Consider the following 72,089-nt stretch of genomic DNA (forward strand, 5'->3'; position numbering starts at 1 on the left):
TTAATTACAACCTTCGGAACTAGATTTATTTACAACAAACGCAACATCTGCCCCAGTTTCTTGCTTGGGGATATTTTAATTGATTTTTTTTTCATTTTTCAAAACTATGACCGAGCCGTGAAGCGCCTACGTATCCTCTTTGAGGAATCAGGTCAAACGTAGTTCTCAATTCCTCAGTTTTCATTTGACTTTCCTTTTGTTTTTGTTATCATTTTTCTTTTCTTTTCTTTTGCTTTCTTTCTTGCTTTTTTTTGTTTTTTTTTTGTTTTTTGTTTTTTTGCTATTCTTTTTTTTTTTTTATCTTCCATGTTCGCATCTTCTAGTCGTTGCTACTGATTCCAAACAAGGGGTATGAAAGAAAACAAATAAGGCTCAAAGGGCTAACGAAGGATAAAGTGTTTAGGTAGCAGAACAAAATGCCTTCGTCATTCCAGTCTTCAAAACATGCCAAGTGCAAACAACACAATTAAACAAAGATTTGCAGTCTCTTCTGATGGTGCTGGACTTGACAATTATGTTAAACATTTGCTTTTTCCCTTGTCATTTCTAAAGCACCGTTGGGCGACACTCTCACTCTCATTATCTTGAATGGTGAACCTGACTTTAATGGTTTTCTTTATGTTTTACTTGCCTCAGTTCCACATGACTCGAGCTCTGAATAATCTCAAACCGTCCTTATTTTCTTTAAATGTTCTGATCACCTCTCCGGGGTTTTATGATTAACTTTTAAGATTAGGCCCGAACTGTGTGCACATGTCATGTCACTAGAATCGGCATTGAACAAAAATGATAAAAAGACTAAACAAAAAATGACTGGAAATAGTAAAAGACCGGATTTTGCATTAGACTACCGGTGAAATGGTTTGAATAACAAAACAAAACAAACCAGAACAAAACCCAAAAAACAAACTGGACAAAACTTAAACAAACCGCTATGACAAAACAGAAAGATATTGACGCAAAACAATATCCGAATTACAATCCTAATAATCCGAACAAATAGAAATGACAACAAAATAAGCCACCACAAGCTTCTCTCTTGCTAACCAAGGAACGGAGCGTCCTCCCACTTTATCAAAATTGGCATCTTAGCCACTGAGCTTCGCATCAATACTGCCAAGACCATTACCAGCTTCAATATCATCAACCTCCGTCAACAAGTTCCCAATAGGATTCAAGTGCTTCTGTTATCAGGCCTGATTCCCGCAGAGTGTGTATCATGAGGTGCAGGTAAAGGATTCTGGGTGTCATTGTCCGGCTTACCACAAACCAACCACCTTAACTTTATTTGCGAAACAAACAGGTTAGGATGGACTCAGTCGGTCCTCATTATTAACAATATCTTTTTTCTTTTCTTTGTTTTTTTTTTCTTCTTTTTTCGATTTTTTTTTCTTTTCTTTTTTTTTATTTTCCTTCTTTTCGATTTTTTTTCTTTTTTTTTTTGTTATGGTCGAATCTTATGGAGATTGCCTACGTATCATGACCCCGCATGAATCAGACCTTGCGTAGTTCGGACCAATAAAAGATAAACAATAATAAATATTTTTTTTTTCATCAATTTTCATAATAAAACAAACTGGGTTTCAGAGGTTTAAGGATGACTTAAAAACTTGAAAATCAAACAAACTCAAAAACAAAATGCCAGCTCCCTTTCTCCGTTTAATAAATGCAACCAAACGGTTATTTTTTACAAATGTGGCCCCTTCCAAATTTCACATAAATTTAGAGGTCGAGGAAGATTATTTTATGACACTTTACAAACCTGTCCATTCTTTTACGAAAATAACCTTTCGACAACTGAAAGATACTCTAAGGCTATTTCGGCAAGAATGGTTGCGGCCGAATCTGGCTCGGCTTATCATGACAAACTTCAAACGGTATTCACCTGACCGCTGACTCTTTGTTATTTTTTTCTTTTCAAATTACAAAAAAAAAATCTGGTGTTGCAAACACGACCCTTCAGCGCCTCGGGGACGAAGATTTTTAAGGCTGTGTGGGTCAACTGGACCAAATCTAAAACAATGACCCAAAAGTGGCTGTTTATACAAAGTCATCCTTCCGGCGTCCCTTTCGGGAACATTCGGCTATTTATGACAAAACAACTCATGACTCTTTTTATTGTTTTTCAAATTAGAAAAGTCAATATTGCAAACACGGCCTTTCAACGTCTCGAGGACGAATATTTTTAAGGCTGTGTGGGTCAACTGGACCAAGTCTTAAAAAATGATCCAAATGTGGTTGTTTATGCAAAGTCAGCCTTCCGGCGTCCCTTTCGGGAACATTCGGCTATTTATGACAAAACAACATCACCTGACTTCTTTATTAAAATTTGACATATATATTTTTTGTTATTTATTTGTTTTTGGTTACTTTAGCAAAATTGGGGGTTGGACCCGATGAGGGTTGCCTACGTATCTCACATCCGGTGAGAATCAAACCCGCGTAGTTCGGGCAAATAAACTATTTTTGAGAAGACTCCTTTCCTTTTTCTATTTTTTCACAACAATCAAACAAACTATTATTTTCCATTCATAACAAACAAACAAACTAATAAAAAACATAAAACATTCCTTCTTTTTCTTTTTTTAAAATTTCGGTAGAGTTTCGACACTACTTGGACATTGTTTTTTTTTTCTAAAAATAAGTATTTATATCTCTACACTGTTATTTTCTCCTATTTTTCACGATTTTCTAATTTGTGGAAAATGATGACAACATACAAAATCTTTTTGAATTTTTCAGTGCTCTTTTTTATTTATTATTATTTTTGTTATTATTTTCAAACATGTGGCATGGGGGACATAGGGAGTTCCAAGACTTCTTGGATTCCACAAATGTTCCCCATGTGCTTTTCCCAAAAATGAAGCGTGGGGGACATAGGGAATTCTAAGACTTCTTGGATTCCACAAATGGTCCCCATGTGCTTTTCCTAAAAATGAAGTATGGGGGACATAGGGGATTCCAAGACTTCTTGGATTCCACAAATGTTCTCCATGTGTTTTTCCCAAAAATGGAGTGTGGGGGACATATGGAATATCAAGGCTTCTTGAATTCCACAAATGTTCCTCATGTGCTTAATTAACATAATAGCATGCTTATCTAAAAAAAATCGTGCAACTTTCTTATTTAACGTGATCAGCATGATAAGGAGTGCCATTTGTCATCAACTAACATTGGTCCGCCGAATGACCCTTTTACCCTTGAATAAATACAACATGTAGCACATAAGATGCCTTAAGATGGTCTATTATTTTCAGGTTGCTTGTCCTAGATGGACCCAACCCCTGTGTTGAGTCCCCTAAGTCAAATGCACATGATGCAAATAAACGTTCCTACTAGGGATCCGGCATGAAGTTGAGTTATTCTAGGTTCAAACATGGGTATTTGTTCTAGACTGTGTACCCGAGCGGACAACTCGAGTCGAGGAGGGGGCTACGTACCGGGGACCCGCGGGGTCGTCCGGCTTTGTAACTTGTCCAACCTCTTTCTTATTTCAGGTATTGACACTAACAAAATAGGGAGTCTCGACCAGCGAGCTTCTCCCCGGAGGTAAGAAGAGAAGGGTTTCGGCACAGTTTATATGTACAGTTCAAATAATATCAAAACGGTAAAAGCAGCATTTAGTACATTAGGCTCAAACATGTAAAAATCAGATAAAACCAAATATAACAATTTATCTAAGCTCGAATTTCTAACCCTGAACCAGTGATTCTGGGTAATCTCCCCAGCAGAGTCGCCACAGCTGTCACACCTCCTTTTTCCGTACCCGCGAGGGGCGTAGGGAGTTTTTTCCAATTAAAGGACAATCAAAACGGGATTTGTTTAATTATTTCAGAGTCGCCACTTGGGAGGCTTTAGGGTGTCCCAAGTCACCAATTTTAATCCCGAATCGAGGAAAAGAATGATTCCATATTACAGTCTGCGTACCAGAAATCCGGATAAGGAATTCTGTTAACCCGGGAGAAGGTGTTAGGCATTCCCGAGTTCCGTGGTTCTAGCACGGTCGCTCAACTGTTATATTCGGCTTGATTATCTGATTTAATACATGTTGAACTTATGTGCCAATTTTATCTTTTAACCGCTTTTATCATTTATTGTTATTTTTATCAAGAATTGCAACATCGTGAAAATACATCTCGAACCACGTCACATCAATGCACCCGTGGTTGTTGGCGTATTTCAACTCTGTTGAGATTTGGATTTGGGTCACATAAATGTGCACCCAAGTTTAGGAAGATAACATTATTAAATACGCGCCTAAAGCAACTAGCGTATCATTTACTTTGGGTAGGGCTGTGGAATTTACTAGACGGTCCATCCCGAAGTCTAAATAATTTTAAAGCAAATATTTACTGAGGGCCCCGCTATTTTGTATTTTATTTGGCGAGGCTCATCCCATTCTTATTTTTTTGAAAGGAATTTGCAACGTTATGGAAATGCATCTCAAACCACGTCACAATCAATGTACCCGTGATTAGAGACACATTTCGACTCCGTTGAGATTTGGATTTGGGTCACATAAATGTGCACCCGAGTTTAAGAAAATTAAATTATTAAAAGCGCGCCTAAAGCGACTAGCGTATTATTATTTTGGGTAAGGCCGTGGAATTTCGCTAAACGGCCTGTCCCGAATTCTAAGTATTTTAATATATACATTTAGAGGGCCCCGCAGCTTGTGCATTTTTGTTTTTTGTGTCGAGGCTCGTCTCATTTTTATTAAAGGCAAGCCTAAAAACAACTATGATTTTCTACCCATGACGTCATCTGAGGTTAAACGAAAACAATGATTCTAATAGGTAATACCTCGGATTCTGATTTCGAAGGATTACTTCTACTAAAGGTTTAAGCCCATATTTACACAACTACTAAGAGCATTGCACTAGAATATATCTGTTGAGCAAAATCACGTAAAAATAAATCTATAACCTAATTGCAATGTTCCTTAATAATACAAGCACTAGAAACAAAACTTAAACAAAACAACAACAAAAAAACTAAGCATAATTATGCATCTTTTGCCAGAATCTCACTCATATGCTCATATTAAAAAACAAGTGAATAACCACATACATATGAGCAGGGAACAACTAAAAATCTACTGAAGCAAGCGAAGAAAAGCGCCAAATAAAAACCTCAAACAAATCTGAAAGAAAAACTAACCACGAGGCGGCGTTGTCCTTGAAACGCGATGGACCGTAGGCGAACCTTGACACCTCGGACAACAACCTCGACGTACCGAACCTCGACGAACAAAGACGACCTCGGAAAGCTGGACGATGCAGCAGTAATAGTTGCTGCTTGACGGGGAATGAAGGGTCGTTTGGGCAAGGTGATGAAGCTGCAATGGTGGAGTTTAGTGGGAAGGTGATGGTGTTTGGGCGTAGGGTCGACGACGTTGCTGGAGATGGAAGGGTCTGTTTGGGGGTGGTGTTTGGTGGCGGAGAGGGAGCTGGTCGGAGGTGATGGTCGTGAGTGCAGGTGGGTTGTTGATGGTGGTTTTGGGGTTGTTGATGGTGGTTTTGGAGTAGGGTTCACGATGGTTGCTGGATTTTGTTGGACTGGTTTTGGTTACGCCGAAAGAGAAGAAGTGGTCGACGAACGTAAGGGAGTGGTGACGACGTAGCAACAACTGCTGCTCGACTGGGCTGGTGCGTGGGGCTGCCGGAAGGGATGGAGGGAGCTGGTGGTTTTGGACGTGAGGGAGTAGGGGCTCGTTAGGGTTTTTTGTTTGTTCTTCTTTAGGAAGAAGAACATGAACAGTGCTTTTCCCAAAAAATTTCCAAGTCTGTTCAACCCTCCCTCAAAAATCTGTATTTGCCCGTGCATTTGTACCCTTTTGCAAAGAAAAATGGACCCCCATGCGTGGTGGGGTTCAAGACTTGTGTCCCCCACGCGTGGTGAGTTCCCCGTGTGTCGTGTTCCGTCCGTGTTCCCCACGCGTGTCCCCCATGCGTGGTGGACTCGGATTATCATGGGCTAGGTCCGAAAATTAGGCCTAAAACCGGGTAGTTTGAACCTGAATATTATTCTTTTGCCCGGATCCGAGAATAAGAACACGACGTTGCTTAACTAATCCCATGTAAGCAAAATAACTACCAAAAGTAAGACTAATATTTAAAACAAAAATATATCTTTTTTAATATTTTTTTCAAGATTAAAATAGCTACAAAATATTAATAAAACTATTTTTTTTGTAATTTTCGTTTTTATATAAAGATAAAATATAAAGTAATATTTTTTGTATTTTTTCAAAATTAAAATGACTACAAAACATTAATAGAACTATATTTTTTTTGGTAATTTTCGAAATTATGTAAAGTACAAAATAAGGTACTATTTTTTGTATTTTTTCAAGTTTATGAGAAATACATAAACTAAAATTTATATATATATTTTTTGTAATTTTCTTTTGCGATGAAAATAAAGTAAAAATAGTTAAAATGACTATAATAGTTATATTAGACCTAAATTAAATATTTACGCTAAAAATGTGAAAATTCCCGGGGAGGGTCAAAAATCACGTGTCTACAATCGCGTCTGTCCAATCGTGACCGTGAATAAGAAACATCCCAACTCCATTTTCCCTTTACGTGATCGCATCTACTGATCCGCGATCGCGAAGAAAAATCCATGCACCAAAAACCATAACACACCACCAAGGTCAAAATGGAGTAAAATGATCCGAAACACGCCAGTAACTCATCCGAGCCACTCAGGATCCCGTCCGAATATAGAAATAAGTCCCATAACACAATACGAACCTACTCGAGGACTTAAATCATGCATAACAACATCGAAACAATGAATCACACCTCAAATCAAACTTAATGAACTTTGAACTTTTCAACTTTTATAACTCGTGTCGAACCATAACAAATCTACCCGGAATGAATCCAAATTTTGAACATAAGTCCTAGATGATATAACAAAGCTATTCCAACCCCTGAAATCACAATCCGAACCCGATATCCATAAAGTCAACTCTTGGTCAAACTTTTGAACTTTCCAAACCTTCAAATTTCTATTTTTTTGCCAATTTGTGTCGAAACCTTCTAGAAACATCCAAATGCAAATTCGGGCATACACTCGAGTCCAAAATCACCATCCGGACCTATCAGAACCATAAAAACTCTATTTTAGGGGCAAATTTACAAAAAATAAACTTGGTCAATTCTTCAATTTAAAGTTTCAACAATGAAATTTATTATTCCAAATCAATTTCGAATATGACGACCCGGCCGGTCAGCTTAAGAATTAACGCCTCGATCCCCTATTAATCGTTTTACCTGAGTCTACATGAAAGATTAAGTTTTGGAAAGTTGACCGTAGTCGGAACAGTGTGAAAACGACCTCGGAATGGAAACCAATGGTTCTGTTAGCTCCGTTGGGTGATTTCGAGATTAGGAGTGTGTTCGGATTGTGTTTTGGAGGTCCGCATCTAATTTAGGCTTGAAATGTCGAAAGTTGAATTTTGAAACTTTCCGGTTCGATAGTGAGATTCTGATCCGAGGGTCGGAATGGAATTCCGAGAGTTGCACTAGTTCTATCATATAATTTGGGATGTGTTTGCAAAATTTCAGGTCATTCGAACGAGGTTTGATAGACCTTTTGATCGAAAGTGTGTTTTTAGAGTTTTTGGAAATTTTAAGCTTGAATCCGATGAAAAATAGGTGTTTTGATGTTGTTTTGAGCGTTCCGAAGGTTGGAAAAAGTTTGAATGATATTTTAGGATTGGTTGGAAGGTTTATTTGAGGTAGTGGGGGTCTCGAGTGTGTTTCGGATGCTCAACGGGTCATTTTTGAAAATTAGGAAATTGCAGAAAATGTTGCAGCAGTCAGTTCTGGTTTCCTTCATCGCGTTCGCGGAGAGGAGCTGGGCACTATAGGGCCTCCGCATTCGCGAAGAGGCTTGATGGTTGTGTTATGCATTCGCGTTTGGGCTTCGCGTTCGCAGAAGAGGAATTGGCCTAGTGGAGTTTTGTGCATCGCGTTTGCGTGGTGTCCATCGCATTCGCGAAGGTTCGTCTGTGCAAGGCATCACGTTTGCGGAGTGAGGGATGCGTTCGCGAAGAAGGAAAAATGGTCAAAGTTATTTTGTGCTTCTCAAACGCGAGACTTTGACCGCATTAGCGAAGAAGGAATTTTCTGGGTAGATATAAGATTTCAAAATCGAGGGTTTTAGCCATTTTTATCAAAACTTAAGCTTGGGAGCTCAGATTTGAGCGAGTTTTTGAGGGATTTTCAGAGATATCGATTGGGTAACGATTCTTAACTCATTTTTGCTTGTAACCCATTAATCTAAACATGAATTCATCCTTTAATTTCGGAATTTATATGAAAATTGGGGAAACGTTCTTAGGCCAAGAAATTGAGTTTTGATTGGGGATTTGACATCAGATTTGGATAATTTTGGTATGGTTAGACTCGTGAGAGTGTGAGGATTCTGAAACTATAAATTTTACCCGATTTCGAGATGCGGGCCCGAGGGGCATTTTGGTCATTTGACATAATTTCGCGTATTAGCTTAGAATTTAATTGTTGAATCAATTGAAGTGTTATTTACATTATGCAATTGAATTGAATAGATTTGGGCCATTTGGAGTCGAGTACTCGTGGCAAAGACGTGGTGTTAGGTTAAGTTTGAGCTAGTTCGAAGTAAGTGGCTTGTCTAACTTTGTGTGTGGGACCTTCCCCTTAAGATATGATATATTTGATAATTGAAATGCCTTGTACGTGAGATGACGAGTGCGTACTTGAGCTAATTGTTGAAATCCGATTTTACTTTAAGTATTTCAATTGAGTTCATTTTTCCTGTTTTATTCTACCTGCGACTTTAGCCTGTTGTAGTTTAGAAAAGCATGTTTAGTTGACTTAATTGCCTATTTGCTTAAACTGATTTAATTGCATTACGTGAAGCATGTTAGATTAGAATTAACTGCTTACTTGGTACGAAATTTGCATTTAATTGAGTATTCTTGTGTTGCTTCTATGTGTTTTTAATTTGGGACTACGAGACGGTATCCCGGGAGATCCCGTGTACGTATTTATGATCTGGACTGAGGTGCGAGATACCAAGAGATCTCTGGCATGTATATTGAGGATACCAAGAGATCCTCGAGATACTGAAAGATACCCGGTTACTTCCTTGTGGTTTGCTTTCATCTCTGTTTCCATTATTGTACTCTTATTACCTTGTGTATATTCTTACTGTAGACTCTTGATTGTACTGCTTATCTTATCCTATCATCATTATATTTATTTAATCTCAGTAGGGCCCTGACCTTCCTCGTCACTGCCCAAATGAGGTTAGGCTTGACACTTACTGAGTATCGATGTGGTGTACTCATGCCTCTTCTGCGCATGTTTTTCATGTGCAGATCCAGGTACCGCTACTCAGGCCTATCACCTTTGAGGAGGCGACTGCTCTAGAGACTTCGAGGTACATCTGCCACGTCCGCAGACCGATAAGTCCCTTTCTATTCCTACTTTTAGTATTTAGCCCTTCTGTACTTTTTCTGTTCTTATTAGACATTGCGGAGTTAGAGCTATGTAGTATTGATCTCAGCTTGTGATTCTTGGGTTTCCGGGTCTTGGATTTATATTTTGGTATTAAGAGTTAAACATGGTGTATGCCATGCGGCACATTTAAACAGTGTTACTACTTTATTTCTGTTTTATATTGTTTATTTCCGCAAATTTTGGTTTTTCTTCCACAAATTAGGCTTACCTAGTCGTAGAGACTAGGTGCCGTCACGATGGTTCACGAAGGACGAACCAGGGTCGTGAAAAGTTGGTATCAGAGATCTAGGTCATAGGAGTCATGGATCACAAGCCGATTTATTATAGTCTCGTTGATCAGTACGGAGACGTCTGTACTTATCTACGAGAGGCTATGCAACTGTTAGGAAAATTCCACTTCATTTGATTTCCTAGTCGTGCGATATTTTGACATCACAATTCTAAACTTTTGTCTTCTATTCTCCCACATATGGTGAGGACACATGCTACTCGATATGATCAGATACCCACACCCCTTACTACAGCCGTCAGAGGCCGAGGATGCACACGTGGTGCAACCAGAGCACCTGCGCGAGCTGCTGCCGAGGTACCACCAGCAGATCCATCCGGAGTTCAGGCAACTTGACACGCCTACTGCTACTACTACTCCAGCTCTTCAGGAGACTTTAGTACAGTTCATGAGCATGTACACCACCTTGGCTCAAGCAGGGTTGCTTCCCTTTGCTGCAACTACATCTTAGGTCGGGGAAGGAGCACAGACTCCCGCCGCCCGCACTCTTGAGCAGCGAGTGCATGTTGAGCATGTCCCTAAGATTATTCCTATACCGCCTGTAGTGCCAGTTCAGCTCGAGGATAGGGCAGCGGCTTCCGAGGATGAGCAGTTAAGGATTGAGAGGTTCAAGAAGTACAAGCCTCATGTATTCAGTGGTCTAGCATTGGAGGATGCTCTGGGATTTCTTGATGAGTGTTACCGCATTCTCCGTACCATGGGTATCTTAGGACCGAGTGGGGTTTCTTTCACTACCTTCCAGCTTCAAGGAGCCGCCTATGAGTGGTGGTGCACCTATGAGTTAGACAGTCTAGATGAGGCTGCTTCACCGACTTGGGCTCAGTTTTCAGATTTGTTCCTGAGGGAGTATGTTCCTCAGAGCCTCAGGGACGTATGGCGCGCAGAGTTTGAGTATTTATGCCAGGGTGCTATGACTATTTTGAGTATGCTGTCCATTACACCAGTTTGGCTAGGCACGCACCACCCTTGGTTTCTACTATCCGCGAGAGGGTTCGCCGGTTTATTGAGGGCCTTATTCCCAGCATCAGATCTAGCATGGCTCGTGAGTTGGAGATGGATATTTCTTATCAGCAGGTGGTGAGCATTTCTAGGAGGATTGAGGGTATGCATGCTAGGGAGAGAGAGGAAGGCCAAGAGGTCTCGAGAGTCGGGCCATTATTCTGGTGCCCGTACCCCAGCTACAGGTCGTCATGGTAGGGGTTATATGAGTCGCCATGTTCCTTCAGCTCTTCCAGTAGCCAGTGGTATTCCAGATCCTCTTAGGCCTCAGGAGCCTTATTATGCACCTCCAGTTTCTAGCGCGCCTCCTGCGCGGGGTGCTTTCAGAGGTCAGTCCAGTAGACCTGACCCGAGCCAGTCACAGCTGCCACGTCCTCCCAGAGCTTGTTTTAAGTGTGGTGACACATGCCACGTGGTGAGGGATTGCCCTAGACTTGGGAGGAGTGCACCTCCATAGATTTCTCAGCCATAGCGTGCCCCGTAGAGTTCACATGCCATGATTACAGCTCCAGTTGCTACCCCGCCTGCTCAAAAAGCTAGAGGTGGAGGTCGGGGAGGTAGAGGTCGCCTTAGAGGGGGAGGTCAGGACAGATACTATGCTCTTCCTACCCGTACCGAGGCTGTTACCTTCAATTCTGTCATCACATGTATTATATTGGTTTGTCACAAAGATGCATCGGTTCTATTCGATCTAGGCTCTACTTACTCTTATGTGTCTTCTTATTTTGCTTTGCATTTGGGTGTATCTCGGTATTCTTTGAGTTCCCCTGTTTATGTTTCTACCCTTGTGGGAGATTCTCTTAATGTGGGTCGCGTCTATCGGTCATGTTTGGTTGCTCTTAGTGGTTTTGAGACCAACGCCAATTTATTGTTGCTCAGCATGGTTGATTTTGATATTATCTTGGGCATGGACTGGTTGTCGCCCCATTATGCTATTCTTGATTGTCACACCAAAACCGTGATGCTGGCTATGCCAGGTGTACCGTGTGTTAAGTAGACTGGTACTTTAGATCATACTCCCAGTAGAGTTATTTCTTTTCTTAAAGCTCAGCGTATGGTTGAGAAGGGATGTGACACGTATTTAGCTTATGTGAGAGATGTTAGTATTGATACCCATTCAGTTGATTCAGTTCCAGTAGTACGTGATTTTCCCGATGTATTTCCAGCCGATCTTCCAGGCATGCCGCCTGATAAAGATATTGATTTTGGCATTGATCTGTTGCCGGACACTCAGCCCATTTCTATTCCTCCGTATCGTATGGCTCCTCTTGAGTTGAAGGAGTTTAAAGATCAGTTACAGGAATTGCTTAATACGGGTTTTATTTGACCCAGTGTATCACCTTGGGGTGCTCCTATCTTGTTTGTGAAGAAAAATGATGGTTTTGTGCGCATGCGTATTGATTATCGCCAGTTGAACAAAGTGATAGTTAAGAACCGTTATCCTTTGCCTCGTATTGATGATCTGTTTGACCAGCTTCAGGGCGCACGAGTGTTTTCTAAGATTGATTTGTACTCAGGTTACCATCAGTTGAAGATTTAGGAGCCAGATATCCCGAAGACTACTTTTAGGACTCGGCATGGTCATTACGAGTTCCTTGTTATGTCATTTGGGCTGACCAATGCCCTAGCAACCTTTATGAATTTGATGCACAGTGTGTTCCGGACATATCTTGACTCATTCGTCATTATCTTTATTGATGATATTCTGGTGTATTTCCGGAGTCGGGAAGATCATGGGCAACACATGATGACTGTGCTTTAGACTCTAAGAAAGAAGAAGTTATATGCTAAGTTCTCGAAATGTGAGTTTTGGTTGGATTCAGTGGCATTCTTAGGCCACGTGGTATCGAATGAGGGTATTCAGGTGGATCCGAAGAAGATAGAGGCCGTGCAGAGTTGGCCCAGACCATCCTCAGCTACAAAGATCCGTAGTTTCCTTAGTTTGGCGGGTTATTACCGTCGTTTTGTGGAGGTGTTTTCATTGATTGCAGCCCCAATGACTAGGTTGACCCAGAAGGGTGCTCCATTCCAATGGACGAAGGAGTGTGAGGCGAGTTTTTAGAAGCTCAAGACAGCTTTGACCACAACCCTAATTTTGATACTGCCTACAGGTTCGGAGTCTTACACGGTCTATTGTGATGCCTCGAGAGTTGTTCTTGGAGCGGTGTTGATGCAGGACGGTAGGGTGATTGCCTACGCATCTAGACAGTTGATGATACATGAGAAGAACTACCCTATTCACGACCTTGAGTTAGCTGCCATTGTTCACGCCCTGAAGATTTGGTGCCATTACTTATATGGTGTGCCTTGTGAGATTTATACTGACCATCGGAGCTTGCAACACTTGTTCAAGCAAAAGGATCTAAATTTGCGCCAAAGGAGGTGGTTAGAGTTGCTAAAGGACTATGATATCACTAATATGTATCACCCGGGCAAGGCCAATGTGGTGGCCGATGCTTTGAGCCGCCGGGCAGAGAGTTTGGGGAGTTTGGCTTATTTACCAGCATCAGAGAGGCCTATGGCGATGGATATTTAGGCCTTAACCAGCCAATTTGTGAGATTGGATCTTTCGGAGCTCAGTCTGGTTCTAGCTTGCATGGTTTCTCAGTCTTCTTTATTTGATCGTATCAGGGAGCGACAATATGATGACCCTCATTTGTTTGTCCTCAAGGACAAGGTTCAACACGGTGATGCTAGGGATGTGACTATTGGTGATGATGGGGTATTAAGGATGCAGGGTCGGATTTGTGTACCCAATGTTGATGGACTTTGAGAGTTGATTCTAGATGAGGCCCATATCTCGCGGTATTTCGTTCTTCCGAGTGCCGCAAAGATGTATCAGGATTTGAGACAACACTATTGGTGGAGGCGGATGAATAAAGATATAGTTGGATTCGTAGCTCGGTGTCTCAACCGTCAGCAGGTGAAGTGTGAGCACCAAAGACCAGGTGGGTTGCTTCAGTAGATAGAGATTTCGGAGTGGAAGTGGGAACAGATCACCATGGACTTTGTAGTTGGGCTCCCACAGACGTGAGGAAGTTTGATGCTATTTGGGTGACTGTGGATCGGCTGACCAAGTCCGCTCACTTTATTCTTGTGTGTACTACTTAATACTTATTTGTCGGAGCAGCTGGCGGAGATCTATATCCGGGAGATTATTCGCCTGCATGGTATTCCGGTTTTCATCATTTCAGATAGAGGTACCCAGTTCACATCATGGTTTTGGAGAGCCGTTCAACATGAGTTAGGTACTCGGGTAGAGTTGAGTACAACATTTCACCCTCAGACGGACGGACAGTCCGAACGCACTATTCAGATTCTTGAGGATATGCTCCGTGCGTGTGTGATTGAGTTTGGAGGGTCTTTGGATCAGTTCTTGCCATTGCGGAGTTTGCTTAAACAATAACTATCACTGCAGTATTCATATGGCATCGTATGAGGCTTTATATGAGAGACGATGTAGATCCTCGGTGGGTTGGTTTGAGCCGGGTGAGGCCAAATTGTTGGGAACAGACCTGGTTCAGGATGCTTTGGAGAAGGTTAAGGTAATTCAGGATAGACTCCGCACAACCCAGTCCAGACAGAAGAGTTACGCAGACCGGAAGGTTCATGATGTTTCCTATATGGTTGGAGAGCGGGTTCTACTTCGGGTTTTGCCTATGAAGGGCATTATGAGATTTGGGAAGAAAGAGAAGTTGAGTCTAAGGTTTAATGGCCCTTTTGAGATATTGAGGCATATTGGGGAGGTTGTTTATGAGCTTGCCTTACCTCCCAGCTTGGCAGAAGTTCATCCGGTATTTCATGTTTCGATGCTCCGGAGGTATCATGGCGATCCGTCGCACGTGTTGGATTTTAGTTCAGTCCAGTTGGACAAGGATCTATCTTATATTGAGGAGCCAGTAGCAATATTGGACATGCAGGTTAGAAAGCTGAGGTCAAAGAACATTGCATCAGTGAAGGTCCAGTGGCAGGGTCAGCCGATCGAGGAGGCGACCTGGGAGACCGAGCAGGATATGCACAGTCATTACCCTTATCTTTTCACTTCTTTAGGTATGTCTTTATGCTCGTTCGAGGACGAACGAATGTTTAAGTGTAGGAGGATGTGACGACCCGGCTGGTCGTCTTAAGAATTAATGCCCCGATCCCCTATTAACCGCTTTCCCTGAGTCTATTTCCGCTATTTTGATTGACGGAATGTTCGGTTTTAAGTTTCGGAGAGTTTTGGGACACTTAGTCCCTAAATGAGAGCTTAAGTGTTAGAAAGTTGATCGTAGTCGGAACAGTGTGAAGACGACCTCGAAATGGAAATCCGATGGTTCCGTTGGATGATTCCGGGGTTAGGAGCGTATTCGGATTGTGTTTTGGAGGTCCGTAGCTAATTTAGGTTTGAAATGCCGAAAGTTGAATTTTGGAAATTTCCGGTTCGATAGTGAGATTTTGATTCGAGGGTCGGAATGGAATTCCGAGAGTTGCAGTAGTTTCATCATGTCATTTGGGATGTATGTGCAAAATTTCAGGTCATTCGGACGATGTTTGGTAAACTTTTTGATCGAAAGTGTGTTTTTAGAGTTTTTGGAATTTTTAAGCTTGAATCCGATGAAAAATAGGTGTTTTGATGTTGTTTTGACCGTTTCGAGGGTTGGAACAAGTTTGAATGATGTTTTAGGATTAATTGGCAGGTTTGGTTGAGGTCCCGGGGGCCTCGGGTGTGTTTCAGATGCTCAACGGGTCATTTTTGGAACTTAGGAAATTGCAGAAAATGTTGCAGCAGTCAGTTCTTGTTTCCTTCATCGTATTCGCGGGTGGGTTATCGCTTTTGCGAAGAGGAGCTGGGACTGGGGGAAAAGTTTGGCCTTCGCGTTCGCGAAGAGGCTGGATGGTTGTGTTATGCGTTCGCGTTTGGGCTTCGCGTTCGCGGAAGAGGAATTGGCCTAGTGGAGTTTTGTGCATCGCGTTTACGTGGTGCCCATCGCATTCGCGAAGGTTCGTCTGTGCAAGGCATCGCATTTGCGGAGTGAGGGGCGCATTCGCGAAGAAGGAAAAATGGTCAAAGTTATTTTGTGCTTCGCAAACGCGAGACTTTGACCGCATTCGCGAAGAAGGAATTTTCTGGGTAGATATAAGATTTCAAAATCGAGGGTTTTAGCCATTTTTGTCAAAACTTAAGCTTGGGAGCTCGGATTTGAGCGAGATTTTGAGGGATTTTCAGATATATCGATTGGGTAACGATTCTTAACTCATTTTTACTTGTAACCCATTAATCTAAACATGAATTCAACCTTTAATTTTGGAATTTGTATGAAAATTGGGGAAAAATTCTTAGGCCAAGAAATTGAGTTTTGACATCGAATTTGGATAATTTTGGTATGGTTAGACTCGTGAGAGTGTGAGGATTCTTAAACTATAAATTTTACGTGATACCGAGACGCGGGTCCGAGGGGCGTTTTGGTCATTTTACATAATTTCGCGTATTAGCTTAGAATTTAATTGTAAAATCAGTTACTTGAAGTGTTATTTACATTGTGCAATTGAATTGAATAGATTTGGGGCATTTGGAGTCGAGTACTCGTGGCAAAGACATGGTATTGAGTTGATTTTGAGCCGGTTCGAGGTAAATGGCTTGTCTAACCTTGTACGGGGGACCTTCCCCTTAAGATATAATATATTTGATAATTGAAATGCCTTGTACGTGAGGTGACGAGTGCGTACTTGAGCTAATTGTTGAAATCCGATTTTACTTTATGTATTTCATTTGAGTTCCTTTTTCCTGTTTTATTCTACCTGCGAATTTAGCCTGTTGTAGTTTAGAAAAAGCATGTTTAGTTGACTTAATTGCCTATTTGCTTAAACTGATTTAATTGCATTACGTGAAGCATGTTAGGTTAGAATTAACTGCTTACTTGGTACGAAATTTGCATTTAATTGAGTATTCTTGTGTTGCTTCTATGTGTTTTTAATTTGGGACTACGGGACGGAATCATGGGAGATCCCATGTACGTATTTATGATCTGGACTGAGGTGTGGGATATCAAGAGATCCCTGGCACGTATATTGAGGATACCAAGAGATCCCTAGTAAATATATTGATGATACCGAGAGATCCTCAGGATACCAAGAGATCCCTAGCATATATTGAGGATACCGAGAGATCCTCAGGATACCAAGAGATCCCTAGCATATATTGAGGGTACTAAGAGATCCTCGGGATACTGAGAGATCCCCGGTTACTTCCTTGTGGTTTGCCTTCATCTCTGTTTCCGTTATTGTACTCTTATTATCCTGTGTATATTCTTACTGTAGATTTTCAATTGTACTGCTTAACTTATCCTATCATCATTATATTTATTTAATCTTAGTAGGTCCCTGACCTTCCTCGTCACTACCCAACTGAGGTTAGGCTTGGCACTTACTGAGTACCGCTGTGGTGTACTCATGCCTTTTCTGCGCATGTTTTTCATGTGCAAATCCATGTACCGCTACTCAGGCCTATCATTTTTGAGGAGGCGACTGCTCTAGAGACTTCGAGGTACATCTGCCGCGTCCGCAAACCGAGAAGTCCCTTTCTATTCCCGCTTTTAGTATTTAGCCCTTCTGTACTTTTTCTGTTGTTATTAGACATTCCGGAGTTAGAGCTATGTAGTATTAATCTCAGCTTGTGATTCGTGGGTTTTCGTGTCTTAGATTTATGTTTTGGTATTAAGAGTTAAACATAGTGTATGCCGAGCGACACATTTAAACACTGCTACTACTTTATTTCTGTTTTAAATTGTTTATTTCCGGAAATTTTGGTTTTTCTTCCGCAAATTAGGCTTACTTAGTCATAGAGACTAGGTGCCGTCACGATGGTTCACGGAGGGCGAACCGGGGTCGTGACACCGAATAACCTGAAAACAAAAACCGACAATTCACACAAGTCACAATACATCATATGGAGCTACTCATACCCTCAAACTACTAGCGAAGCACAAATGCTCAAAATAACCGGCCGACACCTATATCTACAAACTCCATAACATTTCATGAATTTTTGTCCAAAAAATATTTGTTTTGAACCGTTTCTACCAAAAAGGAAGAAGGTGACCTTCTTTAAGGATTTCCAAACTCAATTTCTTTAAAAATTAAATAGTTTTTGTGTTGTTGACATATTGAAGATTTGTTTTCACTACAGATTCAAGAAATTGAATTTGGTATGTACACAACCTAATAATTATAAAATAATTTCCGAGGGCATAATTAAAAAACTGAATTTGCAAATTTAATCATTTTCCCTTTTTATTTCTCTTGTATTTCATCTTCCCAAAAAACACCTCATAAAATCATATTCTCCACTTAAGGTATCCCATTTACCATTCATCTTCAAACTATAGTTCTTTTCTCTAACCATCTCCAACCTGAACATTCAAAAGATGGTGTTTATTGTGGGATCATGGTGGCATTGTTTGGTAAGTCTTATTGATGAAGGTTATTTTTGGTGATGAAGAGTTTATTTGGTGAGTCATATAATTGTGAGAATATAACAGTTATAGTATTTTTGTCATTTCGACAAAAGGCATATGATAAGGAAATGTGGTGAAATATTATAGTTGATGGTAGAGCGGTGGTGTTTTTTCAAGTGTTGGACTGATGATGATGAGAATCGAGAACAATCCGGTATTGTTTGAATGAACAAGGTGGTCGACGATTGTTATAGTTGGATTTTTTTTACTTGTTTGATTTTATTGAGGAAAGAAAGCAGAAAAATATTATTTTGTGCGCGATGGTGGCCGACCATGGTGGTTTTTGTCCAAGAGTATAATATTTTTCTTCAGTGAATTTTTTTATCCATCTTTTTAGAAGGATATTAAAAAAACAATGGAAGAAAATATAGTGAAAGAGAATTGTATGTAGCCTCTTGATCATTTCTCGGAGAGTTTTTTCTTTGAGGGACTAATAAAGGTCTATTATTGGTGGATGAATAAGTTATGTGGTGGTGTTATGGAGTAGATGTGAATGACTAAGACTAATATCGTATACTGATGGTGGAGCAAGAAGAGCGAGGCGCTGGGAGGTTTGTCGCGCCCTCTTATCTTCTGCTAGGCTTTGTTTTTAAAGCAGGTATTTTGAATAGTTAGTTTCGCAATGAAAAAGAGTTTTAGCGAGGAGGTGATTATATGCGGTAGTGTTTCGGAAGATGAAGAATAATAAGTCAATACAAAACTAAATGAGAAATGATCAAATTTGACCCTAAATTCTGGTAAATGATTTAGATATGTCATAAGTTAATTGTTGGTTGGATGACGTACATGAGGCAACCCTAGGTACTAATTTAAGTATTTAGATGCTAATTAGATCCAGCTAATTAGGGCATATATTCCACACTTATAACGATGAAACACACCCAACTATTAACACATGACATATATATACCATATCACATAATTCAAGGACTGTATTGATTCTTTTCCCCAAAAATAAATATAGTTGAGTTAAGAACTAAAAATATCCCACGGAAATCGTACTATCTCATCCACATTATTCACTGGCCTACTAAGACAATAAAATAAAATTTCATTCGTTAATCCACCATATCAAGAGGAAAATGACTTGACAGATACTCGAAGAAACGAGAAAAGGATTCCCCTCCCATTTTGAACTAAACGGTCCAGAGTCCCAGTCCCCACTCCCCAGGTTAGATCATGCGTCAGGAGGCCATTTTGGTCATTTCACTTTCACCACCAGAGACCCAAAAATTTCGAAGACCCGCTCAATAGATTATCAAAAAGCTCGTATTTTGGAGGGATATACAAAGGGCGGCAAATATATTCGCCGGCCTGCACGTGACCCCCCCACACTTCTCTCTCTCTCTCTTCCGATGTCGTCGTCAAGGCTCCGATCATCAATCTCGCCGTTCCGGTCACGAAAATCGTCGTCGTCGTCTTCCTCCTCCTCTAAGCGTCCTACTACCCCTTCCTCCACTACTTCCGCCAAAGCTCCCACTCTACCGCCGGCAAAATCATCATTTTCTCCGTCGACTCCTAGCTCCGACTATCCACCGGGTTCTTCTGGAAAGACTAAGGAGAATGTCACTGTTACCGTTAGGTTTCGTCCGCTCAAGTGAGTAATTTCCTTACTTTTAGTTTTACACTGGTCCTCCATTAGCTGAGCTGTTACTGATGATGACAAATGGATTTCTTTCATCTTTTGTAGCGCTAGAGAGATAGGGAAAGGCGACGAGTTAGCTTGGTATGCTGATGGAGATTATACAGTCCGCAATGAGAACAATCCCAAAATTGCTTATAGTTTTGGTTAGTCTTTTATGACTTGGTGGACTGTTAGCTTTCATTTTTCTATCTGTATAAATGTGTGGAAGTGTATGTACTTGTAATAATAATGTAGTAAAATATGTTCATTCGTCAAAAAGTACTACTGATGTTGCAGGAGGTACAATCATTCATGCATGGTTGTGTCCGGAGTTCCAGTTGTCACTGTTTTAATGGAGTTCTAGTGTTAGATTATTTTGTTCCATTACTTTTTTTTCGTTCTGCCTATTCCTAGGGTTAACGTGTTTGTCACTTTCCCAAGGACATATCATTTATTTTGCTTATTAGAAAAAGGAAATATCTTTCATACAGATAAAGTTTTTGGTTCTGCTACAACTACACGCCATGTTTATGATGTTGCAGCTCAGCATGTGGTGGGTGGTGCCATGGAAGGAATTAATGGTAATGACTCCTCCATATATGTTGAGTTTAACTTGCAACCTTATAACTGGAACAGAGCTATGATACATTCCAGCATTTTCTCTTTTATGTTGATACTTAAAATAGAATTTAAAGTGTGTTGGCTCGTTCTTTTTTTTTTTTTTGGGGTTGGGGGGGGGGGGGGGGCTGCTGAGATTAGGTTTGTAGCAATTTTCCTTAACTGCAAACTATAAGATCAACATTACTTCTTTAGTTATACCATATTGTAAGTTGCTCAGACTCTTAAAAAATGTTGTTGTACCGGATCTCCAAAAATGCACTGCGTTTGGAAGTTCCGACACACACCCAACAACATTTTTGAAGACTCGAAGCACATTTGTCCACACAGTAATATGTCAGTCTTGGAGAAAAACAACCTTTATATCATATCTTTATTTCTTGACTTTCTTCTACCAAAGCAATTGTCGTCTTTCCTTCATCTTTTACATAAATATATCAGCCCATCCCTTGTTCCTTTCTGCATAATTTTTTTGGGAGCAAACCAGAGGATAATAATATAGTTGTACATACTGTGATGAAGTAATTTAATAAGACCTTTTATTTGTTTACGAAATTTGTAAGATTTTGCTTCCATCCCTTCTTAGATGGACGTGGAAATTAAAGTTACAACTCTTTAGGGAGTTTTTGGTTCTATGTTTTCTTGCTCTAATTGAGAAGGATAGTTTGGTCATTACTGTTAGAAACCATAAATTGTTGTATTACGCTTTGAAGTCTGAAGGAGCAATTCATCAACTGGTATGGTATTGGGGCCAGTTAAGTGATAACTGAGAATTATGTTTTAGCCTTTTAGGCATTGCTGTCGCAAACTAAGGTGTTCTATGGTGTGGATAGAGGGGAAAGTTTTGTAGACCAAAGACACTCATTCCTTCACATTTTGTCTTCCGCTTGGCACTTACATTGTTATTGTTAAAATAGTTATGTAAATAGTACTCCCTCTGTTCCAGTTTATGTGAATCTATTTCCTTTTTGGTCCGTTCCAAAAAGAATGAACCCTTTCTAAATTTGGTAACAATTTAGCTTAAAGTTACAACTTTACCCTTAATGAGAAGCTTTTATAACCACACAAATACTTTGGGCCCCATTTGGACTTGTTTAGGACCACAAATTCCAAAAGTCTTCATTTTTTACTTAAACTCCGTGCCCAGTCAAACAGGTTCACATAAATTGGAACGGAGGGAGTAGTAAATAACCCTAATCCCATATGTATTAGGAGTAAGACATGTTATGTATATATATAGGGCTCATTGTATCATGTTTAACATATGAGAATAATATCAATAATATTTTCTCCCGTGCTTTCTCACATGGTATCAGAGCAATTGTGAGAGATTTATCGCTGTGCATAAATTCCAGCGGTTTCGGGAAGAGAAATTAGTCACCGGAAGCCTTTTTTTGGCGGCTTTTTCAAGGTTGTTTGCGTTTGCGTTGTCTTTGTCACTATTGTGCAAAATCCAAAACTACCACAAGAGTCACCACTGTCCGGTGACAAAAGCCCATAAAAATCTCCGGCAACAGCCTCCCCACGCGCCACCAAAAGCTCACATGCCGGCGCGTGCAGCATCCTCCGGCCATTTTTTGAAAAAATTTCTTCAAAACAGTTGGGTTGTGTACCAATTCCGACCCCTCCCATACTGTTTTTGTTTGATTCTGACCACTTTGAGTTTTTTCGGCGACTACACTGATTTTTTTCGGCACTTACAGTAATTTTTCGGCAAAAACAATGTCTCCTTCATCTGTTTTAGCGAGTTTTCAATTGATTCTTTCTGTTATTTGGTGATAATTTTATAGACCTCACTTCAATCCAACGATGTCTTTGGGAGTCGATGCTTTCAGGTCTAAAAACCCGGGTTCTGGCAGTTTCGGTGTTATGATTACCTCAGAACCTTTAATGGGAAGTTCAAACTACTTAGCTTGGGCTTCGTCTGTCGAGTTGTGGTGTAAAGGTCAAGGAGTTCAAGATCATTTAACAAAAAAAGCTAGCGAAGGTGATGAAAAGGCTAAAACGCTTTGGGAGAAGGTCGATGCTCAGTTATGTAGTATCCTGTGGCGATCTATTTATTCCAAGTTGATGCCCTTGTTCCGTCCATTCCAAAGGCTCGTAATTTATACACTAATGACATATCTCGTTTCTATGATGTAATATCGCGAATGACAAGCTTGAAGAAACATGAATTGGATATGTCTACTTACTTGGGACAAGTACATGCAATCATGGAAGAATTTGAGACGTTGATGCCAGTTTTCGCTAGTATTGAAAAGCAACAAGAGCAACGACAAAAGATGTTTCTAGTTCTTACACTCGCTGGACTTCCTAATGACCTTGATTCAGTACGTGACCAGATTTTGGCTAGTCCGACTGTCCCCACAGTTGATGAATTATTCTCTCGATTACTTCGCCTTGCTGCAACACCAAGTCACCCAGTGAGCTCATCACAGACACTTGACTCATCTATTCTCGTATCCCAGTCAGTGGACAATCGGGCATCTCAAACTATGGAGAATAGATGAAGAGGAGGTCATTTTGGAAGATCTAGACCCAAGTGCTCTTATTGTCATAAACTTGGAGACACTCGTGACATGTGCTATTCTTTACATGGTCGTCCACCCACAAATGCTTATGTTGCTCAGACCGAGATTACAGGTAACCAGGGATTTTCTTATCTGAAGGGGAGTATAATGAGTTCATTCAGTATCGAGCAAGTAAGCAGACATCTCCACAAGTAGCCTCTGTTGCTTAGACTGATACTTCTGTTGCAGGTAATTCTTTTGCTTGTGTTTCCCTGTTTAGTACTCTTGGACAATGAGTTGTGGACTCAACCGCTTTTGATCATATCTCTGGTAATAAATCACTTTTGTCAAATATTGCATATTCACAGTCTCTTCCCACTGTTACTTTAGCCAATGGGTCTCAAACTAAAGCAAAATGAGTTGGACAAGCGAATCCCCTACCCTCTGTCACTCTAGATTCCGTTTTTTATGTCCCTGGCTGTCCTTTTAATCTTGCATCTGTTAGTCGTTTGACTCGTGCCCTCCATTGTGGTATATATTTTATTGATGATTCTTTTATTATGCAGGACCGCAGTACGGGACAGGCGATTGGAACAAGACTTGAATCAAAAGGCCTTTACTACCTTAACTCACTCAATTCCTCCAAGGCATGTCTAGTTACAGATCCTCCGGACTTAATTCACAGATGTTTAGGACATCCAAGCTTATCCAAGCTTCAGAAGATGGTGCCTAGTTTGTCTAGTTTATCTATATTAGAGGGTGAGTCATGTCAGCTCGGGAAACATACCCGAGCCTCCTTTCCTCGTAGTATTGAGAGTTATGCAGACTCTGTTTTTTCTTTAGTTCATTCTGATATAGGGGTCCTAGTAGAGTTAGTTCAACCTTGGGATTTCGTTATTTTGTTAGTTTCATTGATGATCATTCAAGATGTACTTGGATTTTCTTAATGAAAGATCGTTATGAGTTGTTTTCTATATTCTAGATTTTTTGTGCTGAAATTAAAAATCAATTTGGTGTTTCTATTCGCACTTTTCGCAGTGATAATGCCTTAGAATATTTATCCTTTCAGTTTCAGCAGTTTATGACTTCTTAAGGAATTATTCATCAGATCTCTTGTTCTTATATCCCTTAGCAAAATGGGGGTGCAGAGAGAAAGAATAGACATATCATTGAGACTGCTCGCACACTTCTCATTGAATCTCATGTTCCGTTGCGTTTTTGGGGCGATGCAGTTCTCACAACTTGTTATTTGGTTAATCGGATGCCTTCATCTCCCATCCAGAATCAGATTCCATATGCAGTATTGTTTCCCCAGTCACTCTTATACTTTGTTCCCCCTCGTGTTTTTGGGAGCACTTGTTTCGTTCATAACTTAGCCCCTGAGAAAGATAAGTTAGCTCCTCGTGCACTCAAGTGTGTTTTCTTTTGTTATTCTCATGTTCAGAAGGGATATCGTTGTTACTCACCTGATCTTCGTAGGTACTTTATGTCATCTGACGTCACATTTTTGAGTCTAAACCTTTCTTTACATCTTCTGACCATTCTGACCATCTTGATATATATGAGGTCTTACCTATACCGACCTTTAAGGAGTTTACTATAGCTTCTCCTTCACCTTCCGCCACAGAAGCCTTACCTATTCCAACCGTTGGGGAGTCTAGTGTGGCTCCTCCTAGACTCCCCGCCACAGGAACACCACTCTTGATATATTATCATCGTCCGCACCCAATATCAGGCCCAGCTGATTCACGTCCTGCATCTGACCCTGCTCCTACTGCGGACTTGTCTCCTAGTACACCGATTGCACTTCGGAAAGGTATACAGACCACCCTTAATCCTAATCTCCATTATGTCGGTTTAAGTTATCATCGTTTGTCATCACCCTATTATGCTTTTATATCTTCTTTGTCCTCTGTTTCCATTCTTAAGTTTACAGTTGAAGCATTGTCTCTTCTAGGATGGCGACAGACTATGATTGACGAGATGTCAGCTTTATGTACGAGTGGTACTTGGGAGCTCGTTCCTCTTCCTTCAGGTAAATCTACTGTTGGTTGTCGCTGGGTATATGCAGTCAAGGTTGGTTCGGATGGAAAGATTGATCGCCTTAAGGCCCGTCTTGTTGCCAAGGGATATACTTAGATATTTAGGCTCGATTACAATGATACCTTTTGTCACGACCTAAACCGATGGGCTGCGACGGGCACCCGGTACCTTACTCAACCGAGTACCAACGTAACATATCTTTCGTATCATACTATCATAGGTAAATGAGCCGGAAGGGCTGTCTTGAGATAACTAGAATAAAACATAAGAGTATACTCAACATGGGACGACCCAACATGATATAGAAGCTTATGCATGCGACATACGGGCCTATAAGGCCGACATGATAATACAAGTATCCATATACATGAAATCTGTCTACAAGCCTCTAGGAGTACATAAACGTCATAAAGGTCGGGATAGGGCCCCGCCATACCAATCAATACATGTCCAAATCATACTGACCAAATAGGTAACTCCGGAGCAAATGGAGTGCAACAACACCTTTCGCTGAGCTGATAGCCTACTAGGAGGACTGTCAACCTGTTTATCGGGACCTACGGGCATGAAACGCAATGTCCCCAGGCAAAAGGGACGTCAGTATAAATAAAGTACCGAGTATGTAAAAGACATGAAAGAAACATGAAGTAAAGGACTCAACCTGTAAGTCTGAATAGCTCTATAAATCATGAAACATTTATAATGTCATGCATGTGCGTATAAATGTCTTTTCTTGCATAGGTATATGCGTACATAACATCATCAAGCCTTTGAGGGCATCCCATAATATCATCTCAGTCACTGCGGGCAAAATCATCAACATATACCAGCTGATCAGGTGGTGGTGCGTATATAACGCTATAACCTTTTCCCATATCCCATATACATATAATATACGCGTATATAACGCCATCCGGTCATGGGTCAATGTACATCTATAAACGAATGCAATGCATAATGAAGTAAGTTAGTAAGATTTCTCGGAACGTCATGAGACCCATGAACAGACGATATGATAGTAGGACATATGGGGAGTCCAGAACATAGGCAAACCTAGTACTTCTAAGAATAGAATCATTTGTAAAAGTTGCGTGCTTGCTCGTTTCGCTATATCATATGGATTATGCCAAAAGGAAAGGAGGGATAGCCTTAACATACCTCAAGTCGTCAATGCAACTCCATAACAAGCTTATGATAACTAGCGCGCCAACCCTATAACAAAGAAATACATGTACGACTTATATGGCGCTAGTGTATTACGTATCTCAAACGATAACTTGATTCTAAAATAAAACGGGCAACATTTCCCCTAATTTTACTGCTCCCTCAAGCCTACTATAGGCGAGATACAAACACAATACAATCAACAACTCAAAACCAACCTAATTACACTTTGGGACCTTCAATACAACAAAAACCCCAAATATACCATCACACACCCAATCAACAAGTTGTCAATTAGCCTGGAATTATAACAACGAGCGACCAACCTACTACCCTACCACATGTGGCGTTTCTCCACGCCCTTTTATCCTTCTAAACTCTATAAATTAGCAGTAAAATAGGCCAACATAAATGGACTACAAAACAACCCACTAAAAGTGGAAAAAAATCGAACTCACGGCTTCCAATCACTGTCCCGTGAGTTCCAACTATTAGGAAACCTATTTATCAACCTTCCTTGATATTTAAGCACTTAATTACAAAAATTATACGTTTCTTAACTATGAAGTACCTTGCAAAAATCGAACTACAAAGAAAAAAGAGAGGCGGTATAGCGATACTTATGTCGTAGGGATCGTTTTAATGTTATCGCTACTTGATTTCGTGCCCCGGATGATAATCTTGTTCGAAGGTTAGAGGTGTTATTTGGTCGTGCTCTCTGGAAAAATGGGGAAAGAGACAAGATAAGGGATGTAAATATCCCATTTTGTTAAAAAGTCAAAAAGGTGCTACTTGGCACCCTAACATTGGTCCTTCTTCCAATGCTTATAACTTTTCATCCGGGTATCGTATGAGAGAATGGTTAAGTGCGTTGGAAACTAGATTCCAAGACCTTCAATTTGGTATATAATATGTCCCAAAAATACCTCATGTAACACACGAAATGTATTGCTCAAAAAGCTTTAGTGATACACTTACTTGTCAGCTATACAATCTATGCAATCTCGCGAAACTGCAAATATCTCTCTACTCCGATGTCGTATCGACAAACCTTTTAATGCGTTAAAAGCTGGACTCATAGATCTTCAATATTATATGTGGATCATCCCGTAATTCCAAGTATATTGGGAGAAACGCTCCGCTACATTTGACCTAATTTTCAGCATATTTATGAATGTAACTTGTGATGACCTTTGCCAACTTTTGTTTCACGACTTGCTTGACTTCAAAACGTAACACACGACTTTCATACGACTAAAATAACTCATAAAATAACTTCCTTATCATATTAAGAACCCTATTATCTCCCCAAAAGTATTTGTTACTCCCTCCGTTTCATATTATATGAGGTAGTTTGACTCGACACGGAGTTTAAGAAAAAAAAAAGAAGACTTTTGAAACTTGTGGTCTTAAAAGCTTAAAGGGTAAAAAGTTTGTGGGGCCATGACATTTGTGTGGCTATAGAAGCTTCTCATTAAGGGTAAATGGGTAAAATAAAAGAGTTTAAAGTTGAATTATTTCCAAATTTAGAAATGTGTCATTTGTTTTGGAACAGACTAAAAAGGAAAGTACCTCATTTAATATGAAATGGAGGGAGTATAACTTTTCCCGCTTGTCGACTTTCGACGAAACTTATTTTGTTCAATTCGTTTAGCTTCTAAGCCTTCCAACACTCTTGATACTTGTTATTCCTGATCTTAAATATTTGTAACCCCCAAGGTAACATGATTAACTTACATTATGTACTTTCGAGGATGATCTCATTTTTGAGCTTACATCAATTGACTTATGAATACTCTCACGTACGAAAATATGGGGTGTAACACCTTCTATCCCGTGGCTAAGGTAGCATCAGTCCGCCTTTTCTATCCATGGCTGCTGTTCGCCATTGGCCTCTCTATCAGTTGGACATTAAGAATGCCTTTTTACACGGTGACCTTTAGGATGAAGTTTATATGGAGCAACCACCTAGGTTTGTTGCTCAGGGGGAGTCTCGTGGCCTTGTATGTCGCTTGCGCAGGTTACTTTATGGTCTAAAGCAGTCTCCTTGAGCCTCATTTGGTAAGTTCAGCACAGTTATCCAGGAGTTTGGCATGACTCGGAGTGAAACTGATCATTCTGTGTTTTATTGGCACTTTGCTTCGAGTCTCTGTATTTATCTGGTGGTCTATGTTGATGATACTGTTATTACCGGCAATGATCAGGATGATATTACTAAATTGAAGCAACATCTCTCTCAACACTTTCAGACCAAGGACCTGGGCAAACTAAAGTATTTTCTGGGTATCGAGGTCGCTTAGTCTAGCTCAGGTATTGTGATCTCACAACAGAAGTATGCCTTAGATATTCTTGAGGAGACAGGAATGATAGGTTGTAGACTTGTTGACACTCCGATGGATCCGAATTCTAAACTTCTGCGAGGACAGGGGAGCCTCTTAGCGATCCTGCAAGATATAGGCGGTTGGTTGGTAAATTAAATTACCTTACAGTGACACGACCTGACATTTCCTTTCCTGTGAGTGTTGTGAGTCAGTTTATGAATTCTCCGTGTGATAGTCATTGGGATGCAGTTGTTCGCATTCTTCGGTATATAAAATCAGCTCCAGGCAAAGGTTTATTGTTTGAGGATCGAGGCCATGAGCAGATCGTTGGATACTCAGATGCTGATTGGGCAGGATCACCTTCTGATAGACGTTCTACGTTTGGATATTGTGTCTTAGTAGGAGGAAATTTGGTGTCTTGGAAGAGCAAGAAACAGAATGTGGTTGCTCGGTCTAGTGCCGAAGCAGAATATCGAGCAATGGCTATGGCGACATGTGAGCTAATTTGGATCAAACAGTTGCTCAAGGAGTTGAAATTTGGTGAGATTAATCAGATAGGACTTGCGTGTGATAATCAAGCTGCTCTTCATGTTGCGTCAAATCCAGTGTTCCATGAGAGAACTAAACACATTGAGATTGACTGTCACTTTGTCAGAGAAAAGATACTCTCGGAAGATATTGCTACAAAGTTTGTGAAGTCGAATGATCAGCTTGCAGATATTTTCACCAAGTCCCTCACTGGTCCTCGTATTAACTACATATGTAACAAGCTCGGTACATATGATTTATATGCACCAGCTTGAGGGGGAGTGTTAGAATAGTTATGTAAATAGTAGTAAATAACCCTAATCCCATATGTATTAGGAGTAAGACGTGTTATGTATATATATAGGGCTCATTGTATCATGTTTAACATATGAGAATAATATCAATAATATTTTCTCCCGTGCTTTCTCACAGTTATCTTTGTTGTATTTAAATGTTTTGCAGGAACTGTGTTTGCTTATGGTGTAACTAGCAGCGGAAAGACTCATACAATGCATGTAAGTCATTTCGTTAAGTTTTCATTAGTCATTTTAATTCCCGCCATGCTTTTTTGGTGTGTTCACTTGATTAAGATGATAGATCCAACAGTGTAGACATTTTGAAAATGATTATACATCCAACATGTTAGTCAATTTGCTTGCAGTGAAAAATTAAACACGCAACCATCTAAAAGGAACTAATGTTTGCAAAGTTGTATAGGCAAGATTTTGTTACAAAGAATATGAAAAAGGAGAAAGAAGAGATTTGGAGAATGAACTTCTTGATTATTCCTCAAGTGATTGGAGAATTAAATAGTGTTTACAAAAATATAGACAAGAAAACCGTAGAATAAGTGAATAACTAATATATATATATATATCAAATTTCACCTCCAGCAGATTTAAGTGCTGATGATTTTTCATTAGCATTGCCTGTAATCGGTATCGTTCGCGTAAACTATCAAAGCTACTTCTTTGGGAAGGGGTGAGTGCTTAATTGTTGGTGAGTGGCCACTTTGACTCTATACAAAGCCATATTTGGAAGAAACATTTAAAAAGGGTGTCACCATACAAGAGGTTTGTTTCATGCAGAATGCTTGTTCATTGCACTCACAGGAGTGATTTTCAATCAAGTGGTATGAATGTGCAAACTTTGTTTCTTGATATTGATTTTATTTGTTGGTTCTTGAATGTAAGAGTTATTTGTTAGCTCCAGTATTGATATGCAAACTTTGTTTCTTGATTTTGATTTTATTTGCTGGTTCTTGAATGTAAGAGTTATTTGTTAGCTCCGTGGTCAAGTTGGACAGAAATATATCCCTTTCCATCTGTAACATTTTGCTAAGCCTCTCATGTTATATAGGGAGAGCAAAAGTCTCCCGGTATTATTCCACTAGCAGTGAAGGATGTCTTTGGCATTATACAAGAGGTACTATTACCCTGTTTTCACAGCTTAGTAAAAATTGATTCTGTAGTTTCATGAACTTTAATACTATTTGGAGAACATTTCTAGTTTAAAGCTGACTTTCAAATGTATTGTATCAGACACCTGGGCGGGAGTTTCTCCTTCGCGTATCCTATCTTGAAATATACAATGAGGTAAGCCAGACAGTAGTTTGATTTTAGCTGTAGCTTTTGTTCTCATCAGAGCAACATTTATGATAAAAATCAAGGTGATAAGCTGCTCAAATTGGCACATGTTAAAGGGTTTCATGCTGCATTTTAAACAAATTAGCAAAATAAAATTGAAAACTCAGCATATTGGTACATGATGGTGTCTTCATTTCTCATTTTAGGGTTCAATTCCAATGCATTGAGATTGACCTTACATTCATTTTAGGTCATCAATGATTTGCTTGATCCAACAGGACAGAATCTAAGGGTACGAGAAGACGGACAGGTTTGTTTGAATGAGTCATATTCATGGCTGTCTGTGTTTTATTTCAAATTATGTTATCATATAATAAACTTTCTTTAATCTTAATTTTATGTGTCGGTAGTGGTTTTTTATTCTCTATTCATATGCATTAGTTTCTTCTACTAATTCCTTGGAGCAAGCTACTCCCTAGAAGTTGAACTTCTGTATTTATGATCTGGTTAATGGTAAATTTACCAAACATTTTTAATGGATGTCTAAGCTAAGTGACACCCTAGAACAGAGGATTTCAATCGAAGCAAGTTTAATTATTTGAAGTTTTATTTGACATGGATTCAGAATAAATGCTTATGCTAATCCTTCTATTACTTGCTATTAGGTCTGGTTCATGTTATAGGCATGGTACTAATTTCTTGTTTTAAGTGTCCCACATTGGTTGAGAGAATGTGTTGCTGTCCTTTATATATCTTGGACAATCCTCTCATCGAGCTAGCTTTTGGGGTTGAGTTAGACCCAAGGTCCATTATATCAATGTTTGATGAGCCTATTTTCACACCAACTCTCTTTGTTCACGTTTTTTTATCGCTCTTGGCTTCTCTCTCTCTTCTCTCAACTCAATCCATTATATGCACCCCCCCCCCCCCAGGGGGGGATCCTTAATTTAACCCATCAATCCATTAATGTTTCTCCAAAAACACTTATTAGCTTGTTGAGCGTAATATCTCTCTCTATACTCAAGGTCCGCTCCTGTTGAACTCTTCTCTCAGCTTAAAAAAAAAAAGGAAAGTCAAAACAAATCAAATACATGTGCAAAGCCTTAGAATTGGAGCAAGGAGAGTGTTAGAGAATGCAACACTTGTCGGTCATCAATTTTGTAAGGGGTTTAAATGATTTTGCCCTATTCCAACCATTGCCTTAAAAATTTTGGTTCGATGCGGTGACTCTTTCACATGGTATTAGAGCCAGATCTATCCTTATTCTTGGTTTTACTCGGTTTTTAGCCCTGATGTTATGTTGTTCACACCTCAAATGTTTCAACCTTGGGCGTCTGTGGGAGGGGGTAGAAAGTGTCTCGCATTGGTTGAGAGAATAGACTGTTGTCCGCTGTCATGGGAAATCCTCACTTTATGAGTTATGTTTTTGGTGTTGAGATATGCCCAAGGTCCATTTTCTTAACACTTTGTCTAATAAAATCATGTTTACATTCCCCAAAGCCTTGGTTGTCTGTTATTTTTTTGTAGTTTCTTGTAGATTAACACATCTGATGTAGTCAGAAGCTAAAACTGATTGGTGTAGCGGCAAATATAATGGCATTTTTGAAAAATAAAATAAAAAATGATAACGAAGTGCAGCAAGTCGAGGTGTAATATAGGAACAAAAAACCATGAAAGGGATTGAAAAAGCATCAATACTGTATACTTTGTATGACTAGCTCTTTTATCTTTTTCTTTTAATGATTAGCTCTTTATCAGCTATAAACATTGTGAAGTTATTGTCAATTTGGATTATCTTTTACACGGGAGGAACAAAATAATCTTCATAGAATCTTATGCTTTAACTTGGATATTTGGATCTCTTAGTTGTCCACTTTTTTGGAATTGAATGGTCTTTACAGAGGTTTATGCAGCATCTAAATGGAGATACGGTCCCTGAGTTGCAAGAGTACTGTAGTTTAGTTTTTTGGGTCCAATGTTGCCTTTGAAGTCCTGTTTATTCTCTTTTCATTTGCTTCCATGTGGACTTCCTTTTCCATGTTCCAGTTTCTATTCTGAAAGGTGGTGAGGGAGCTATCTTTTAAGCAGTCAGTTATATTGATTCCTATGAAATTGGGAGCTCTTTTCCTTTTTTTTTCTTTGATGTGATTAGTTTTCTTGAAAGCTGCTTATCATTTGAAGTTTTAACAATTTAATTGAAAGATGCAGGGGACGTATGTTGAAGGAATCAAGGAGGAAGTTGTTCTGTCCCCTGCTCATGCACTTTCCTTAATAGCATCTGGGGAAGGTTGTAAATCTCGTCTATTTATAATCTAAAGAGAGATTGCTATCATTACCTGCATGTAACAAGCCCATGTTGCTTTTACTCATTGCAGTAACCTATTTGTGATGCTTTATATAAGTAATCATATTCTTTGATCAGAAGGCTGTGGTACTAATTTGTGCCAGAATGCCTTCATATTGGGATTTACAGATGAACATCACTAAAGAATTCGATAGCTTAACATATTTTATACGAGTCTTGATTACATGAAAAAGAAGTATTAGAAACTGCTGCTTATTATTGTGAACCGCATCAGCCAAACCTTCAAAACATCTTCTATTTCTTCTATCTCATGTATAGTGCTAATTTTTGGTCTATATATTAGAAAACAATTGGCAATATTTGTTTAATTGCAGTTTCATCTACACCTATCTTGACATGTACTGATAAATATTCATCTCTCCCAAAAAGCATGCCCATCACCCAAGCCATCTCCAATGAAAGCAAATTTTGCAATAATCAATTAGCTTGGTTTGTCTTCTTCAGAAAATCTTAAGCATTAATGTGACCTTGATATTCTTGTTTTCTACTAAGTATTGATGTGTCACCATTTCACCAGATGCCAAAGGAAACTTCTTAACATGTATCTTTGGCTTTGATGGCACATTGAAACAGAGCATAGACATGTGGGTTCCAACAACTTTAATTTACTGAGCAGTCGGAGCCATACAATATTTACTTTGGTAATAGCTATCTCATTCATTCCCTTGAAACTATGTTCTAGTGTATTCTGTGCATTCAGAAAATGACAAGGATGTCTTCTTTGCTGTGTTCTAGCTGATAAACACTTATCTAATTATTTGTTATTGGATATTCATAGATAATGATTATTATCCCATGTTCGAGCGTAGTTTTGTGTAGGACTAGTGCAGCATAAGTAAATGATGGAGGTGACGAAAAAACATTTTGCACATAGTAGCTCAATACCCAAAGTGAATAATTCTGCAACACATTTAAGGAAAGTATTGCTAAAGTCCCACTTGGGTACTCCGGTAATTTTGATATGTTTTGAAACTAAAGAATTAGGGGCAAAGACAAAATAGGTAATTAACTCAATGTGTTGCCTTGACTTAAGATAGAGATGCAATTTAACTAAAGCTGCCAGAGTTTGATCCTTGGCCTGAAATTGAGGAGTGAACTAGGATTTTTGAATGTTGTCTTCGGCTCATAAAGGAAAATTCATGAAATCATCTTCTGTTTGATTATTGATAAAATTGAAGTTGATCATGTTGCTGACTATACAGCAGATGCTCAATTTGTAATTATATGTATTTTTTTCTTTTGTCCCATTTTATGTCACAAAATGATGTTCCTTTAGTCAAATTTGCACTATCTAATAAGTGGTTTTCTGTGCCAGACAATTGAAAGCAGTTCACGAGGAGGCAATCAAGGGGAAGAAGTAGCTCTGTCGCAGCTGGTAGCTAGTGTTACTTTTGACTCATTTTGTTTTTGAAATTTACCTATTAGCTATTTGATGTTATAGCCTATAGTTCACTAGACTATACATTTTCTTTCGACTAAAGTTGTCAGTATGGTATTCGGGTAATTAGAATTTATCTTCTCGTTCTGTCCTCACTATGCTGTTCATGCATGCTTTACTCAAATCTTCTTTGTAGCATCTGATTGATTTGGCAGGCTCTGAAAGTTCCAAGACTGAGACAACTGGGTTAAGAAGGAAAGAAGGTTCATTCATAAACAAGAGCTTACTCACTCTTGGCACTGTAAGCTATTTCTTTCGTATTTTTACTCATGAGAACTTCCCTTGTCTATATGTCTCCTTACACTTCATCTTAGGTTAAAACTATTCCTGAATCAACAGTCCCTTTCGTTTCCCCCAGATTGAACACTGAATTCTTCTTTAGAATGCACAAATTAATTGTTTCAGCTGTTACCTTTGGAGTATAGTGCTGGAATTTGTATATCAATTTATCAACATTCAATGATGCAGGTTATATCTAAACTAACAGATGAAAAATCTACTCATATCCCATATCGAGATTCAAAGCTTACACGTCTGTTGCAGTCATCACTCAGTGGACATGGTCTAGTTTCCGTAAGTTGTAGTAAATCAGCTTTGCCAGCTGTCAATTATCTTCTTACAGTGCTTTGAACCGAACTCTGAGTTTGAGTTGCACGGACTCCCCCTTCTCAATTTACCCCAGCAAAAGAAAAAAACCTAAGCACTGATTCACTCTTTTGGATATTTCTAAAGCTCATTTGCACGGTAACACCAGCCTCCAGCAACACAGAGGAGACACACAACACCTTGAAATTTGCTCATCGAACTAAGCATGTGGAAATAAAAGCATCACAGAATAAGGTGAGACTTTGTGGGGAAGCATAAGGAGCAAAATGCTATTGCTATAACATAACCATTTGCATTGCAATTATACCTCATGTGTTTTGAACTATTTCAGATTATAGATGAGAAGTCTCTCATCAAAAAGTATCAGAGAGAAATATCCTGTTTGAAACAAGAGCTTGATCTTCTGAAGCGTGGCATTATGGAAAATCAGAAAGTGGGACCCAGTGAAGATGATCTGGTTAATCTGAAGCTCCAGGTATGTCCCATTAATACACACCATGTACTTGTTAATCTGAAGCTCCAGAAAACCTTTTTGTATATAGATGGTGTTAGTAACAGTCTCGTCCAACTGATCCACGTCTCTATCAACAGAGACTCCTGTGGACCTAGAACTCATGGAGCTCATCAATAAGATTTTTGCTTGCTTTTTTTAAAAAAAAAACAACATCTCTGATTCCTCTCTCCATAGGGTCTAGATTATGCAGCAAGGGATGGTACACCTTTTTGCAGAGGAAATACCTTTTTTGTATAAAATTGTTGGGAAACTATGAACTCCCAAGCAGATACACACAAGAAAATATGCAGAAAACAAAAAGCAGTGATCACTTAAAAAAATATACACAGAAGAAAAGAGGCAGCTTCCCAGGATATTAGGACTTATGTTACATGCCTAATTAACTGGTGTATATTTTTCATTTTTTCTATATGTGATGCAGTTAGAGGCTGGGCAGGTGAAGTTACAATCACGATTGGAAGAGGAGGAACAAGCGAAAGCAGCATTGATGGGAAGGATACAAAGATTAACTAAACTAATCTTAGTTTCTACAAAAAGTACAATGCAACCTGATATCCATGAAAAGCCTGGCCATAGACGCAGACATTCTTTCGGAGAAGATGAGGTAACAGCTAGCTTCTTATACATAATGTGCTGACTAGTAATCGAACTGATAATACTTTGTGTTACAAAAGCATTAAAGACATATTACCATATATAGAGCGCTTTATGTTGCTAAACGTACCCGTATGCTCATAAATCTTCTATCATGATGTACATGTTTATCTTCACTGATCATGCAGCTGGCTTACTTACCGGATAGAAAACGAGAATACATGATAGATGAGGATGCTGGAAGCATTGACTCTGAACTATCAGCCGATGGAAGAGAGGGTGTCACAAACCTTGATGAATTGGTCAAAGATTTTAGAAGAAACAGAAGGAGAGGGATGCTTGGCTGGTTCAAGTTAAAAGTAAACTTTTAATATCTCTCAATCCTCTTCATATAAGACCTTTTCAGAATGTGACAAGTCACTAGTGCGCGGCATAAATTTCTAATGCTACTGCAACAGCGAATCTCAATCACTGATTTCCAGCTGGTAAAATAAAATGTGAATGTTTCCTATTACGTAAACAAAGAAGGAAAAGTTAAGCATGCAAGAAATTGGCATATGCAAGGTTGCGCGCAAAAGATTTAACTCTTAAGATATGTTAGCTAGATATCAGAAGAATATGATATTGACGGATAGCAGGTGGATTAATCTTTTCTGGTTGGCATACTTTTGAGATACAAGAATCCATCCTTTCACTTTTGCGGGTTGGATAATGCATTGGAAGAATTTCCCATACCAAGACTTAAAATGGAAGAATAAATCTGTTATAGCATGAAATGGAACATCATTGTCAAAATTAAAAGGTAGATTGTGTAGTACTAAATGACAAAACAAAAGAAAAAGGAAAAGAGAAGCACAATAATATTCGTCTCCTAAGTATCGAAGTTTTATCCTGATATCTTCAGTGTTTGTCCTTCAACAATGATATGTATTCAGAAGTTAATTTTTAAAAAATCTGCCATCTTACAATGATTATTTCCTTGCTCTAGAAATAATCTGCTCTAAGATACTAATGATTTACCGTCTTGGTATGATGTCAATGGAAGACATTTGACTCTTAGAAAAACATACTAATGCATAGTTTATGCTACAGAAGCCCGAAAATCTGATTGGATCATCACCAAGTGCTGATTATGAAAGCTCTGCAAGTGGTTCACCTGCATTCTCGTTGAAGTCATTGCAAAGTAGAGTCACATTCAGTGATATGAAGGAAGGGCGGAGAAGATCTGTTAATAAGCGAGGGGATGATGTTCAAGCGGTAGACTTTGTCCCAGATAGAACCCAAGCAGGTGATTTGTTCAGTGCAGCTACTGGAGGTCGACTTCCACCAGTAAGTTCTTCTAATTTTGTTTTAATTTCTGGTTAGTTGATATGAAGAATGAAGAAAAGCAGTTTGGATTTTTTTTTTTTGTAGAACTTAGTTTGTCTTGGGTAGTTGATGGAACTAGATGACATGTCGTACCTTGTTTCTTCAATAATATGTAATTTAATAAAATGTAGTCGATCCAGTAAATTCATTCATGTGTTTTACCCAGCTGGTTTCTTGCAGTTATTTTAACAAATTCTCAGCTCTGCACCCACTCCTTCAACCTGAACTTGTCCTCTTATCTATTTAAAAAGTTTAAATATATACAAAATTAAGCATTTTTTAAATAAATTTTAAAGAAGATTCTTGCCCGTTCTTAAAAGCTACCTTATGTTAACCCGTGGTTTTCTTTACTTCTTGTGCTAAGACAAATGTCATGTTATCTGGTCCTCCTTAGTGTCTTCATTAACTTTGAGGAAATATCAGACGTTTTGGCTGTGGTAAGGCCTCAAACTCATTTGTATTCTGCTGTAAGAGTTGATTACGTGGTTACAGATGCTTTTTCCAGATGTTCAATCTTCAGTTGGAGCAGTTGGAGTTATAGGTGTTTCTTTTTAAATAGGTAGAGCTGGAAACCTTTGGTTAGAGAACTGCTTAATTTTTTCTTCGGAAGTAATTAACTTAATGCATGTGCTACTGGTACCTTTAAGATGCAAGATCAAATTCACTTCAGGTTAAAGGGGCTTAGAAACAGAAAGATACAATTGGCTTCCAGGTTTTGTATGTCATGACATCTCCCAAAATCATGTTCTTTGTGCACTCTATAGGTTGTTAATGTATGGTAAACTGTCAGCCTTGTATGCAATCTCATGGATAATGGTTTTATAGTTGTCTTCTGCTTATAACTCTGCTAAGATGCTCAATCTTCTTCTGCAGACTGGGACCACTGTAACTGATCAAATGGATCTTCTTCACGAGCAAGTGAAGATGCTAGCTGGTGAGGTTGCATTATGTGTTAGTTCTCTTAAACGAGTATCAGAGCAATCAGTCAAGAATCCTGAGAACTTGCAGCTTCAGGTTAGCCATTTATTGACGTTGAACTTTATAATCTTTTCCCAGATATGATGGATATTGAATGTGTATGAGTAATCATGCCTGTATAATTGTCTCATGATTAGGAGCAAATGCGAAACTTAAAGGATGAAATCAGAGAGAAAAAATTTCAGATGCGTCGCCTGGAGCAACACATGGTTGGATCAGTAGAAATGACACATCAGGGTTCACTCAATATTGAGATTTCTCAGGTGAATTTGAAAAAAGTGATACTTAATACATAATCTATTTGGAAAAGTTTGGAGTTTTATAGGAGCATACATATTTGTAGTGAAACTCTGAAGCAGCTACCTAATCTAGAACGGGCCTAAATTGATGAAGTCCATAATCCTATAGCATTTTGATGGATTGATGACCAATGCGATTCAATTGGAATTGGGCCAAGTTCAGTAAAAACCTTTATTCTTTTGCTTTTCTGCATTTGTTGGTTTGGTTCACAATAGGGAAGGTTCCACTGTTCACCCAATTTGAACGAAAAAACCATCCTTTTTTGAAGGCTTGTTTGACCTTCTTGAGCTCATCCTTGTCATTTTTCACCTCCATCTCTGGCAAATACTCTTCTTGTAGCATATTCTTTAAGAATCTTACAGTTTCCAATATGACCATAACCCTAAACCTAGGTCAAAGAAGTTTCTCGGAAGTAAAATCCCTAATGAACTCTAATATAACTCCCTGGCAAACTGAGTAATGCAAAGTTTTAATGGAATGGGACTGCCTAATTTACCTGGAATGGCCTATGTGTTTTCAGGGTCTTACATTCTGCTATCCTGTGCTGCACCGAAGGTTCATGTCCATGCTGTTGGGAATTGTAGCTTATAGTTGAGGAATTAAAACAATTCACCAAGCCTTGGTGATTATTATCATCTGTGTCTTGCTCTATATCCTATGAAAGTTTGGGAGCGGGTGGTGGAGAGGAGGCGAGGAAAAGCGTGTCTATTTCTGAGAACCAGTTCGGATTCATGCCGGGACGGTCGACCACAGAAGCCATTCATCTTGTGAGGAGACTGGTGGAGCAGTATAGGGAGAGGAAAAAAGACTTGCATATGGCGTTCATTGAAGCCTATGACAAAGTCCCGAGGGAGGTCCTATGGAAATGTTTGGAGGTTAGTGGCATCCCAATAGCATACAATAGGGTGATTAGAGATATGTACGATGGTGCTAAAACTCGGGTGAGGACATTGGGAGGAGACTCAGAACACTTCCTAGTGTTGATGGGGTTACATCACGGATTGGCTCTTAGTCCATTTTTATTTGCTCTGGCGATGGATGTGTTGACTCGACAAATCCAAGGGGAGGTGCCATGGTGTATGTTATTTGCAGATGATATAGTGCTGATTGATGAGACGCGCTGTGGGGTTAATGCTAGGTTGGAGTTTTAGAGACATACTCTGGAGTCTAAAGGTTTCAAGTTGAGTAGGACGAAACAGAATACTTAGAGTGCAAGTTCAGTGAGGGGACGCATGAGGCAGAAGCAGACGTGAAGCTTGGTACACAAGTCATTCCCAATAGAGATAGTTTCAAGTACCTTGGGTCTGTTATCCAAGGTAACATGGAGATTGACGAGGATGTTGCACAACGTATTGGAGCGGGGTGGATGAAAGTGAGGCTCGCATCTGGTGTTTTGTGTGATAAGAATGTGCCACCAAGATTTAAGGGAAAGTTCTACATAGCGGTAGTTAAACCGACTATGTGGTATGGTGCTGAGTGTTGGCCAGTCAAGAAATCCCATCTCCAGAAGATGAGAGTAGCCGAAATGAGGATGTTGAGGTAGTTGTGTGAGCATACCAGGAAAGATAAGATTAGGAATGAAGTTATTAGGGACAAGGTTGGAGTGACCCCTGTGGAAGACAAATTGCGGGAGTTGAGGCTGAGATGGTTCAGACACGTGATGAGGAGAGACATTGATGCTCCGGTTAGGAGGTGTGAAAGGTTGACCATAGCGGGTCTGAGGAAGGGTAGGGGTAGGCCAAAGAAGTATTGGGGAGAGGTGATTAGGCAGGACATGTCATTGCTTTAGCTTACCGAGGACATGACCCTCGATAGGAAGGTGTGGAGATTGAGAATTAGGATTGTAGGTTGATAGGTAGTCGAGGGTTTCTCCTAATCGTACCAGTAGTATTAGTATTATTCTTACATTTTTGTGTTCCTTGACCTTTGTTATTCCATATTGTGTCATTCTTACCGGTATTGTTAGTAGTATTCTTGTATTTCTTATTTTTAGATCTTTGTTACACATAGTGTCTTTTGTTTTTTTTCTTGTGTTTACTGTTGGTCGGGATTACACTGGGTTTGTTGTTGTTGTATATCCTATATGTACCCTTTTGACTGTAATTGTCCAGCATCTGTTGATACCTCTTTAGTGAGATCAATGTTTGCCTATCAAAAGATATGAGCAGCCAATTAAAGAGGAACACTATTCACTGAAATGTGTCTTGCTCCTAGACCAAACAGGAGAGTAAGAGAGATGGAAGAACAAAAGGCTACGTTATTGCTTGCAGGACAGTTAGTGCTTGCAGGACACATCCCAAGTCCATGACTAGTTTCTTACCATGTGTCGTTTCTTGTCACAGAATATAATTTGAATTCTAACTTTACTTAAATATAGGCATTGTCCAAGCTAGCTGCTCAGCTAAATGAAAAGACCTTCGAGCTGGAGGTATGGTCAAGTTTTTTTTGAGCTGGGTTAGACTCAAACATTTGATATTAACTACGTAATTAAATGCTGCTGGACTAACTCGACTAAGTTTGTCATCATGAAAAGATTAAATCTGCAGACAACAGAGTACTGCAAGAGCAACTAAACGTGAAGGTAAATTTGTAGTCTTTCTATGATCTGCTATTCTGATGTTACATTCTTCTGAACTCTAATGAAAATCATTTGGTCCCTGAAGATGTCCGAGAATTCTGAGATGCAAGAAACTATCCTTCTGCTGAGGCAACAACTTGATTCCTTATTATCAGAAAAAAGTTCTGCGTGCCAGCAACAGGATGCAGATCATGACGCTGCCACACTAGCAGTGTATTCGGATGAATATACAGAAGCTAAACTCGAAAGGGAAGCTGGGGTTTGTTCATATGAAGAAAGAACTCCGAATGAAAGTACTCAAACTAGTATTATGAGATCAAATGAAAGACTTGTGCACGAAGTCCCCAATGAATGCAGTATTGATGCATTCTTGAACTCTCAGCTTCTTTCACAGGTAGGCTTTCCTTTAATTTTTTGCTTTTGATGCAATTTTTATAAATATAATATATTTCATGTTTTTCTCTTCGTAGGCTGCTGAGATAGAGTCCCTGAAACAAGAGAAGGAGCAAATTGTCGAGGAGAAGGAAGGGTTAGAAATTCACCATCAAAAGCTAGCTGAGGAAGCTTCTTATGCAAAAGAGCTGGCAGCAGCAGCAGCAGTTGAGCTCCGAAACTTAGCTGAAGAGGTAACAAAGCTCTCTTACCTCAATGCCAAACTCGCTGCTGAAAAAGATGCCCCTTGCAAAAATAACTGCTGTAGGAGATCTGCTTCATTTGATATGAAGCAAGATGGTGATGGTGGAGGTCGACCTGATGCCCATGTTAGGAAGACAGAAGATTTCTTATCGGTGGATGAGTTGGAGCAAGAGCTGAATGCACGACATCAAAGAGAGGCTTCTTTGGTTGCTGCATTGTATGAGAGAGATAAAATAGAAAGTGAACTACGAAAACAACTTGATGAAGCAAAGAGGCGAAAAGAAGATATGGAGAATGAGCTTGCCAATATGTGGATACTTGTTGCAAAGATGAGGAAATCTGGTCCTGTTCCTGAGACTGTCTCATTTGAGGGGTCTGATGTGTCTAATATCTTGGAAGCAAAATTAAGAAATGACATTTCCTTGTCCAATGGTCATTTGGAGAAAAAATTTAATAATAGTGAGACATTTGAAAACATTCCTGCTGCGGATGCATTGGAACAATTGAAGCATCGTTACCATAAGGAAAGGAAAAGGTGCAAGGAACTAGATGATTTAGTTTCAAGATTAAAGGTATGATCTTCCCCATTTCCACGCCTTATTTAAGTTGGTGTCCGAATAATATGCTTTTTCCCCGAAGCTACTACCTTGCTATTACTTCACGTGTTTTGTAGAGCAAATGATGGAGAGCAGAGTTCTAAAAACTCCAAAGAAGAATTCCTTACCCATTTTTTGAGAGAGAGAGAGAGAGAGAGAGAGTAGAATTCTTGAATGCTACTGACCAACTAATCTGTGAACGTTGTAGCTAACTAACTAATTCTGTGAACTACTAACACTTTCATCAAATGACTATTATTTGGCTAACTTTGATTGGGAGCTTCTCTAGTGTTTGTTACTTCTACTGTTTTTTGATAGCAATGAGTTTTTTTTCCTGTTCTTGTCTGCTCCATGCTTCATTTACTATCCCTAACTCTTGATTTATAGCCTGATGTTTGGAAAATAAAAACTGGCTCTTGCAATTGAAGCTAATTAAGAAGAATTACAAGAGCAATTAACTATGAAATTGAAAAGTAATTATCAATTTTTCAATTGAGGTTATATTTTTGTGGGCGTGTTGCAACTACATTTTAATGGTGTTCGAGTTGAGTTGTTAAGATTTATAGTCATTATTCTTTAGTGGATGCCGAAATTAATAACTTTAATTGCAAATATGTTGGGTAACTTTTTCTCTCTAAATTGTGAGCTTTACTATGAAGAACTGCGAGCATTGCTTCTTGCTTAAAGACTCGGGAGTCTTGTGCTTGTCGCATTTTGCACTCTTCACTTGAGACACAATGTTATCGATGTGGCATTTATTTGGATATCACTAGATAAATCACATTTTTTACTGGATTTAGGGTGATGATTTGGGTGGCTTGGATATTAATGCACTCGAAGAGCTGCAAAGCCTTCACGTTGAGGCCATTACCAAGATTTGTCGTGCAAAGGTTAGAGCGCTCCCTGCATTAAATTTGTTAATTGACTGAAACAGAAAGTGTTTTTTCCACTTTTGTTGTGATTATGTTAAGTATCTTTAGATCAATTGTCACTGTGTATTTTGCTCATGTCGTCTTCCAAGAATTTCCATCTGAAATTCTATCTACCAGGAAGAACTGATGATGCTTTTGAGTCATAGTAATATATGTTCTATCAAAAAGACCACTAGTCCTAGATAATTCAATCTTACGTGTGTAATTCTTCAATATATGGTTTATTTAATGAACTAAAGATATTTAAGGGACACTGCTGTAGTATTCTCTGTGCTAGGTTCTCCAGATATGAACCTCCTAAGCAAATCAAATATTTGAAAGTTTGATTATTGACTAAGTGGAAGAACTGTCTACATGCCTGTGAAACAACCTCACAGATTGACATCTGTAGCATACATAAACAGATCTACATGGAAAAGGAGGTTCACAGTTGAAAGCTTAATGTAGTTTTTGGCGTCCTAGTAATCCAGCTTGAGAGCTTTTCCCAAGACTTGGCTTGTAGATTTGCAGTGTAGCTAGGAGCTGATTCGCTCATTACTCTAGGATGGTTTCAGCTGGAGCCTTGACTGTTGAAATGCAGAAAACATTGATTATGTGTTTTCCATGTCCACCACAGGTTAAAACTCAATTGTGTCACTACTTTATGGTTATTGTTGTCTAGAAAAATCTGTTGTTGTGCATACCATGCAATAATTCATAGTTCCTTTTATTTTTAATCTTTCCATGAGGGTCTGGTCGCATTGAACAAAAGTCTACGGCTGTTCATTAGATTTATTACCTTCTGGAACTTGGCCAGCTGATCCATCATCTTTCCGGGATATCAGAGTCATTGAAGCTACAGCTGCTTCAGATACGGGTATCAAATTGTCTTGTGATTACCACTGAACTTATAAATGTCTTGGAAAGTTCAGCACTCCCATGAGCAGTGTAAGAGAATTTAGTTACATCTTTTATTGAGGATGTCTGCTTGGTCTTTATTGGTGTGTGGTATTAGGTGTGGATCAGTTGGTATCTCGTATAAGGTTGTCGAGACAATTAGTATTTTCTTCTCAGCATATTCAAATGTCCTTCCATAAGTGCATAGGCTTACCTCTTGTTTTTCCCTCTGGATCAGGAAGAGATGGTAATTTGAAAAAGAATATCTTGTTTTAACTGGAAAAACCTCTTAAAACTATTTTTCCCCACTTGGGACTCGCATTGACAATTATTTCTTCTGAATATGCAGTGCTTAATCGATGTTCTATAGCATTTTGCTTGGAGTTCCTTGACCCCCCGGACATCTAAGGTGAGCTTCCCACAACTAACACAAATAGACTTTATTCGTCAATGGCCTGATTATGTTTTCTCTAGAGATAACATAATCAGCCTCTCTATCCTCACAAAGGTAGGGGTAAGGTGTGCGTACACACTACCCTTCCCAGACCCCACGGTGTAGGATAATACTGGGTATGTTGTCGCTGTTGTCGTAGAGATAGATATGTTATTCGGTCCCTATGACTAATTGATTAAATGCATCGGTAAGATAATGACATGATTTAAAACCTTCCATCCACGAAATTGACTTGTATTTTTATTCAGTGAAGTTTGATTTCTATCTCGATTTTCTCTGTTAGCATAATCCTTAAATGTGTTTAGCTAAGGCGGGTCTCCAATCTCATACACTTAGCAAAATTAGATGTAATCAACACTGATGTTTCTTGGTTGAATGGCTGAAATAAATTGAATGCTGATTGTTTCCCTTTTGTCACTGTGCCACAACAAACTGATTGTTTGCTTAGATGAAAAAAATTTCATTTCCAGGATGGATAGATGAATTGCTTTGCTGTATGTGTATCAATATAGTATTGCACCACATTTATAATCATGCTATCAGTTTTTCTTCTTCGATGTAATTAGGTTAATATCGTCAATTAGTGCATGAGGCTCTTGTTGCCACACAATGGAATATCTCTACATGACAGCTCGTAAATAAAATACTGAAAGCGTTAGAGTTTGGGATGTGCTGAGAAACCAAAACACAGATAAAAAAAAAGCCTGCAAGGAGATTTTAAGAACTGAAGTTCATTTCTGTTTGTTCAAAAACCCATCTTCGTAAACCTCTATATGACAGCTCGTAAAGAATCCACCAAAAGCATTAGTCTGGGATGGCCTTGATAAATCATAACGCAGGCAAGGTCTATAGAAATCATATTCTAGAAAACACTGAAAGTACAGCAATATCATGAAGGCCCCATTTCAACCCACTTTAATCATATTTTGCTTCTTGACTCGAGCAATTCTTTTAGCGTGCTAAAAACACGATTGGTTCTCGGCAATACAGGTAGTGATTTAGCTGGGATTTCAACAAAGTAAAGTTATCTTTTGCTATATTTCTTTTCTTTCCCAGATGAATTCTGCGATTCAGCACTAATGCCTTACTCCTTTGTGATTTATTTCCAAACTGCCACTTGAACTCATTTGAGTTTACGATTTCATCTTATTATATCTTTATGTAGCCTTCAAGAAATTGTTTGCAGTGCCCATCTAATATTAGTTTCCATTTCTCGCAGGTATAAGCCAAGTGTCAACTGGTCAACTCATCGTTTATTGCCAAAACTTCATACAACCAGCAATCACAATGGGGGACCAAAGTGTATAGCTAACTGTAATACTCAAAGCCAGGAGAGGATTCGTTGATTAGACCTGTACCATTATTTGTATTTGGGATACACCTTATATCCTTAGTGTAGTCATAGAGAACATTTCAGTAAAACATCTGTACTCCCAATGACTGACCAATTACATTTGTTACTCTACAACATGTACAGAATATGGCTCGAAGCACGCATTAGCTTCTCACTTTGTCACCTTATTTTCTTGCCTGCTGTTTTGAAGAATCAAACTTTGCAGGACATATCTGTTCGAATATGCCCATGTTGGTAGGGTATGCATCATAATAATATTCCCCATGATCACGACTGATACTGTTCATGAAAAATGTTTTTTGGTGAGGAATAAACTATCCAACTAATGTGAGAAGCAAGAAAATGTAAATAAAGGTTATGGGGAATACGGTAGCCTGTTGCAGTTTGCTGGAAGCCATCCAACTTGTTGTTTCTCATTATCGTATATCACCATTTTGTCCAGTAGAGAAATATCTGTAGATGAGAAAAAAAAATCAGAAAGAGAAAGATTAAATGCACAAAAAACTTGGATACCACCTCTTATCAAAATCTAGTTTTCTCCAAGTATTCATACAGATAAAGAACTGCATTTTCTCTTCATTTTGTTGATGCTATTCCATCGTTATTTCTAAATGTTAATACACAGCCTTGCAAGTACGTGGATTCTTTTAGCAGGACGGTGGAGACTGATTTTGTACCTCCAATCACATTATAATTTCCTAATCCGACTTCTGTACCATTCAATATGCCCAAGCATACATTACCATGCTCCTGAGAGAATAAGAGCAGAAATCAGTTATTGATATAGTCCAGACATAATATAAAGCCTATGGAGCAGTTGAAAAGGTGCATACCGTAAGTATAAGATAGGCCTCTGGCTGAAGTTGAAGCTCAACATTCTTAGCTTTCATAAAACTCAGTGTTAATGGCTTGAAGTAGCTCGTGGCATCATTAACAGATTTGAAGGATTTGGAACCATTCCAGCACACAGGAAGGCTTTTGTCATCCACTGCATCAGTCAGCTGCTTTGCATTTATGTTTTTCTTTATCTGAAGATAGATTATTGTAAGTGCACGGACAGAAAGTCAAGCATTTCGGAATATAAAAACACTTCCACATCTTACCGAAGATACCAAAATATCGTAAGCTTCAGAACTAAAGTAACTGAAGGTACTTCCACTGTCAAAAATTACAGGAAAGCCCTTCACTCCTGTGGCCTGTCCATCAAAAAAGAGCTCTGCTGGTCCCAAAGAGAAGTGCTTTCTGAAATCATAGTAATACATCAACATCTTGCTCAGAAAGTTTACATGCTCCATATAAAATCCCTATAACATAGTAGAGGACATACTCGGAAGATATTCGCACGATTGGTGTCCAAGCAATTCCAGATGAGGGGAGAATATCATCGCCAAAGAAAAGAAAACCTCCACCTTGCCCACTTAAACAGTGACCCACTACATTTCGGATAAGACCCAAGCCACTCAATTGTGATACAATGCTTGATTTTCCATTGCCCAGACCAAGAATTCCATCGGTAAAAGGTGGATGAGTAGAAGCTGGAACTTCTTGACTGTAACCACAACTGCAGAAGACGACTCAATTAATTTTTCTCTTTTGGCAAAGCAAACAATTTCATCAATAAAAAAAAACTTGGTGTCAAAGAGTATGTAAGATGACTCAATTCAGGAGCTCACAAATTAGAAGCATCACATATTTAACAAAAGAATATGAGTGAAAGAAATAAAAAGGATCGAGAGTTAAGAATTTTTAAGGTCAATAAAGGTACATTAAATGTTTCTCACCCAAATACTAGATGAGGCACAACAATGCTACCATTGGTAAATCGTAGTGGAAACATGTCTTTGACCAGCACTCCCAAGGATGAACCACGATCTGCATATGCAACCTCATAATCACATTGCTCATCCAGGCCATGACAAGGATGGTTCTTGGGCCAGTGAAGGGACGTGCATAAAGGATCCTTACACATGACAACATTTTTATTTGGTTTATAAAGACTGTGAGGGGCCTGCGATGGTGCATATTGATGCAGATGTTAAGACAAAATAGGCTAATGCTTTAGGGTTGAACATCCAATAATATAATGGCATACAAATATCAGATGAATTAATGGTCTTTCATTACTTCAAAGATTTAAGTTACAGACAAGGAAAAGGCAGTAATATACCGGGGTGCATTTCGCACAAGGTGCATCACACTGCAGCCAAGTTAGGTCACTACCAGTGTCTATATCAAGAGAGTAAGGTTTGGGAGGTTGGCCAACCTCAAGTGTCACCTGATAATACCTGCACTTAAAGAGAGCACCTCGATAAGAAAGTACAGGAAATATGTCTATTTCAGAATTTCAGACAGAAGAAAAAATATGAATGTCAGATCTTGAAACTTACAGATAATCTCTTTGTTTTTGCTAATTCTTTTGGTCTTTTAATAAACGTGGTGCCTAGGCTAACTTATGTGGACCTTGCCCAATCCACCGGAAACCTACTATATCCCACCATTACAGGTATTGGATAACTCTGTCTACAAAGCTTAGACACGGGAAGCAATCACTTAAATCAGTCACAGCTTTCCCTTCAGCGCTTGTACATTCATTTAATATCTATCATAAAGCCAAGATTCAGAAGGAACTATATTGCCAAGTAGAAAGTAGGAATTAGTGCCTGATCATCTGTCTGAGATCAGAAATCCCTTCTTTTCACTGTATTGGCCCCAATTCTCATATATTTCCCCCTTTTCTCTTCAAACTATTCTTCAATTTCTTCCCAATGAGCAAACAATATAAGTATGATTCACCAGCCAACACTCCTACTATTATTACAAACCATAATAAGTATCAACTATCAATAGAGTTTTGTTTCATACAATATTGACTACTACAGTACCAGTTAGTAAACCAAAGCAATATAAACCAGCATTACTAAAGAAACATCCATGATTTATCACCAAACACAGTACTAATTACAACACACACACACACACACACACACACAAATTCTTAAGAAAAAAAATATCCAAGAAAACCCTTCAAGAATTGGTGAACTTTAACCAAGTAAAAAAACTTTAAAAGGCTAATTGACAATCAAGATTCCAAATACATAATAAAGAAGTGAATACCCTTTAGGATATACGTTTCCAGCGAGAGGGAACACAAAAGAGGAACCAGATTTTTGCTGCTGCTTCTTCCATATGGGACGAGGCAGATGAAAGGCAGAGTAGCAGCTCTGAAATAAAGCGGATAGAAGCAGAGAGTACAACACCAACAGCGTGCAAAATGGTGCTTTCCATTTCCCGTTCATGGTGATTTTTGGACAGTGGACTAAAATCCAAAAAGAGTTTAAGCAAATCTAGAAAAGGGTCTACTTTCTTGTTCTCGAAAAGCTTAGCAAAAAGTTCAATTCGTGCTAAGGACAAGGAAAACAAGAGAGTTACTCCATTTGACTGTTTAATATATATAGTGATAATAAAAGTAATTTAAAATGCTATATTAAAATTAAATTCTGAGCAGTGTAAAGTTTAATAAAAATTACTATTGAAAAATAGCGTCAACCAAGTTGAATCATTTCAACGTGAAGGTGTCACGTGATTCCAAAGCGAACAAAAAAATAGTTATGTGTTCCACAAGAATGATATTATTTAATATTAGCTATTTATTTTAATTTTAAGGACATAAAAATCACAAAAATAACATTTTATATTGAAACATAAAAATTTAAAATATTTATGTTAAAAAAAAAAAGCACTCCTAAGTTTTGTATGCAACCATACGCCATTAAATATGCTGAAAGTATTAGTTTCTGAAATTAAGCTTTGAGAGTCCACGTGAAATGGGTCCCACAAAATTGTGGCTGCGGCCTGCGGGACGATGCTAGCTGAGTGAGGTCCTTGGAATTCACGCACATCAACGTGAGCGCTCTGACCACGGCGCCAATAGTGTTTTGGGCGCAGACTAATAACTTGTCTGTTTCGTATGGACCATGTGAATATGCATAGTGTCCAAGTCAAATTCTATCTCAAGAATACTTATGTCAGGATACGCGTTGAAGTGGTTTAAAGTATTGGTGTTTATCGGGCGGGCTGAGACGGACTGAACGGGAAAAACTCCAGCCCGTTCGGTTAGCGGGTGGGCTGAGGATAACGGGCTGTTATAGGGCTGAGATTTTTCGGGTTTTCGTGGGCCCGCACGGGTTAGGGCTCACACGGGCTCGGGCGGGCCGGGCTCAAATTTTTTCCTTTTTTCTTTTTAATTTAAATTTTATTATTCTTATTCAATGTTATTGATAGTTAAGTGTTCGCAAACTTTTAAGGGTTAGAATTAAACTTTGAAGTTTAAAGTTTAAAGTTTTAAATTTGAAATTTGTATTTTATAATTATAAAATTGAAATTGAAAAGTAAGTGGCTACAAAAAATTATTTAATAAGAGTATAAGACCAATAGACAAATGTAAGGAACAAACTCTGAAGGCTTTCATTTATATTTTTAATATTTCAAATTAATTTGCAAGTTCTTTTTTTATTTTTTTTATTTTTGAACTTGCAAATTAAAACTTAAAAGTTTACAATAATTATAAAAAATAAGAAATAGTACATCACATGCTTTGCATCATTTTTGTAAGTTCTTCCATGTCAACATGAGGTTCTTGATTTCAGGGATTGGTTGAATCGGAACCATAAACCATTATATCTCCAATTTCTTGGTCCTCCTCTTCGTCTACTTCGTCACGCCCTTGATTTCGCCGTTCTGATCTTATCCAATCTCTGAAGCACACTAGAATTTCCAAAGCGTTGCTGCCCAATGAATGACGGATATCTCCTAGCTGCTGCCTTGCTTGGCTAAATGCGCTCTCTGATGCGACTGTTGAAATCGACACATTTAGCACGTCTCGAGCCATGGCCGAAAGAACATGAAATTGATTTGAGTTGCTCCTCCACCAACTCAGCGGTAGAAAATCCTTTGTGAGGGGCTCTAGTGACTTTTGCAAGTAGAATTGTAGTTCATCAATATTCCTGCTACTGGTTTGTTGATGCTATCCTAGTGTAGACCAAATCTGATAATCTTGAACACAATCATCATCATCCATAGTTGTTCTAGATGTTGAAGGATTAGTTGAAGGAATATTTGCATCTACAACCGAAGAAGCATCAACAATGTTAGCATAATAATTATAAAAAGTTTGTAAATGTGTGTGTAGCTCAGAAATACAAGTGTCAATATCAGGAGTTTCAGTTGGGCCAATATCTATATAAGTATATAAAGCTCTAATTAATTGGCGACACTTTATCATTTTGACAGTAGGGTTTAAAATAGCACCAATTAGGTAAATATAGGGAATTGGGTAGAAATACTTTTTAAACTTATCTAGCATAGATTCAACAACAGTAGCATATCCTTCTTTTTGCTTCAAATTATGTAGTAAAAGAGAAATTTCAGCAATATGAACTAAACCATTTGAAATGGTAGGATAATAAGCTTCAGAAAACCAAGTGTAGCCACATAAAATTTTTGTAAAAATTGTATAACATCATGAATGACTTCCCAAGTTCTAGATGTTAACAAACGGTTAGGATCGGTACAATGAGAATTAGCAACTTCAGTTGTAGGCATTCTATATTTATAACAACATCTTAAGAACAAATAAGTATAATTCCACCTAGTAACTATTTCTTCAGGCATGAGTTTTGGTTTTAGTCCATAGTGTACACATTTTTCCTTAAATGCATTTAATCTAGCACTTCTATTATTTCCTTGAATTACACCAACAACTCTCCTAATTAAAGTAATTTCATCTCTAAATAATTCAAGGTCACTCTTCACAATCAAGTTATAAATATGACATGCACATCTAACATGAAATATTTCAGGAATTGGTGGGTGTAGATGCAATTTTAATATTGCAATAGCAGCAGTGTTGTTAGAAGCATTATCAAATGACATACACAAAACTTTTTCTGCAATATTATAAAATATAGCAACTTCATGTATAGTATTACTTATAAATGCACCAGTATGACTTTGATCTTCATCATATTTAAAAGCAATAATACGTTTTTGCATACAAAAATTATCATCTATCCAATGGCATGTAACAATCAAATAATCATTTCCATTCACAGCACGACCAATATCAGAAGTAAGAGAAACTTTACAAGGAAGACTTGCGAACAAATAACGTATATATGTCTGATATTGTCCAAAAAGCCTAAAGATATCAGCTCTACAAGTACTTCTAGGAATACCTTTAAACATAGGGTTATAAATTCTTTGAATATAAGTAACAAGATACGGTGAAGAAGCAAAACTAAAAGGTAAACAACCTAAAACAATCATTTTAGCTAATTCTTCCCGATCTTTCTTAATATCATATTTCCCAAATAACCCACCAGTACTCGGGTTAAGTCTTTGTTGCCCAGATAACTCATCTACTCCTCATTCAAGAGGGTGTTTCTCTTCCATATGCCTACGAAGTTGACCCGTTCCCCCTCCTTTACCGGGCTCATGTTTATAATGTTCACTACAAATTTTACATTTTACATATTTTTTTTGATCTTCTAGTCTTTCAAAAAACATCCAACACTTACTTCTTAATCGTCGATTCTTCTTAATAGGGAGAGGAGGCCTACTTGTTGCACCTGCACCCCTAACATTTTGAGTTTGACTAGCATTACCAGGTGTAGGTGGTGGTGTGTCAAGATTATCGGGTGATTGAATATCATCTAACAAAGCATCTAAATCATCATCTACACCATAATTTTCTTGCATTCGCTCATAATCTACATTTAAATTTTCAGGTGAACTTTCAGAAATATGTGTAAAGCTACTAGAAGAACCAACACCACCTCTTGTTCTTTTTGAAGTTTTCTTACTACCACCTCTAGTGCACGCTTTTTTGGCCGCTCTAAGTAAATCCATTATATAAATTAAAATAAGAAATTAAAGTAAGAAATTAAATTAAGAAATTAAATTAAGAAATTAAATTAAGAAATTAAATTAAGAAATTCAAGTAAGAAATTAAATTAAGAAACTAAATTAAGAAACTAAATTAAGAAACTAAATTAAGAAACTAATTAATAAAATAAGTGTACACCAAATAAGAGAAAGAGATGGAACGAGTGTACGAGATTCCTTATGCCGCACTAATTTTGAATTTTTGATATCAAAATTCAAACTTCAATTGATAGACCGAAACTTGATAGTTGATAATACTTGAATACTTGATAATTGATACCACACTTCACATGAATAATTGATATTTGATAATAATAATTTTGTAATGGCTAAACTAAATAATTGATGAAACTTGAAATAATAAATAATTGAGAATTTGAGAGTTTAAGAACTATAATATCAAGAGAGAATTGAGAGTTTGATACTTGGGAGAGAATTAGAGTAGTAAGAGAGTGAATTTGTGAGAAAAAATGAAGAAGAAGAGGGGCTATTTATAGATTTTGGGGTGGGAGGGTTATATTATTAATGAGGGGGCCGAAATTGGCCATTTCTGCAATTTCTGGCCGTTCCCCAACTGTCATTTCTGAATTTGACCGTTGGGAACAGTCCAATTTAATTAAAAAAAAAAAATTCAAACGGAAACCGGGCTGCTAATGGGCTGCAGCCCGTGTTCAGCCCGTTAAGGAAATTCGGGTTTAACGGGTTCGGGGCACCGTTAGTCTAAACGTGAACATACACAACCCGGCCCCCGTCCCAACCCAGCCCAACGTGAATAGTAGCGGGCTGACCCGGGCTGACCCGGGCTGAAAACGGGTCAGCCCGGCCCGATTAACACCCATAGTTTAAAGAACAATAAAAGTCGTGGTCAAAGAATCAACAAAGACTGAAGTCAAATACCCTTGATAAAATTATAACAAAAAGAGAATATTTTAGTGGATATTCTCTACACTTGTACTATTAGAATTTTTAGGAATATGTTCCCTATAAATAGAAAGAGACATAATGATGGGGGATTCATTTGAAAATACACTTTGACTTTATAGAGAGAATCTAGTCTTATTGCAAGCCTACAAAAATAACTTTTTCACTAAGATTTTGTCCACACTTTTTCAGTAGATCCGAGAATAACTCGGATATTCAAAGGCTTATCCATCATTCATCATTGTCAGAAAGAACATTCATTGATTTCATCCTTTCTCGGGTGACTCTTTCATTTTATTTACATAAGTGTCATTTATTGCTATTCATCACTATTTAATGCTATATTATTTTTGTTTGGGTTCTTGAATATTGTCATTATTGTGCACCATCATAACTTTCGGAATAGATCTACGTGCTATTTATCATATTACCGAGAATTTCGTTTTTAGGATATTATCATTAACCAAGATTAACCCTTATTTGCTTAAATTTAATTAGTTGAACCAAGATCTATATTTTGGTCAAACAATTTGGTGTCGTCTGTGGGGATTTTTTAGTTAATTTTTTGTTTCCTTTACATCTATAGCTAACGCAAGTCACTAATCTTATAAATCCCAAGATCTTCTTCTTTCTATGTACGTACAAAAACCTATATGGCAATAACCAAGGAAAAAGGACAAAAGTAACAGGTGATTTCCCTAGCAATCTTATGAACGCTATCAATGAGAGCTGTGAAACAGTAGGTGAGGACGTGTCACCCACCGCTTCCCCTAGGCGCGAGAGGGAGAGGTCGTCTCCCCCCATTGTAGCATAACAAAACCCAATGGAAAAGGGGACTCCACGTCCCGATAAGAAGGGATGCCCCAGTTGTGAAAAAGCTCCTCGAAGCATGGCTGACTGATACGCTAATGAGTGTGCTTAACAAGCCCGTTCTAGGCAAGACTACAAAAACCGCAAGATCTTGCATGATACAACGAGCAGACAAATAGTGCAACCGACCAAACCCTCCGACAACAGGTATAACTCACAATATTACTAATAGTGTAGGTGACAACACCCTCGCTACCATTCTAAAGAGGATGGAGGAAATGGAGAATGAAAACAAAGCACTCCGGGACTAGATAAAAGAACACCAAGAATGATAAGACAACATACTGGGCGCTCCTAAGTTGTTGCCAAAAGAAGGACACCGACAGGTTTGTAGAGCAGTCGTACAAAGACGAAAAAACCCCGCATGCCATACCAAAGACCTTCAAAATGTCGTCCTACCTTAGGATATACGATGGAACAACCGATCCCGAAGATCATGTGACCCATTACATCATCATCGTGAAAGGAAACGACCTCACCAAGGAACATGTGTCCTCTATTTTGCTGAAGAAGTTTGGCAAAACCCTTACGGGAGGGGCATTAACATGGTACTCAAAGCTACCAGCCCGCTCCATAGAAACTTCTGAGGAAATGGCCGATAAGTTCGTAACTGCACATGCTGGAGCCAAGAAGGCCGAAACAAGAGTAAATGACATATTCGCTGTCAAGCAGTCCTTGGGAGAGGGACTGAGGGACTTCCTCGCCTGATTCAACAGGGTAAGAATGACTCTGCCGAACGTGTCCGAGGGGATGGCGGTCGCAGCTTTCCAGAATGGGTTGAGTAGAGATGGTTCACGAGCAACTAGAAAACTATTGAATCGATTGATGAAATATCCTCTAATCTCTTGGGACGAAATCCATAATGCTTATTGTGCCGAAGTACGAGCAGATGAGGATGACCTCAACAGACCAACTCATCGACTCATCTCGGTACAAACCGAATCCAGAAAAGAACAAAGAGACAACATCATGAGGGATCACGCGGTCTCGCGATCCAACAGGGAACGACCGGCCATCCGTCAGGGCGCCCGCCACACCTTCCCTCCGCTATGAAGAAGGCCCACCCAGGTTGAGGACAGGGACTCACCGGAACGAGAGAGGTATGCCCCCTTATTATCTGCTCATAATTTTTGTCTGTCACCTATAGAAATAGTCTGTGCTCTTGAGAAACTCGAAACAAAGGTAAAGTGGCTGCCAAAGATAAAGTCCGATTTGAACACCAAAAAATCCAACACCCTATGTGAGTTCCACCAGGAACGTGGGCACAAATAGAAGATTGAATCACCCTTAGTCAAGAAGTCATAAACATGTTATGCCATGGATACCTCAAAGAGTTGCTAAGCGATAAGGGAAGAAATAACTTTGCCAGAAGACGTGAAATCCGAGGTCCGCCGAAGCTTCCTTCACCAGATCTTACTATGAACATGATCATCGGTGGCAGCGATGACCTCTCTATCAACGGCGTGAAGTTCACCACCACTCACAAGCTCAAGCGATCTATCACTCGCGAACGACACGATAGACTCGAATAAAGTATCATCTTCAATGAGTCAGATGCCGACAGTTTAACCTTCCTTCATAACGATGCCCTCGTTATTACTTTACGCATTTTAGATACTGATGTCAAATGTATCATGGTGGACGATGGAAGTGGAGCGTGCATTATCCATCCCCGAGTCCTCACCCAAATGATACACGAGGACAGGATAGTGCCACAATGTATCACGCTAACCGATTTTAATAATGTAGTTGAGCTGACATCAAAGGAAATTACACTCTCGGTCTTGGCTGGCGGTGTGACTCTAGAGATGACAATCTACATCATAGACTAGGCCACCACATACAATGCCATAATGGGATAACTGTGGATACATCCCATGAGAGTCATCCTCTCCAGCCTATACCAGGTAATTAAATTCCCAATACCATGGGGAATATTCAGCATACGTGGAGAACAACATACATCCCAGGAGTGCTACCACATTACCTTAGACAGAACGGTAACCCAACAGAAAAAAGACAAGCAAAAAGAGGCATAACAATCAACAGGGTCGAGGTCGACGCAAGAAGAGACCAAAGACGTCATCGCGGATCCCGAAATGGTCGAGGTTGTGGATTCAGCCATAGAAGACCTTGACCCCGTTCAATTGGACCTCAATGACTATAGCAAAAAGGCCTACATCCTCTGCAAACTTCGGGAACCAGGTAAATCCAGTCAATTCTTAATAATTAATACAGATTTGTTTGCCCTCAACCACACCGATATGCCGAGCATTCGTAGGGAAACATCCACACACAAATTAAACGTCGATCCATTCAACCCCCAGTAAGGCAGGTCATGCACAGATTCAACCCCGCCATCAAAGTTGTCTTCCGCAAGGAGGTGGTGAAACTATTAGAAAATGGCTCCATCAGGGAGTAAAAGTACCCCAAGTGGATCTCCAACATAGTGATGGTAAAAAAAGGGGAAATGGTGGATGTGTGTGGATTTCACAGACTTGAGCAAAGCATGTCCGAAGGATTCATTCCCGTTACCTCACATCGACGCAACGGTCAGGCACAAGCTATTGAGTTTCTTGGACGCATACTCAGACTATAACCAAATACTTTTGGAGGAAGAAGACCAGGAGAAAACCACGTTCATTACCCACCAAGGAACGTATAGTTATAGGATCATGCCGTTTGGGTTGAAGAACGTGGGGGCTACATATCAAAGATTGGTCACGAAAATGTTCAAAGACCAGCTCGGCAAGACCATGAAAGTATATATAGATGACATGTTGGTCAAATCCGTAAATGCAGAGGATCATATCCATCATTTGAAGGAAGCTTTCGACATATTAAGACGGTACAAAATGAAACTAAACCTGAAAAAATGCGCGTTTGGCATAGCCTATGGAAAGTTCTTGGGTTTTTTGGTGTCACGATGGGGGATAGAGGTCAACCCTGACCAAATCAAAGCTATCGAGGGGATACCAGAACTCTTGACTACCAAAAAGCAAGTCCAAAGGTTGACTGGTCGAATCTCCTCCCTATCTAGATTCATCTCGCGGTCGTCTAATAGATGTCATAAATTTTTTGGCGTGCTAAAAAAGGACAACGGTCTCGAATGTTCTTCTGAGTGCATCCAAGCTCTGCAAGAACTGAAGGCATACCTATCATCACCACCTTTGCTTTTAAAACCCAAACCTGGGAACACTTTCTCGTCTATCTAATCATCTCTGAGGTAGCGGTAAGTGCAGTCCTGATCTGCGAAAACAAAGGTACGCAATCTTCCATCTATTACATTAGCAAAACACTTATCGACGCCAAGAAGAGGTACCCGCACAACAAAAAATTGGCTCTGGCATTGGTTGTAGCTTCATGAAAGCTTAGACCCTATTTCTAGTGCCACCCTATCTCAATCATTACAACCTTTCCCCTGAGGAGCATTTTGCATAAACCCGAGCTCTCAAGAAGGCTAGACAAGTGGACCATCGAGCTAAGCAAGCACAATATCACATGACAGCCGTGAATGATGATAAAGTTGCAGGTGCTCGCCGACTTCATCACAGACTTCAGTGCAAAGATAATGCCTGAAGTTGAGAAGGAAGCCATCCAAGCTTCCCTCCAAACACAAGACCTCTGGGTCCTATACACCAATGGCATATCCAACACATTAGGATCCGGAATGGGACTCGTACTCGAGGTCCCTATAGGCGAAGTAATTTGCTAGTCTATAAGGTGCCCGTATATGACTAAGAACGAGGTCGAGTATGAGGCCGTAATTGCAAGGTTGAGGCTAGCACTCGAGTATGGGGCAAAGCAGTTGAAACTCCATTGTGATTCCCAGCTCGTAGTCAACCAAGTCACTAGGACTTTCCAAATAAAGAGACAAAGGTTGCAAAAATATCAGACCGAGATCTGCAAGCTACTGCTTGAGTTCAACGATTGCCAACTCGACCAGATACTACATGCGCAAAATGCTGAAGCGGATGACCTCGCCAAACTGGCTGCATATACGAAAAGCATCACGACCAGGGGATAAAAATGTAGTCCGCCTCCTCAACACATCACTAGCCCAAACCAAGGTAAGAATCGTAAGCTTAATTTAGGATTGACACAATCGTATTATCGCCTATTTACAGGTGACCTATACGAGAGGACTTACGGTGACCCTCTGGAAAAATGCTTGGGCCCAAACCAGACCCAACGCGTCCTCGAAGAAGTCCATGAAGGCCATTGTGATACTCACTCTAGCAATCGAGCACTCGTTAGATGCCTCATACGAGCGAAATACTATCGGCCCACCATGAAAAAAGACGCATCAGACTTCGTGAGAAAATGCGAACAATGCCAAGTATGCCCCAATGATTCACCAAGCATGCGAACACCTCCACTCAGTCACCTCCTAGTGGTCATTCATCAAATGAGGAATGTACATTGTGGGCCCCTTCCCAATAGGGCGAGGTAATATATGATTCCTTTTGGTTTTAGCTGCCTATTTCTCAAAATGGGTGGAAGCAGGAGCGTTCGCTGATAACTGTGGATTCTAGCCTATCTTATGCTCTCTTTTGCTTAGGTTTTTGATAAAAAATATGTAAAAGTATTCCCGAAAACTAACTTATTGTTCTTGTTTGCAGGGTTTGGTCAAAATGAGGAAAGAAAGCCATAACCAACTCATGAAGGAGTTAAATTTGCACAAGAACAAAGCTGAGATGAAAACGCTGACCGCGGAGGAAAAGAGCGGCCGCGAAAGGTCTACCGCTGAAGCGGCCACAATTACGCGGTCCACGGAATTGAGATTCAGAGAAGGTGTTTTGGGGGTGCAACAGAGACCGCTGACCGCGATAAAAAAGTGCGGCCGCGGAATACCTGACGCGGCCGCAGTAGTATTTCCGCTCGGAGCATCGATCAAGGTTCAGAGACCCTGCAAAGTGAGCCTAACTAAGGAGCGCGGTCCGCGTCCAAATTGCGCGGCCACGGTTGATGCTAAGCTGAGGCGGTAACTTTTATGCTCCCCGCGAAATCAAGTCCAAACCAAGCACACAAGAGAAGAAATGTGGTCCGCGCCTGCTTTTGCGCGGCCCCAAAAGTCAATGCGCTGAGGTGCCCAGTATTTCGCTGACAACGGAACCTCCGTAGCGGTATTTTTGTCCAGTAATTTCAGCTGTGTATAAATAGATCTTTTTCATATTTTTAGGTTATCTTTTGTATCAGGGAGCTCGTGAACAGCCGTACTTTACCATTTAGAGTAATTTTAGAGTAGCTTTAGTTTATAATCATAGATTTTATTCTTGTAATCAACTTTTATGGCTTATATTTCATCTTCATCTTTGATTTCTACCTTGATTATGAGTAGTTAAACCCTAGGGTTGTGACCCAACCCTAGTGTGGGTATTTAATGTGTCTTCTATTTTAGGGATTAATTGTTTATGAGTTAGTGATATTTAGCTTGATTCATGCTTTAATTGTAGAATTGGTGGTTGCAAACACTAATTCGTGCCTTTATGACTTAGACTCTTCTTAATAAAGAGGGACTAAGTCTAGGAAAATTAGGCTAACAAGGAATTCAGGTACATTCAAGAGATTGATAGCCCCAATTAAAGGGTTAAACCTAGAGATAGTAATACCCAACTTGAGCCAATTTTACTTGCATTGTTTGAACACCCAATTAGGCTTGAGAAAGCCAATTAGAGCAAAGTTACTCAAACTACCGAGAGGTATAGAGTGAGTAATTATGTGTAAAGGTTATATCACTACCCCAAATATAACAATTTTGTCCTAAATTTTAGATCCCATTAGATATTCACCTAGGTGTAAGTCACTTCCCTAGTACTTTTTATCAATTGAGAAAAATCTTACAAAAATATTGTACTTAGATTATTTTCAGCAATCAATAGCATGAAAAGTAGAATGAAACAAATCCAAGCATGGTTAGAAGTGCAATTAAAAGCAACACGCGTAGCTAGATTAGATAGAAACCCAACTCCAAACCAATATTAATTCCCTATAACGGACAAGCAGAGTCCTCAAAAAATCCTTACTAAACATCATAAAGAAAAAGCTCGAAGACACTAAGGGACTGTGGCTAGAAATACTACCAGAAGTAATATGGGCGTATCGAAAAACTCCGAAGATGAGCATAGGAGAGACGCCCTATTCTTTGGTATATGGGATCGAAGTAGTAATACCGGTTGAAGTCGGAGAACCCAGCCTAAGGTACTTCCACGAAAGCAGTACGAGTAATGATGAGAGTAGAAGGCAGGAACTCAACGAAATCGATGAATGAAAAGATATGACGTACATAAGATTGGTCGCCCTAAAATGGAAAGCAGAATGCTATTACAACAAGAAATCAAAGGTCCGGTCGCTTAAAGTCGGGGACTACAGGCTAAAATCCAAAACTCAAGCGAGCAAAGACCCACAGGAAGGCAAGCTGGGAACAAACCGGGACAGTCAGTACAAAATCACACCCAAAGAAAACAAGGAATCATTCCAATTAGAGACAATGGAAGGAAAATAATTACTAAACAATTGGAACATCAACAACCTCAAATACTTCAACTTCTAAGAGAAAAAGTGTCCCCCAAGTCGTACTCTTTTTTCCTCACTTGAGTTTTGTCCCATTTGGGTTTTCTCAAGCAGGTTTTTAACGAGGTGGCGAAGGGAACACTTCGAGTCGTAGTACGCAAGGAGGGACCATTTTTACTCTTTCATTTCTCGACTCCTCGATACTCTCCAAGTCAAATAATGAAGGTACTAGGTAGACTAGGACTGGGACTGGAATGACATCCAACACCCAAAATCTGTAACTCTCTCCAAGTATGTAACCAAAGAAACAACGTCGAAGTAATTACGTTTATCAGGACACCTTTTTGTGTTAAGGTTATGTTCGACCACGCTCGAACAACACCTATCGTCCCTCGGCCATGATTTAATAAAATGTTATTTTCGACCACGTTCAAAAACACCTATCGGCCCTCGACCACAACTACAAAAAGGTTATGTTCGACCACGCTCGAACAACACCTATCGGCCCTCAACCACTACTATGAAAATGTCATGTTCAACTCCGCTCAAACAACACATACATGCCCTTGGTTGAGAGTTTGAACAACAACACCTATCGGCCCTCGGTCGCCATTTAATAAAATGTTAAGTCCGACCCAGTTCGAACAACACCTATAGTCCCTCGGCTGCGATCTAAATAAAATGTCAAGTTCGACCTAGTTCGAACAACACCTATCAGACCTCGGCCGCAACTTAATAAAATGTCAAGTTCGATCTAGTTTGAAGAACACCTACTGGCCCTCGGCCATAAGTTAAAAAGGGAGAAAATTTGACCAAGTCCGAATAACACCATTCTCGTATTTCGACAAGCTTTGACATATACAATAACAACAAAAGTACGACAAAGCAAAACATGAAAGTGTAGAAACAAACTACAACAAATAAAAAAAGTGCAGATGAAGGCAAAACCAACTACGATATTTATAAACAAAGTTTCTTACAAAAGGCTCATGAAGACTCCAACAAAAATACACAAAAAGATAGAAAAAACAAAAAACTACTATTGGCCACCGCCATCACGACCTGCGACACCCTCGTAGGACTGACCTCCAACGTCTTCCCCGTCCTCGCCCTAAAGGTAGATAGAATCATACCAAACCACTTCCTCAAGATGATCTATATATTCCTTGTCATCCTCACCTTCTTCATCAGGACGAGGCATAGTCCGGTCATAACCACAAGTGACCCGAGACTCATGGGCCTTGACCCGAGCATCCTCAAAGTCTGCTGCAGGAATAGAACCCGCCATGTGCAACTCACACATCAGGTCTAGTCAGGCCTCGACATGAATCCACTCTTCATATAACTTGCAAGGAACGTTGGGGAAGCTAAAAGTCGTAGATGAAGAAGGTCGCGCAAGTAATTTGCCCTTAGCCTCTAGAGTGGCAACCTGATCAAAGAGATCAGAGGTCTCTTTCTCCAACTCCCAAATCCTTTAGTCAAGCCGCTCTTCTTTAAGCTTCGCCGTCGACAAATCATTTTCTCGTTCAGAGCAAAGAGTTCGATTTGACACTTCAAGAGATTTCGCCCTCCTCTGAGCCTCCAACCGAGTGGATTCTTCTTTCTTTAGCTCTTCCATCTTCTTGGCGACCTCACCACTAAGATACTTTGCCCTAAATTGACACTCCTCTAATTGGCTCTCCAACAGGACCACTTGAGCTTGGAGATCACTACATCGGGCTTCTACCCTTTTTCTAAGCTCAAGCTCTTACTATTTGCTCCCCAACTTCCTTTCCAGGACTTTGCACTTCCCCACTACCCACACTAGCTCCTCTTCCCTTTCCTTCAAGTCCTCCCTTAGCTAGCGCACATCGCCACTTTTGCAGAGTTGACAACGGAGCTCCTGATAATTCTCAAGACATTCGAAATACTTGTCATTCACCTTCATATAAATATCTTTACATTTCTGCTCCTGATGAGCACTCTCGATCTCTAGAGCGACCGTCTGCAAAACAAACAAAAGGATCTAGAGCCTACGAAAGAGAGCAAAACATAAGGAAAAGAATGGATAACAAATATACTTACCCAAAGGGCGAGACCAGATTACAAATGTCATGTTGACCTTATTGTAGCAAAGAGGGTACTTCAGAGGCTCTCCCCATCAGAATGCATATAAATATCTAAATGGCTTTGTGGATACCTGCTAGGGAAGAAACCAGACAAATTTGTCGGGGGATACATTGAGACTAAGATTGTTCCCTTTTTCACTTAGAGCGAAAGCTTTGGACTGGCTCGAAAGACTCCCCAACTATTCCATCACTACGTGGGATGAGTTGGCTGACAAGTTTATAGCCAAGTTGTTCTCACAGGGACATATGGCTTCATTAAGGGATGAGATCTTAGCTTTTAAACAAGAACCAAATGAACCCCTCCATGAAATCTAGGATAGATATAGAACTATGGTCAAGTAATACCACAACAATGATATGACTAAAGCAATGATCCAACACACATTTTATCGGGGTATAAACACGACCAATCAATATGTGGTAAACCAGCTAACGTGGGGTAATTTTATGAAGCTGCCTTATGCTGAGGCCTGTGAGATTTGATGAGATGGCTGACACTTCCTCAGCCTGGCAGTGTCGGGCAAATGTTCCTCAGGGGGACCCTCATATCATAAATATTCACAAGGAACTTCTATACCACGGACAAGCCATAGCTGAATTGACAACAACCATGAACTAGTTAGCCAAAGCACAACTTCAACAGATTTAGGGACCAAAGCAAGTAAACGCAATGGAAGGGGTTAATCTATTGGTAAACAAGAGGAGACAGTCTGGTCAACAAATGCAAAGCAATCAAGATCAATATGAGTAAGGTAGTAGTGGTTACAACCAAGATGATGGGTATGGTGAGCAAAGTGAAGAGGTTTTGTACACCAATAACTATCAAGGATAACGGGGTAATGCTCCAAATCAAAAATGGAGATCGCAAGGGAATAATCAGAATTGTGGCAACCAAGGCCAAGGAAATTGGAACAATAACAACAACAACTCCAATAATTGGGGGAACAACAACCAGAATTGGGGTAACAATAGCAATTGGGGTGGTACAACAACCAAGGCGGTTGGAATAACGGTAATTAAGGTAATCAAAGGCTGGGTTTTCAAAGGCCTCCAATGTTTCAACAACCAAACAATCCGCCTTCATTTTCATCCCAATGTCCTAGCTCGTCCAACAATGAGATGGGACGGATTGAGTTAATGTTTGAGCAAATGATGAAGAAGAACGCCGACTCCGATGCCTAATTGGCATCCCATAATACTTCCATCCTTAACCTAGAGGTCCAACTTGGCCAGATTTCACAAGCTTTGAACACTCGCCCTAAGGGAGCACTACCTAGTGACACGGTAGTAAACCTGAAGGGTGGGAACAATAATGGCCATGCAATGGTGGTGACCACTAGGAGCGGTAGAAGTGGTGAAGCAAGTACCTCCAAGCAAAAGGAAGTTGTGAGTGATGATGTTGAAGTGCAAAATGACGATGATCCAATAGTTTATGAGCAAGTGAGTGAAGAGAATGTGAATGGTGAGCTGAGAATTGATATTCATGACAATAAGGGGAGACTCAGAATGACGTGAACCCGTCTAGGGAGCACGTGATAGACATACCAGAAATGGTAATGCCTAAAGCCAAGGCTCCTTTGCCAAGGCCTCCTCCACCTTACCCTTAAAGACTTGCTAAGCAGAATAATGAAAACTAGTTCAAGAAGTTTATTGAGATGATGAAAAGTTTGTCGATCAATGTACCTTTGGTGGAAGCTCTTGAGAAAATGCCGGGATATGCCACGTTTATGAATGACTTGGTAACTAAAAAGAGATATATGGATTGTGAGACCATAAAAATGACTCATCAAGTGAGTGCCATTGTGCACTCGATGGCTCCAAAATGTGAAGATCCCAGCGCATTTACCATCCCATATACCATTGGGAGTGCGGATTTTGCAAAGACCTTGTATGATTTGGGAAGTATAAATTTGATGCCTTACTTTGTATTCAAAACTTTGGGTATTGGTAAACCGAGAGCTACTTCAATGAGATTTCAAATGGCGGATATAATAAGGAAGAGGTCGCTTGATATTATTGATGATGTTCTTGTCTAGGTTGACAAGTTTATTTTGCTTGCAGATTTTGTGATTCTCGACTGCGAAGTTGACTATGAGGTGTCGATAATATTGGGAAGGCCTTTCCTAGCAACAGGGAAGGCATTGGTTGATGTAGAAGCATAGGAGCTCACCTTCCGGGTGGGTGACAAAAAAGTTGTCTTCTACGTGTGAAAATCAATGAAGCAACCGAATAGTACTAAGGTTTGTTATTTTGTGGATCTAGTGATGGATGTGATAGTTGATGACACGAGTGCCATGATTAATATGGAGGATCCTTTGGAAGCTGTATTGTTGAACCATGATGTGACTGAGGATGAAGGCTTGGTAGAGTATGTCAATGCCTTGTAAGGAATGGGTTCTTACTCCTATGAGCCCCGTAAACTTTCCTTGGATCTTGAGAACAGAAAGACTCCACCAACAAAACCCTCAATCGAGGAACCTCCCATATTGGAGTTGAAGCCTTTGCCTCTACACCTAAGGTATGAATTCTTAGGCCCTTGTTCAACTTTACCTATTATTCTTTCTGCGTGCTTAACTAATGTGCAGGTAGATGCCACCCTTGAGGTGCTCCAAAGAAGGAAGAAGGCAATTGGATGGACTCTAGCTGATATTCGGGGGATAATCACCGCCTTTTGCATGTATAAGATTATACTTGAGGATGAGTCCAAACCCTCCGTGGAACATCAAAGGAGATTTAACGAGGCTATGCAATAGGTCGTCAAGAAGGAAGTTATCAAGTGGCTGGATGCAGGGGTTGTGTACCCTATCTCGGATATTTCATGGACTTCACCGGTACAATGTGTGCCGAAAAGGGGGTATGACCGTGGTCACAAATGAGCAAAATGAGTTGTTCCCCACTAGGACTCTCATGTGATGGAGGGTATGCATGGACTACAAGAAGCTGAACAAAGTGACCCGCAAAGATCATTTTTCATTACTCTTTCTTGACCAAATGCTGGATAGACTTGCTGGGCGTTCCTACTATTGCTTTTTGGATGGGTACTCAGGCTACAACCAGATTTTGATTGCACCGGAGGACCAAGAGAAAACCACCTTCACATGTTCGTATGACACCTTTGCATTTTCACGAATGCCATTTGGTTTGTGTAATGCACCGGCTACCTTTCAGCTGTGTATGATAGCTATATTTACAGACATAGTGGAGGACTTCTTGGAAGTGTTCATGGATGATTTTAGTGTTGTGGGTGACTCTTTTGAAGAATGTTTGGGTAATCTTGACAAAGTGTCCGATGTAAAGAGACAAATCTAGTGCTTAATAGGGAAAAGTGCCACTTTATGGACGAGGGCGACATTGTCCTCGGCCATAAGATCTCAAAGAATGGTATCAAAGTGGACAAAGAGAAGATTGAAGTGATTTCAAAACTCCCTCCTCCTACTTCCATCAAAGGAGTGAGGAGCTTTCTTGGGTATTGCAGGTTCTACTGAAGGTTCATCAAGGACTTCTCCAAGGTGGTGAATCCCTTGTGCAAATTGTTGGAAAATAATGCAAAGTTTGTGTTTAATGATGAGTGCATGAAAGATTTTGAGCTTCTCAAGTATAGATTGACTACCACTCCAATCATCACCGCACCCAATTGGAGCTTGCCATTTGAGCTTATGTGTTATGCTAGTGACGTTGTGGTAGGAGCGGTCTTGGGGCAAAAGGTGAACAAGATGTTTCATTCGGTGTACTATGCAAGTAAAACTATGAATGATTCCCAGGTTAATTATACGGTGATGGAGAAAGAGTTTCTAGCAATTGTGTTTGCAATGGAAAAGTTTAGGCCTTATCTTATGGGTGCCAAAGTGATTGTTCATATTGATCACGCGGCACTCTGTTACTTGATGACCAAAAAGGACTCTAAAGCTAGATTGATGAGATGAGTTTTATTGCTTCAAGAATTTGACCCAGAGATTGTTGATCGGAAAGGAAGTGAAAATTAAGTGGTGGACCACTTGTCCCGCTTGGAAGAGGAGGGGAGACCCAAAGATGGTCTTGATATTAATGATTCATTCCCGGATGAACAACTCCTCTCAGTGTCTTTGAATAGTATGCCTTGGTTCACCGATGTGGCCAATTTTCTTGTGACCAGCATTATCTCGAGTGAGCTCTCTTCTAACCAAAGAAAGAAGCTTAAACGGGACATCTTGGAGTATTACTGGTATGAGCCATATCTTTTCAAGATTTGTAATGATGGTGTAATTCAGAGATGTGTTCTGGAGGAGGAGCAAATGAGTATTCTTGATGCTTGCCATTCCTCTCCCTACGATGGATATCATGGTGGGGCGAGAACTACTTCAAAGGTTCTTAGGTGTGGCTTTTATTGGCCTACTCAGTATAAAGATGCTGGTGAGCTTGTCAAGAGATGTGATAAGTGTCAGAGAGCTGGTGTAATTTCCAAGAAAGATGAAATGCCTCTCACCACTATTCTTGAGGTTGAAATTTTTGATGTGTAGGGCATAGACTTCATGGGGCCTTTTGTGAGTTCGTGTGGCAACACTTACATTCTGGTGGCTTTTGATTATGTTTCCAAATGGGTTGAGTCCGTGTCTTTTCCCAATAATGAAGCCCAGAGTGTGGTGGCGTTTCTCAAGAAAAATATCTTTACACGGTTTGGCACTCCTCGGACAATCATCAGTGATAGGGGTTCTCATTTCTGCAATAGGGCATTTGACACTTTGCTTGCAAAGTATGGTGTCAATCACAAGGTATCATTTCTGCAATAGGGCATTTGACACTTTGCTTGAAAAATATGGTGTCAATCACAAGGTATCAACCCCTTATCATCCTCAGGCTAGTGGACAAGTTGATGTCTCCAACAAGGAGATAAAGAGTGTCAATGCAAATATGACTGATTGGTCAAGAAAAGTGGATGATGTTTTATGGGCTTACATGACTGCTTATAAGACTCCAATTGGTATGTCTCCGTACCGGTTGGTATTTGGGAAAGCATTCCATCTTCCGGTTGAGTTAGAGCATAAGGCCATGTGGGCTTTGAAGTGGTTAAATCTTGAGTGGGATGTTGCAGCAAATCTCCGGGTAGAGCAACTCAATGAACTATATGAGTTCCGGTTTCATGCCTATTCTAGCTCGTCCTTGTATAAGGACAAGATGAAGTACTTACATGACAAGTGCCCGGAGCAAGGAATTCAAGAATGGTGACTTGGTTCTCTTATTCAACTCTCGGTTACGATTGTTTTCGGGAAAGCTCAAGGCAAAATGGAGTGGCCCTTTTGAAGTGGTGCATGTATCTCTATTTGGTGATCTTGATTTGAAGAATAAAAATGGTGAAGTTTTCAGAGTTAATGGGCACCGAGTCAAACACTATCTGGGAAAATTTGATGACAGCCACATGGTGGCCTTGATCAACTTCAAATGATGATGGTAACATGCATCGTGCCGCAACGTTAAATCAGGCGCTTCTTGGGAGGCAACCCATATGTTTTTTTCTTCCTTTTGATTTTCTTCTTAGTGTAGGATTTGTTTTGGACTAACTGGTTGTGAAGATTTCTATAGAAAGTTTTGATGCAGTGCAGGACAATACTGAAAAAATTGGGCTACGTATGCAATTGGATCGGTGACCGTGCTCAAAATTGTGCGGTCATCAGAAGCTTTTTCGTGGGGGCGTGATTTGGTAGCAGATGAGGACTTGAAAAGTCCAAAATGTGACCTCTCTGAAGTTTTAACCGCATCCGCGGTGGCATTTTCACGGTCAACGGACCTCATTTCGCGGTCACATCCACTTTTCCGCTCTCAGTGGTGTTATTTAACATGCAGCTCTTCAAATCAGCCAAAAACGCAGACTGTGGTGGAATTCTGCGGTCGTGCCAGGTAGGTCGGTGTGGGCCCTCAGTTTTTTAGTATAAATAGGAGGGCCCTCCTCCTTTTACCCTTTTCGCACCTTTCACTCTCACAAGAAATACGCTATTATTCATCTTTCTCTATTCTGAGCCCAATATCATAGCTTTAGTCAGGACTTAGTTTCTACCACAAAATCAAACAACTGTATGTTCAAATCATAGCATTGCTTTTATATTTTGGCTTTTCTTTTCTCTTAGTTTTAACTTCTTCTTTTTAATTAAGGTTTGATTAACCCCCATAATCTAGGCATTGATGTTAAAATTCATGTGGGTACTTGTTATGTATGCCTAATAGGGGGTAGGGTTGTTCATTTTAGCACATAAATACCTAATTTGTATGCTAGTGAAAACCCTTCAGTGCCCGTTTCTTTTTTTAATTTTGCGGTCAGCATTCATGTAATGTCCTGAGTAATAAAAAGGTTTGTTTTCCGCGGTTAGCGGTGGAAATTCTGCTGTCAGCGAGAATTGTCAAGTAGGGTCCGCGACCGCGTTCATTTTTCTGCGGACAATGGTGCAGCTTCCGCAGCCGCGCCCCTTTTTTGCTCTCAGCGGTGGTCAAACTTCAGAGACTAGGTAGTCTGAACCCCAGTCTTTCGCCAAATTTTCGCGGATAGCGGTAGCCATTCCGCGACCGCGCTCCTTTTTCCGCTATCAGCAGATCTTTGCTTTTGGAACACTGTTAACTTTTTGTCTGCTTTCCTTTGATGATTCTTTTAACAACAATATTAATGAGCTTTCACGGATTGTGTATGCAGACAATGGTCCGATCTAGAGGCACAAGTGATAAATAAAAAGGGAGGGATGAATCCTCCCAAGGCAGGGGTAAATGAGGACAAGGAAGGACCAGGTTACCACGAGTGATCTAGAAATCGATAGGGAAGTTGCGGAAAACCATCAAAACTGCGGACAAAGCCGCACCCCATTTTGAGGGTAGTGAATATGTCCCTTCCCAGGAAGTTTCGGAAGGAGACTTAGTGCCAACCCATATTCCCTCAGACTTCCAAGGGAAATTCTAGTTGAGAGATGAGCCTACACCCCTGCTTCTCCTACTTCTCCTGCTTCTTCTGAGTTGTCTGATGGCTCAGGGGAAAGTAGTGAGTCTTCAGCATCATCTTCTCCTCCTGCTACACCTGTGGCCTCACCAATGGACCCTATTGATGTAGATGCTACAATCCCTGATGATGGGAGGGGTGGTGACACCTAGATAGGAGGGTTGGAGAGATCAAGGAACCCTGTGGTATGGCAAGAACGTTTTGTGAGCGAGAAAGCCTACCACAAGTTTCGGGAGTGGTGGCCTCAGAGGTCACTTACACATGAGAGGGTTTTCATTGAGCGAGATCTGCTACCTCACAACCCTAATGTCAAGAGGTAATTCAATGAGAGAGTAGGGTGGAAGTTCTTCACCAGAAACTTATCAGATGCCAATGAACACTTGGTCAAGGAATTTTACGCTAATGTCGCCCACATCAAAAAGGGCACATTTTTTACCAAAGTCCAGAATAGGAAGATTAAGTTTGATAGAAATACTCTAAATGATTATGTTGGGTTTAATGACAAGGAAGAGTTCCTGTATCTGGAAAATGTAGCTATTGATGAGTTGGCCCGCCCTTGGCTTGCATCAGTGATTGCTCTTCATGGGATTACTCCAGCTTGGCTAACACCTGGGGTCCCGATCTATAGGAACACTTTGAGCTTCGAGGCGAAGGGGTGGGAAACTTTTATGTGCAGCCGGTTAGACCCTACTACGCATGACAGTGATATGCCGATCTCCCGGGCTATTATTGTGGGGGCTATCATGGCGGGGTACCCGATCAACATCGGGAATATTATGGCCATTGTGATCACCAGAGTGGTTAGAAAAGATGAGAGATCATCCCCTTTCCCAAACTTCCTCACCATGTACCTGGAGGATCAAGAAGTAGAAAGAAGGGATTTTGACACCAAAGTGAAACCAAAGAAGCCATTTTCATGGTACAACCTTCAGGGTCCAGACAACCCCAAGTCTAAGGGCAAAGCCACCACTTCCACATGACAGTATGAAGAGCCAGGTGTGATGGCCACTGGTTCTGAGCCTTCCATTGACATGCCACACCCTCCCTCCGGAGCATCTACTTCTATGCCTTCTTCGATGCCTTCTTCATCAGCATACCCTCTAAATGCACTGAGAGTTAATCAGACTCTTTCCAGCATCAACAACTGGATGCAGGCAGCTACATCAAAGTTGTTTGTCCTATCCAACACAGTGACAGCTCAGTCAGTTCCAGCACAGCCTCAGGTGCCTACTTTAGTGGAGGAATCACTAAAGGAGCTTCTAAACAATCAGAAGAAGCTCCCGGACAACCAGAAGCTTATTATGGTCACTTTAGATGCTCAGGGAAAAGCAATAATGGAACTGGGCAAATAAACGAAGAAGATGAAAAAGACTAGGGCCCCAAAGGAGTCAGTAAAGCTGCTGCGCAAGGAGGTTGGGAAGATTAGATCAGCTAGAGACATCCCATTGGACCTACTCTTGGAGGAGCCAGTTCCAGCAGCTCAGGCAGCAAAGGCACC

At 39.8% G+C, this 72,089-nt stretch overlaps 2 protein-coding genes across 12 annotated transcripts; one reads left to right on the forward strand and one right to left on the reverse strand.

The window, feature by feature from the left end:
• Window positions 1-19,520: 19,520 nt before the first annotated feature.
• LOC107807750 (kinesin-like protein KIN-7C, mitochondrial) lies at window positions 19,521-46,452 on the forward strand. 11 transcript variants are annotated; one of them, XR_012693993.1, is made up of 28 exons: window positions 19,555-19,899; window positions 19,993-20,090; window positions 20,418-20,507; window positions 29,573-29,625; window positions 30,470-30,535; window positions 30,652-30,705; window positions 30,947-31,006; window positions 32,905-32,983; window positions 33,635-33,702; window positions 34,377-34,436; window positions 34,636-34,740; window positions 34,968-35,072; window positions 35,232-35,339; window positions 35,437-35,580; window positions 36,041-36,223; window positions 36,402-36,572; window positions 37,306-37,542; window positions 38,455-38,595; window positions 38,697-38,822; window positions 41,237-41,287; window positions 41,393-41,440; window positions 41,523-41,831; window positions 41,908-42,645; window positions 43,470-43,559; window positions 44,006-44,457; window positions 44,596-44,724; window positions 44,827-44,886; window positions 46,151-46,452. XR_012693993.1 is itself a non-coding variant. In XM_075219300.1 (26 exons), exons 1-25 carry the CDS (start codon window positions 19,658-19,660, stop codon window positions 44,845-44,847), a joined length of 3,447 nt encoding a protein of 1,148 aa, XP_075075401.1. In that variant the 5' UTR covers window positions 19,555-19,657; the 3' UTR covers window positions 44,848-44,886; window positions 46,151-46,452. The 11 variants fall into 11 exon arrangements, 1 of the variants encoding a protein (XP_075075401.1); XR_012694002.1 differs by lacking the exon at window positions 44,596-44,724 and having other exon boundaries at window positions 19,521-19,899; XR_012693999.1 differs by having other exon boundaries at window positions 43,993-44,724.
• On the reverse strand, window positions 46,235-49,717 carry LOC107807752 (aspartic proteinase Asp1). Its single transcript, XM_016632193.2, has 9 exons — window positions 49,400-49,717; window positions 48,453-48,570; window positions 48,067-48,293; window positions 47,613-47,846; window positions 47,389-47,527; window positions 47,119-47,313; window positions 46,963-47,035; window positions 46,654-46,738; window positions 46,235-46,564 (listed from the first exon to the last, which is right to left on the reverse strand). Exons 1-9 carry the CDS (start codon window positions 49,579-49,581, stop codon window positions 46,450-46,452), a joined length of 1,368 nt encoding a protein of 455 aa, XP_016487679.1. The 5' UTR covers window positions 49,582-49,717; the 3' UTR covers window positions 46,235-46,449.
• Between the last annotated feature and the right edge of the window lie 22,372 nt (window positions 49,718-72,089).

The sequence above is a fragment of the Nicotiana tabacum genome, chromosome 8, assembly GCF_000715075.1.
Source record: "Nicotiana tabacum cultivar K326 chromosome 8, ASM71507v2, whole genome shotgun sequence".
NCBI classification, from domain to species: Eukaryota; Viridiplantae; Streptophyta; class Magnoliopsida; order Solanales; family Solanaceae; genus Nicotiana; species Nicotiana tabacum.

Coding starts and splice junctions, on each gene's coding strand:
- LOC107807750 (XM_075219300.1), top strand. CDS start 19,658: ATGTCGTCGTCAAGGCTCCGATCATCAATCTCGCCGTTCCGGTCACGA. Junction 30,536..30,651: donor TCTTTGGCATTATACAAGAG/GTACTATTACCC, acceptor GTATTGTATCAG/ACACCTGGGCGGGAGTTTCT. Junction 38,823..41,236: donor TCAATATTGAGATTTCTCAG/GTGAATTTGAAA, acceptor ACTTAAATATAG/GCATTGTCCAAGCTAGCTGC.
- LOC107807752 (XM_016632193.2), bottom strand. CDS start 49,581: ATGAACGGGAAATGGAAAGCACCATTTTGCACGCTGTTGGTGTTGTAC. Junction 47,847..48,066: donor GTGCCTCATCTAGTATTTGG/GTGAGAAACATT, acceptor CGTCTTCTGCAG/TTGTGGTTACAGTCAAGAAG. Junction 47,314..47,388: donor ACGATATTTTGGTATCTTCG/GTAAGATGTGGA, acceptor ATCTATCTTCAG/ATAAAGAAAAACATAAATGC.